Source organism: Emys orbicularis, chromosome 23 (genome assembly GCF_028017835.1).
Source record: "Emys orbicularis isolate rEmyOrb1 chromosome 23, rEmyOrb1.hap1, whole genome shotgun sequence".
Classification (NCBI taxonomy): Eukaryota; Metazoa; Chordata; order Testudines; family Emydidae; genus Emys; species Emys orbicularis.
In genome coordinates this window covers 2,986,060-3,041,568 of record NC_088705.1, presented here as the reverse complement: position 1 = coordinate 3,041,568, position 55,509 = coordinate 2,986,060, and the positions used below count along the sequence as shown (strand labels likewise).

The 55,509-nt window shown below is 47.4% G+C and overlaps 4 protein-coding genes across 6 annotated transcripts; all 4 read right to left on the bottom strand.

Annotated features, from left to right (window-relative positions):
* Nucleotides 1–13,049: 13,049 nt before the first annotated feature.
* On the bottom strand, nucleotides 13,050–15,438 carry LSM10 (LSM10, U7 small nuclear RNA associated). Of its 2 annotated transcripts, none has more exons than XM_065421750.1 (2): nucleotides 15,383–15,438; nucleotides 13,050–13,878 (listed from the first exon to the last, which is right to left on the bottom strand). In XM_065421750.1, the coding sequence occupies exon 2, from the start codon at nucleotides 13,859–13,861 to the stop codon at nucleotides 13,490–13,492; it is 372 nt and encodes a 123-aa protein (XP_065277822.1). In that variant the 5' UTR covers nucleotides 13,862–13,878; nucleotides 15,383–15,438; the 3' UTR covers nucleotides 13,050–13,489. The 2 variants fall into 2 exon arrangements, with proteins under 2 accessions (XP_065277822.1, XP_065277823.1); XM_065421751.1 differs by lacking the exon at nucleotides 15,383–15,438 and adding an exon at nucleotides 15,197–15,273.
* A 2,410-nt stretch (nucleotides 15,439–17,848) lies between these two features.
* On the bottom strand, nucleotides 17,849–34,880 carry OSCP1 (organic solute carrier partner 1). 2 transcript variants are annotated; one of them, XM_065421800.1, is made up of 11 exons: nucleotides 34,769–34,880; nucleotides 29,913–29,942; nucleotides 24,351–24,505; nucleotides 23,486–23,653; nucleotides 22,748–22,828; nucleotides 21,944–22,047; nucleotides 21,373–21,501; nucleotides 20,621–20,690; nucleotides 19,692–19,831; nucleotides 18,878–18,941; nucleotides 17,849–17,965 (listed from the first exon to the last, which is right to left on the bottom strand). In XM_065421800.1, exons 1-11 carry the CDS (start codon nucleotides 34,878–34,880, stop codon nucleotides 17,849–17,851), a joined length of 1,170 nt encoding a protein of 389 aa, XP_065277872.1. The 2 variants fall into 2 exon arrangements, with proteins under 2 accessions (XP_065277872.1, XP_065277873.1); XM_065421801.1 differs by lacking the exon at nucleotides 29,913–29,942.
* A 226-nt stretch (nucleotides 34,881–35,106) lies between these two features.
* LOC135893896 (cornifelin homolog B-like) lies at nucleotides 35,107–41,114 on the bottom strand. Its single transcript, XM_065421856.1, has 5 exons — nucleotides 41,033–41,114; nucleotides 39,505–39,638; nucleotides 39,036–39,172; nucleotides 36,067–36,164; nucleotides 35,107–35,173 (listed from the first exon to the last, which is right to left on the bottom strand). Exons 2-4 carry the CDS (start codon nucleotides 39,614–39,616, stop codon nucleotides 36,069–36,071), a joined length of 345 nt encoding a protein of 114 aa, XP_065277928.1. The 5' UTR covers nucleotides 39,617–39,638; nucleotides 41,033–41,114; the 3' UTR covers nucleotides 35,107–35,173; nucleotides 36,067–36,068.
* Nucleotides 41,115–42,238: 1,124 nt separating this feature from the next.
* Nucleotides 42,239–52,902, bottom strand: MRPS15 (mitochondrial ribosomal protein S15). The gene is made up of 7 exons (XM_065421857.1): nucleotides 52,853–52,902; nucleotides 52,246–52,321; nucleotides 48,974–49,022; nucleotides 47,412–47,496; nucleotides 45,975–46,033; nucleotides 44,066–44,257; nucleotides 42,239–42,442 (listed from the first exon to the last, which is right to left on the bottom strand). Exons 2-7 carry the CDS (start codon nucleotides 52,284–52,286, stop codon nucleotides 42,323–42,325), a joined length of 546 nt encoding a protein of 181 aa, XP_065277929.1. The 5' UTR covers nucleotides 52,287–52,321; nucleotides 52,853–52,902; the 3' UTR covers nucleotides 42,239–42,322.
* Between the last annotated feature and the right edge of the window lie 2,607 nt (nucleotides 52,903–55,509).

Below are 55,509 nucleotides of genomic sequence, written 5' to 3'. Positions count from 1 at the left end.
GTGTGGCTTCTTCCTAAGCTTGTGTGAAAGCCACAGCGCATCCTAGAAAATATTCAGGCTCTCTCAGCCACCTTAATCAGTTATTGCAGGTTTTAGAGACAACCAGTTATTTACTCAGTTTCTGCAGTTAAAAAAAACAAGATAGTGAGGCAGTTTCCTTGACCCTGCTGTAGAACAATACGGCACTTACAAAGGCTAAACCAGAGACCCAGCCATCATGCTTCTTTTCTTTCAAATCTGAGAATACGAGTCTTCCACCAAGCATTCCAGCTACAGGGCCACCCCCAACGTGTTCGCACTTCTATAGCACCTGTCATCCAGAGCTCAAAGTAGATTGGAAATATTCATTAAGACTTGCACGCCCCCTGCCAGACAGGAAGGCACTATACCCAACATTTACAGATTAAGGTAGAGATGCATGGAAAGGTGATTTTCCTAATGACGCAGTGAGTCAGCAGCAGAACTAAGAACAGAGCCTAGGGCTTATCTACAGGAGGAGAATTAGGACCTATACTTTCCCAGCAGTGCAGTTCCACCAGCTGTAGGAAAGGTATAAGATGTGGTGTAAGTTAAATGAGATGATGGTACAAATATCTGACCCCTGTCTACACTACAGCAGCCAGTGGGGATTATAGGTGCCAATTTTCCTGCAGTAGATGCTGCCAAAAAGTCTCAAGTCCCAGTGACCCGCTGAAACTACTAGATAATACTCTCCCTGGCAATACTGTTTACACTGCATGGTACCCACTCATCCATTCAGATGTAGCCTCTTCCAGGCTAGGACTCCATTCTCAGCATGTTTATCCTCATCATAAAACAGTTTGCACATCTGCAATACTATATGACTAATAACAGGTCTTTGCTGACTCTTGTTTCTGTCATCTATGTAGTTAAAGATTTCAGGACACAGCAAGATAAATAAACCAATGCTGCCAGTCACAGGGCGGGCGCTATCTGAAGTGGGTTATGATGTGGTGAGAACACCCCAAATCATATTACATGTTAAACCTGAAACCAACAGGGCGAATCATCAGACACTGGGAAATGCTGCATTTAGCCCAACAGCCTATAAATAATGATAAACCACCATGCATCAGTCACCTCGGAAACAAAGCAGCCAAGCTGGGGGTGCGGAAGAGGAATGCCTGGATCCCCCTCTGCAAAGTGTCCTGAGAGGCTCCTGGCGAAGGAGCCTGCCTGACAAAGCTATGAAGCGGGGGAGGTCATATATTTTACGGGACCAACTTCAGCGCGTGAAAGAGACACAGAACTCTTTTCAGGTGTAAGTCTAGAAACTTTTCTCTCTCACCAAGAGAAGTTGGTCCAATAAAAGGTACTACCTCCCCCACTTGTCTCTCCAATATCCTGGGACCAAGGCGACTACACCACCACGGCATACAACCCTATACCTAGCCTTTGCCATCACTATCTGTGCTGGACTTCATTACTCAATTTGCTGGGCGGCAAACCCCAGCACTATAGCAGTGGGAGCACTTTGCGGAGACGGTCACCCGTGTTGCTGTGTGTCTCAGCCACAGGCAGCAAACCCCATGCCAAGGACCTTCAGAGAAACTTACAGGGCTCTTGGGAGACAAGCCCATGCACACCCTCCCTCCCCCCCATAATCTGCCCCACAACACAAGCGCAAGCTTTCAAGGGGGGACACTATCTGAACTCCTGGAGAGGGGTTTTAAGCCCCCACCTCTGCTGGACGAAGGCCGTTTCCATGGTTCCTGGTGGAGTAGCCCTGCTCCATTGCTAGGTAACAGGAGAACAGCAGGGGAGGGGAGGGGTTCCAACCAGGGCAACTGTGCCAAGAAAGGGAGCCCCAGTTCAGCAGGCACGCCCCCCAAGGGAGGGGGGCACCTGCCCCGGGAGGGGGGGTTAACCCCCCTCCAGCCCGCCAGGGAGGGGGGCACCTGCCCCGGGAGGGGGGGTTAACCCCCCCCCTCCAGCCCCCAAGGGAGGGGGGCACCTGCCCCGGGAGGAGGGGGGTTAACCCCCCCCTCCAGCCCCCAAGGGAGGGGGGCACCTGCCCCGGGAGGAGGGGGGTTAACCCCCCCCTCCAGCCCCCAAGGGAGGGGGGCACCTGCCCCGGGAGGAGGGGGGTTAACCCCCCCCTCCAGCCCCCAAGGGAGGGGGGCACCTGCCCCGGGAGGGGGGGGTTAACCCCCCCCTCCAGCCCCCAAGGGAGGGGGGCACCTGCCCCGGGAGGGGGGGTTAACCCCCCCTCCAGCCCCCAAGGGAGGGGGGCACCTGCCCCGGGAGGGGGGGGGTTAACCCCCTCCAGTCCCCCAGGGAGGGGGCACCACATCTCCGCCCAGGAGGCAGCTCCCCCGCCGGGTGACCCGCGCCCCCCTCACCGGTCCCGGCGGCCGCTCAGCGCTCCTCACCCATGACCCCCGGGCCCGGCCGGAGGGATCTCCTGCCGCAGCCCAGGCCCGCTTCGGCCGTCCTCCCCGGCTCGCTCCGCTCCCGGCGGCGGCCACCTGACAACGGAAGTGACGCACCCCGCCGAACCCCTCCTCCGCCCGGCTCCGCCCCCATCACTACCCGCCATCTTTTTTCCTGGCGCCTCTGGACAGAGCAAAGATGGCGGCTGCTGCTGCCCGGGAAGTCACTTGATTTTCCCAGAGTCGCTCCTGATTGGAAGGCTGGGCCAGCGCCACCAATGTTGATTGGCTGAAACCTTAGCCGGGCAGGAAGGGGATTGAGGAGTTTGGAGGGTGTTAGTTGCTGATTGGCTGATCGCGGCAGGGGCGGGGTAGGTGACTGGGCAGGGCTGGTCAACTTCACGTGCTGATTGGCTGTGCCCCAGGTGGGCTGGCTTGGGGCATGAGGATTGATGGGTAACTGGGGGATTAAAAAGCGGCTTGGCTGTGATTGGAGGAGAGCTGGGTAGCTACTTGCCAGGTCACCCTTGGGCTCTGTGCAGAGCGGGTGGGGATGGGGCCCCCCCAGCACCTGAGAGGCAAATGCCTGGGGGCCCCCAGAGCTCCCCTCGAATGCCCAGGGTGCTTGCGCAGAGACCAGGGCCCGTCTGCATGGCACATCACAGCAATACCCCCCGCACACCCAGACCTGTCATGGGCCGTGGGGCCCCTCGTGCAGGGCACCGAACGCCCCGACAGCAGCTCGGTGGGCGAAAGCAGCCAAGCGAATGAACTCGCACAGGAAGACGAAATGCCCCATTGCCTGTGGGTTAGGGTGACCAGACAGCAAGCGTGAAAAATCAGGACAGGGGTGGGGGGTAATAGGAGCCTATATAAAAAAAGACACCAAAACCGAGACTGTCCCTATAAAATCGGGACATCTAGTTCCCCTACTGTGGATGGACGTGTCTCACACAGAGACCGTTCTGTAGCTGACCCCTCAGACCTCATCCTCAAAGGAAACCTGTACAACACTTGCCAAAGACGCGCCTGGGAGCTTAAATGCATAACTTTGCTAAGAATCATGGACTGAACAGAGACACTGGATTTGTGGCTTATTACAACAATCTGTAACCCACTAACTGCCCTTTTTGTCCTATGGCTACAGGGATATTAATGGGCCACTTCACCTTAAACGGTCCCTTAAAATATGTGCTAACTATTTATGCTAAACTATCTTATATTTAGCTGTGATACTCACAGTCCCTTTCCCAGAGCTGCGTAGCTGAAAAGTGTGTCTCTCTCACCGACAGAAGTTGGTCCAATAAAAGATATTACCTCACCCATCTTGTCTCTCTAATAGCCTGAGACCGATGTGGCTACAACAACACCGTATACACAAACAACACATGATTAACCTGGGGAACTCCCTGCACAGGATCCCAGAGAGGCCAAGAGCACAGCAGGGGTCAAAAGGATGGGATGTTTCTATGGATACAGAGAGCCTCCACAGCCCAAAAGCCAGGATTACACACAACCCCCTTCTAGCAGCCTTGGAAGAATCTAGATACTCCTGCTTCAGTGCCTAGGCCAACCTTTCCCTGGCAGGGTTAACTCTCCTTGGGGGCAGGTCCCCTGCAGGGCTCCTTCCTGTGAACCACCTGCTCCTGGCTGCTGTCACAGATGGGATTCTGGGCTAGTGATCTGATCCAGTCTGACAGTCCCTATGTTCCTGAGCTGCTCTCCCAGATCCTTGGGCTAGGGCCATGGCCAGCGATTTCAGGAAAGCAAGTGCAAGAGGGGCACATGCATGAACCCGCCCCGGGGGTTTCTGAGTCCCCACCCCCAGAGTGGGATGTGATGGGGACACCTCAGAGATGACAGGCAGCCCTTTGTGATCTCATCAGACCCCCAGATGTTTGGCGGCGGGTGATTCATGTCAGGTGTGGTGCTGGAGCAGCCTTTCCTGTGAAGCAGCCCAATAAGCAGCCCCGTTCAGTTTGTGCAATCTCTTCCCAGCCTTCGCTCCCTGCCACTCCTCTGGTGAATCAGCTGCACGCAGAGGGCAGCAGCACATGGGTACTCTAAAGCAATTGCATCACGCAGGGTGAATCATGCAACAGGCAGGACACCCTCCTCCCTCTCTGGATTCTCTCTGCCTCTCAGCAACCGAAGGTGCCTGAGAGGCAACCTCAAAACTCCCAGGAGCATCAGTCAATTACTCCCCTCGTCCTGATTGCACCATCCAGCCACAGGAGAGCTGTGGGTGGAACAGAATGGGGAGGGAGGCAGGGAAGACTCTACTGTATCTGCATTATGCTGGGATATTCCAATGCCCAGTTACTCCACAGCATCATGCCTGCAGGGGAGCAGAGTGAACCAACAGCCCACATGGTCCTTCCTAGACTGTGCCACGTGAGATGCCAGCGCTCGCATTAATGAGCACCAGGAGAAGGTGGCAGGGGACGGGGAGGGAAGCTCCTATCTGTGGCCCAACATGTCAAGTTCTGCTGCAGTCCAGACCCAGCATGGCTAAGGAGACCAGCAGCTCCCTCCCCGTACACTCCCTGGAGCTCTGCAAATTGCCACCTGGGCTGGCCCCAGGGCTCCTGACATGGAGATGCAGCTGAGGATCTCACAGCACTGTACAAATGCTGAGTAGTAAAGGCCCCTGGGCTGCCTGTCTCCCTACTGTGAAGGCTTGGAAACTCCCCAAGGCCTAGTTCCTATACACTCCCACTCCTGAGCGGGAAGCAGGTGGGACTGGGATTGTTCGAAGGTCCCCCCACCCACGTGCAGCTGTCTCTCCGGCTGCTCCAGCCTGGCCCAGAGTCTGCACAAACAGCACTTCCTGTCACTTCCCTGGCTTGAACGGTACCTAGCCAGCCAATGCTGCTGAGAGAAGGTGCTGTTGTTTGTCCTGAGGTCTGTGGGTCCATCCCTCTTCCTGGGAGCTACCTGGACACACCGCAAACTGCCCGTGTGTGTGCAGGGTCGCTTTGTCTTTATGAGTAAGGGGTAAATGTGACACACCCTCTGCTGCCCCCATCCTCCAAGGGGACTTGAGAGGTGCATGCAGGTAGGCTGCAGCATCCCTGGCCTTCACTGACACCCCACACTGCAGCCTGAGGTTTCCCATGCTTCTTTGGGCAGCCCTGACCCCAGGAAGGGCAGAGTATTCTGCTCATGGGAAGGGCTAGCTGGTTTCTCACGGGCTCTGTCTCGGCTGAGGCTGACGCACAGAGCGGGGTTTAATGCCCAACTGATCTTGCTCATGTTATTCACTGCTGAGAGCTGTTTCCAGACACCGCTGGCCCCAGAGCGAGAAGGGACAGTGTCACTACCAGAGCCTCTCCTTATCCATTCAACAGCCCCATTGCATGAACGGGAGACGGTGCTGAGGGACCAAATACATCACAGGGAGGGAGCACAGAATCCAGCAGCAGGGGACGCTGGCTCATCAGGGGACAGATACAAAGCTGCAACCTGTCCCCAAAATCAATCTACACCCATATGCCCCCCCCATCCAGCCAGCCCCAGCTAGCCCCCGTCTATCACAGCTCGGGCTGTAGTTAGGATACAGGGAAATTTGTTTTCTTCCCATGCTGTCCAAAGCCGCTGGGATGTTACATCCCTGATGTCATGGAGCCAGGTTGCCTTGGTGATTGGATGACGCACACTGATGGACGTGCGGGGGGGGGGGGGGGGAGAGGGGAGGTAGGTAGGTAGGTCTGCAGGGCCAGGGAGCTGGCACCTTCCCCAGGCCCGGGTGCAATGCCCCACCCCCACACATTCACTCACTCACAGGCGTTCTGAGAGACACACACTCGTTCTCCTGTTCACACCCTGCTCACTCTCTCAGACACACACACACCTGCAGTCTCTCACCACACACCATCTCTTGCAAGTCTCACACACTCACACCTCCCAGCTCCCCAAATTGGCACGATTGGCAGGCTCTGGTCAGGAGACCACCAGAACTGGAATAGCAGGGGGGCTGCGGGTTGGGATCGAGGGGCATCTGCAGAGCTGGAGTGGGAGAATTTGCCCAGCTCCTGCCAGCACAGCACTGAACACCAGACACACCAGCTTGTTGCTTCACAAGCACCAGATTCATGTCCAAATGCTTTATAAAGTGCATGGAAAAGGGAGGCTCTTGGCTGGGCCCTGGTGGGACAAGTGAGTGAATCAGGGGCCGATTAACATGGAGCTAATTCTGTTGCACAGTCACATCATTATAAATCAATGCCCAAAGTCTGGCTCATCCCTGCTCTGTCTGGATGCCAGCTGGTCCCCTCTTCCCACTGCACACAAGGCTGCTCAGCATCTTCCACAGACACAGTTTGCTAAATAGACCCCTGCCTCCCCGAGCTGCACTGCACAGACAGAGCACGTGTGCCAAGAAAGAGAAACCTAGATACCGGAGGAGGATGGCACAAACCTCTTCCCCCCACCCCAGCTCCCAGGGGCCCTTGAACTCTGGCAGCACCAGCCAGCTTGTGAAATCGGGTGTCTCAGTTTTCCAAAAGGTCTGTGATTCTTGCTGAGTCAGGGCATTTTCCAATTAACTCTCACTAGCTGGAGAAAAACGGAACAGGGGGCAGAATGCATGTGTGAGTGGAGGTCGGGGGGGTCCAGATCTGGGAGGGGTGCAACTGGATGTGGTAGATGTGTGTGTCTGTGGCGCGGCTTTGCCCCCTGCTGGACGAGTTAGGTGAGCCTTGGCTAGGTATGTCATAGCCTAGTCTGGGAACTGCCTTGTAGGAGCCAAGTACTCTGCTGACCAGCACTGGGGGGGGGGGGGGGGGGGGGCTATTCACCCCTGGGCCAAGCGGGTGCAAACACTTCCATGGTGACCGGGCAACGCCTCACCTTCTGCACCTCCGAACATGGCTGCAGGCGGTGCAGGGTGATGGGGAATTCAGCTCTGAACATATTCCAGGAGATGGAATGTAGCCCCCCCTGAAGGTCCAGGGAAAAGCCTCCTGCTGCCCAAGCGCTGGCTCCCTGCTCCGTGCTGTCATGAGGCTGCCGAGCAGCAGTGTGGACATGGCAGTGTCAAGCCCAGCCCCCCCTAGCATTGGGAGCAGGCTGCTTTGTGCCATCATGCGGCACCCACCAGCAGGGCCTGAACGGCAGCCCAGCATCACGTCCCAAACATACCCCATGTGGCCACACAAGGAGCCTAAGGGCAGGGGATGCAGCAGAGGCTAGGGCGTCACAGGCACAGGGAACTGCTGCGCTAACTGGGCTGTCACACCCCCCCCCCCGCTCTCTGTTAGTACAGGGTGCCTGCTCTGCCCCAGACTGCCAGCCCCCCAGGAGAAACAACTCCCCCCAGCCCCAAAGCCAGTGTCTGTTAATGTCCTGCAGACCCTCAAGCCACCCAGGGTGGGGGAAATGGGCTGGTGTCCAGGCTGTCACTTTCATTGCTTGTGCCTGGGGCTGGCCCTGAACCATTCAGGCTGCACCTGACCCTGCAGCAGCTGCTGCCCGAGAGATCCTGGAAAGAGTAAGTAAATCAGCCTACTTCCTTGCTAGTGCCTCGCCTCAGGGCTTCCCAGTTCCACCCCCTCCACAATACAGGGATTCAGCCTCACCCGACCCAGGCCACTGATGAGGAAATCAAGCCACAGGGCATCACTGGCAAAGCCAGGACTAGAACTCAGAAGTTCGGACTCCCACTCCCCTGCTCTAACCATTACAGCCCAATCCCCTCCCCGAGCTAGGGACAGAACCCAGGAGTTCTGACTCCCAGTCCTGCGGCTCCGATCCCCAGACCACAACCCCCTCTCAGAGCTGGGAACGGCAGCTGGAAGTCAAGTCTCTGCTCCCCAGTCCGCTCTCCCCCCACACCCGCACACCATTCCAGCTCCCACACTGCACCTGCCAGCTCCCAGTCCAGCTCTGACTGTCCCCATGTGTTAGTTACCAGCTGAATTGCTGCAGGTGACTCAGCCAACCCCACACCTGCCCGCTCGGATGATAAACAGGAGACAAGGGGTGCGCAGTCATCCTGTGATACAGGCCAGGACTGGGCTGGGAGTGAGAGAAGGGAAGAGACCAGAGCTCCATCTCAGAGGAGCCAGATAGTGTTGATTGGCAAAAAGAGCCCTGTCAAACTAGGATGAAATCATCTATTGCCCTTGGCTGTGACCCAGGCTAACTCCTCCCTGGCTCGAGGGAGCAGCAGAGAGCTGAAGCGCTGGCAGGGACATCTTTTGCTGCGTCCAGAGGGACATTTAGACCGGTGAATCATCAAACAGCAATTCCAGTCCAATTACTTTCCCTGGTGAAAATCACCCCTCTACTTAAATTAGCTAAACCCTCCCTGCCCCTGATGGCTGGGATCCGCGGCTGGCGTGGCTTTGTTGGGTTAGACGGCCTGTCTCTCGTGGAACCAAACGTCAGCACCACGTAGCACTGATCACTCGCTGTGCTCCGCAGAGGAAGGCTAGGCCGGGACAGTGACTTCTGTGATAACACCATGCAGCGCTGGTAGACTGTGCCAGGATGAAGGCAGTAGGAGTTGAAGTCCTCTCCCACAGCAGGTGCAAGGCTGGCAAAAGCGACAGACCATGTGCACAGAAGGATCCTTCTATTATTTCTCCCATTAAGATCCAGCTTCATAGCGTCCCACCCACCTGCTATCAGGAAATGGACAAGCTCAGCTAGACACTATTGACACTAGAGACCCAAACCAGGCACAGGGGGTCCCAGCCCGACTGGCCAAGGGGTCACTATCAATCTCACCTGCCTAGAGATCAGTGACAGGCTAGGAGAGCGTCGGGGCTGTCAGCTGTTAAACAGGGCATAACTATTTCAGGAGCGACTCCTGTTTGTGCATCAGAGAAGGGGATTCATGCCGTTGAGCTATCAGCAGTCTGTGTGCTTTCCTGCCTATGGCACAGCCTGTGCTGCCCACGCTCACAGGGAGTTCCCAGGGCACCGCAGGGGGAAATCTGAGATGAGTGAGTTTCCAGCTGCCTAGGATGAAAGTGTGAGCTGGGAAAGGGCTGTCCAGAAATCCAGGGTGGATTCAGGCAGAGGCTGGACAGGTGGTTGCCTGGGTCACCACATTCCAGGAAGGAATTCCAGCAGAAGCAGCATGCCGTCCAGCTGCCAGCCTCCAAGAACTCAGCCCTAGGAGCAGCCTGGGAAAGGCTGAAGCCCAGAAGAGAAGTTCCCCTCTCCATGAGGCAGGGAAGATTAATAAGAATTAAAGGAGGGTGGTGATATCAAATGAAATGGATTAAAAACTGGCTGCTAAGTCTCAAAGCGTAACGGTAAACATGGAATCATCTAGCAGGTGTGTTTCCAGTGGGGTCCCAGAGGTATCGGTTCTTGGCTCTATGCTATTTAATATTTTTATCATTCATCTAGAAGAAAACATAAAATGATCACTGATAAAGTTTACAGGTGACAAAAAATGGGACAGTGATAACAGAGGACAAGGTCATTGATTCAGACCGATCTGGATCACTTCATAAACTGCAGGATGGGGGACTTTGTCCTGGGAAGCAGCAAGTCTAAAAAAATAAAATAAAACGTGAGAGTCTCGGTGGGTAATCAGCTGAATGTGAACTTCCCATGTCATGCTGCGGCCAAAAGAATGAATGCAATCCAGGGATGCATAAACAGGGGAATCTTGAGCAGGAGTAGAGAGGTTATTTTACCTCTGTATTTGGCACTAGTACAACCACTGCTGGAATGGCACATCCAGTTCTGGTTCCCACAATTCTAGAAAGAAGTTGATAAACTGGAGAGGCTTTTCCCTGAACTCATGAGAACGATTAAAGGATTAGCAAACATGCCTTATAGTGATAGACTCAAGTAGCTCAATATATTAACAAGAAAAGATTAAGGTAAGTCTGTAAGTATCTGATGGACTGCAGAAGAGAGATCACTGGGAATTTTAAATCAAGATTGGATGTTCTTCTAGAATTATTCTAGGAATTATTTTGGAGACGTTCTGTGGCCCATGTAGTATAGGAGATCAGACTAGATGATCACAATGGCCTTCAAATCTATCAATCTGTGAAAGAGAAAGGAGACTAGGGAGAGGAAGAGAAGGGAAGGTGGGGATTTCCAGAGAAGCTTAAAGGCTTGTCTACACTTCAAATTTAAATTCACACCCTACCTTAATCCAAAGTGCAATAGCTGTTCTTGACTCTGTGTGGAGTCTCTTATTCTAGAATGAGCATATCTTCTTCCAGTTTAACTTAATCTACTTTCGAAGTAGGTTAGGCTAAACTGGAACAAGGCACTAAGGCTACGTCTTCACTACAGGGGGGGGGGGGGTCGATTTAAGATACGCAAATTCAGCTACGCGAATAGCGTAGCTGAATTCGACGTATCGCAGCCGACTTACCCCGCTGTAAGGACGGTGGCAAAATCGACCTCCGCGGCTTCCTGTCGACGGCGCTTACTCCCACTTCCGCTGGTGGAGTAAGAGCGTCGATTCGGGGATCGATTGTCGCGTCCCAACGAGACGCGATAATTCGATCCCTGAGAGGTCGATTTCTACCCGCCGATTCAGGCGGGTAGTGTAGACCTAGCCTAAGAGTGTCTGCACCAGGACTTGTCAGGAATAGGAGTTATTCCAGAATAACTCCAAGTGTAGACAAGCTCTTACGCTGGTAAATTGCAGGCTGGATGCACACACCTTGTGCTGATTGCCACGGACAGAGGTTTTCCTGGTTAACTCCTTTCTCGGATTCATGCTACGGCTGCTGTCAGTTACGTTTCTGTTTGTACCTTCCTCCCTTGGGTATGAAATTGTGATGTGCCAGGCCTCTGTCAAAGGGACTGTGTGTCCAGTCCTGTTCAACATCCCAACTTCCCCTCTCCTGGCACCAATTCCCCTCCCCCCACACCTCCCAGGATAAGCCATGCAGAGATATGTCACCAGATGACCCAAAAATAGCGGGCTCCAGAAACCATGGCTGCTTGGTGCTTTCATTTAACCAAGAAACAAGTCACTTCTGACAGCCTATTCCTTCCTCCTGCCCTTTGGTCACAACACAGTTATCCCCCGAGGGCTCACCCACTGCATGCTCTGAACAGTAAAACAGCAACACAATACAGAAAGGTTCTGAGCTCATCTGCTTGCTCAGCCGTGCTCCCAAGGGTGCAGGCAGTGGCAGGCTCCACACAAAAGCGGCCCTCCACGTGCATCATGTCAGGCTTTACTTCTTCCCAGGGCCTTGTAGCTGATCACCAGCTTGCAGTTGGCAAACTGTAGGCAACCCGATGCTCTACCAATAAGAAATACACTTCCCATTCGCACAGCTCCATACACAGCCTCCCCCCCCCCCAGTCTCCCACTGATTTTAGCCCTGTCACTATAGACTGACTTTTGTCTCAAGCTGTTTCTATTATGGATGTTTTTAAAATTACAGCTGCACTGGCAGGAGTCAGAATGAACAAACTATGAAGTCCCACAAGAGCTAAGGCCTTCAAATAATTGAGAAAATTAACAGATAGGGTTTTGTAGATGGAACACTCCTTCTTAAAGATCTCAGTTAAAAAAGGCCAGCTGTTCTTGAGCAGGTTCACACACAGAGTGATGGAAACAAGCACAGGATCAGCCCTGGGTCCAGAATCTAACTAAATACTGAAGGGTTGGAGCAGAGTCAATGAGACAACGCCTTGCCATTATTCTCTCAACTAGAATAGCACCTAAAGGGCCTGAGCAGATGCCACTAACATCCTGTGCAGCATAGAAGGGCGAGAAATGGGGTGACTTAGACTAACCTGCAGCTGGGATGTGAACTCCCAACAGGGCCCTTGGAACACTCACGGAGGGCCAAGCAGTGCTGCCGAAGCAGCCGCTCTCGGAGATTTGGCAGCTGTTGGGAATACAGTTAAGCAAGGGGTTCACGTCAGCGTTTTCCTAACTCCAGTTGATCCCCATGTGCCGCAGCAGCACACAACCAGTGGTAGCTGTGGATACGCTGAGCTGTTGTTGAAGTAAGGCTATCCAGTGGCTCATAGGTCCAGCACACATGGCTGGGGGTGGATTTCAAGGAGGGGGTGGAGAGAGAGAGAGAGAGAGAGAGACCTAGCAACAAGTCAGGAGAAAAAAGGGCTCCTTGTGTGGCAAGACTCCTAGACCAAATGGGCACTACTCCGAGAGGGGCTGTAACTGACCGAAATGGAGCTCGCATTGCTTCCCAGAACCATAGTCACCCCCATGCTGTGAGGCACAGCCAGCATAGCTCATCCTTTGAGGGACTCTGTAGCCACCACTGTCACTCCATGCCTCCGCTGCTGTCAGGAGCTGCTGCCACCTGCCCCCAGACACAGGATTGAATACACACAGCGGAGCAAGGATGCATTCAATGCGCAGATTGTCCCTGTGACTTTCATTTTAAATCAGGACACCAGAGATTAGAGGGTTTAATCAGCCAGGGAAAGATGGCAAGGCTACATTTTTTCTCAACCATGACCTAGGCCTTTCTGATCTCTTTTCCTGCAAAGGCAAAACCACTTCTAGCATTTGGAATAACACAAGGTGAGCAATCAGTGGTCAATTTATAATCCAATTGTCCCTGAGATAAGAGAAATAATCCATCAGCCATTGATCAAAGAATAAAAATACAGTGATGGCCCAAGCTAGCAGGTCAATGGAGTTTGCAAAAGGCACTGGAAAGACCTAATGATAACAGAAGCAGCTTGTTGGTTTCTGGAAACAGGTTTTATTTGAAAAAAGTTTATTGAACAACCTAAGAATGAGATGGAGTCTAAAACCTGCCAGACCAGCAAGAAACACACCAGACAGTCTCACAGAGGCCTTAAAAAAATTAAAAATAAACCCCTATGGATGATCCCTTGTCTGCATTCCGCCCCCGCCCCTCCAAAACACCAATGTCAGGAAGCTGCCCAAAGAAACCAAAACCAAATCCCCGTAACAAACAAACAGAGGAGGGATTTGAAAGAGAAGCCCAGGGGATCTTTCAGGATGAGACATGTTTGTTCTCGTCTCTAAAATGGTAACAACTGAGACAGGAAGATTTCCAGTACAGAAGTTGGGGGGGGGCGGTGTTATAAGGGAGCTGAGAGCTATCGTTTCACGTTAGAGCCCCCTGGGGATTCTGGGCAATGCCCAGGAGAGTTTATTTGTGTCTCGCTGTAGGGAATTCCTTTCTCCCTTTGTCTCGGCCTCCAAAGTAGCGCACCTTGTGGATCAGCTGCAGCTGCTTCTCCACTGTGGCCTTGATATCCACTTCGTCAGGGATATGGACATAGCGGACATTCCTGCCCGTCACAAACAGGTCATCCAGCTGGGAGACTCTGCCCTGTCTGTCTGTGAAGGTCACCTCGGCCAGGCGAATGTTCATGAAGGCATCCACATTGGTGATGCGGCCCAGCGCTGTGCTCTCGTCGCGGAGATCGACTGTGGTGACATAGCCGTGGATACCTTGGAGTAGGATGACCAGGCTGTTCTCAGCAATGGTGCGCTCTTTGACAGAGTGGCTGATTTCCATTGTACAGCGCTACCCAACTACAAGGAAAAAAGCAAGAGAAGCCTGTGTAACACTTGTGAATTCACCCCATGTTAACGCTCTCTAACAGGTCCTGCTGCTACCTCCGACTGCCCTCTGCCTCCGCTAGGACTGAGTTCTGCAAAGTTTGGGACAGTTTATAGGGAACACATTATATAACAAATATTTACATTGCTAAAGCTTTCAAGATGAACTTAGCACTGGTATATGGGGCTGGCCAAGCAACAAGAATCAGTCTCCAAAGTTCTCTCTGTAACAGGCACATCATGGACATTAGCAGACGCTTCAGACATACACCACCCTCTGTTAACGTGCCTTACTTCTGCCCTCTAAAGGACAAAGGGGATTGTCTCTGTCCCATTCACTCCTTAGCCACTCTGCTGAGACAAGTCAATAATGGGGAATTCAGTGCCTATTGTGGGGGGATCTGTACACTTCAGAAGGCAGCAAGGTCTAGAAGGCTGAGCAGGGGCCCAGGAGTTGCAGAGTCATAGATTCCAAAGCCAAAATGCATCCGAAGAAGTGAGGTTTTTACCCACGAAAGCTTATGCCCAAATAAATCTGCTGGTCTTTAAGGTGCCACCAGACTCCTTGTTGTTTTTGTAGATACAGACTAACATGGCTACCCCCTGATACTTAAAGCCAAAATGGATTATTATGGTCATCTACTCTGAGGTCCTGTATAGCACAAGCCATAGAGCCTCTCCAAAATAACTCCTAGAGCAGATCTTCTAAATCTTGATTTAAAATTTGTCATTGATGGAGATTCCACCACAAACCTTGGTAAATTGTTACAATGGTTAAAAACATAAGCCTTATTTCCAGCCGGAGTCTGTCTAGCTTCAGCTTCCAGCCACTGGATCATGTTGGACCTGTCTCACTCTTGAGCAGTAATCCCAGACCTGACACCTCACTCTGCAAACAGCTAAATCACTAAACCGGCCCGCGTCCATTTCTCCCCCTGCAAAAGGCAGATAGCAGCACCACTCCCATCACAAGGGGGTTGCAAGGATTAACTTTTGCACAGTGTCTGCTAGGTATTGGCTTGAGCAGCCCAGCTGTCCTCAGGCCATCGGCGGGCAGGGCCAGCCAGTCGATCAGAAACAGACTGGCTAGTCCTGGGGAAGGGAAGAGCCCAGTCCCTCACCATGGAGCCTGACCGCCCCAGTCCCAAGGGTGCTGCGCTAACCCGCGAGCCCGGCACACAAGGCTCCGGAACAGCAGTTTATAGGGACAGGCCCGATTTTGGGGGCTTTTTCTTATATAGGCTCCTATTACCCCCCCTGATTTTTCACACTTGCCGTCAGGTCACCCTACCCTCAGGTGCCGGCCTAACCCCGCCTGCACCAGCCGCTTCCACACCGGCGAGCGCCCTGCGCGTGCCAGCGGGGAGCGGGCGCGGACCCACGCGCGCGAGAAGGCGCAGACGGGCCCACGCGCGGGCGCGCACACGCAGGCTGGCGGGGGCGCGCCGGAGCTGCCCTCGGGCCTGGCTTCGCTCACCGGGCTGCAGCTCCTGGAAGCGGGGAGGGGAAGCGCCCCGGGCTGGCCCCGCCCCCGGGCCCCGCGCGCTCCGGGGGCAACTCGGCCTCTTCCTGACTCGCCCCCGAAACGACCGCGCGCCCAGCGGCGCCTGCGCAGTGAGCAACCGGCGCGGCCCGCCCCTTTTCAACGCGTGTGGGGGCAGGGGGCGGGGCGGCCGCTGCCCATTGGCTAATGTTCGGGGCGGGGAGATACTACATCGGAGCGCGAGACGGTGAGCCCCGCCCCCCGTAGGCCGCAAATCCGTCCGTCATCTCTGTGGCTGCCCGGCCCCACGGCGCTGTCCCCGTCCTGAACACTACATCCGCCCCCCCCCCGCCATAGACCCCCCCCATCTCCCCCTCCCTGGGCCATGGAACCCCCCCATCTCCCCTCCCCCATCGCCCCCTTCCAGGCCATGGATCCACCCCCCCCCATCTCCCCTACCCCGGGCCATGGAACCTCCCCCCCATCTCTCTTACCCCCCCCACCCAGGCCATGGACCCCCCCCATCTCCTCTAGCCCCACCCCCCCGGCCATGGAACCTCCCCCTCATCTCCCCTATCCCCACATCCTCCCTCCCCCCCCCCCCCCCCCCGCACAGGCCATGGTAGCCCCTGCCATCCCTTCCTGCTGCTCGAGACCTGGACTGGTCCAGCACCAGCCATGGAGACCTCGCCAGCCTCCCGGCCGGGTACCTGAACTCCCTCTTTCACTCATCCACATATTAGGCTTGTTTTACTTTAATGATAAAAAGAAAATGCCCCTGCCCTCACTAGCATGTATGATTTTGGATCAGCTCCTGATATATTACCCTAAATCTACTATCAGCATTTTACTGGAACTAAATCCACTTATTCGTATTGGCAAGTTAATTTAGCTGAGAGAAGGTTCCTTATTTCTTGCAAACAACAGACCATAAAAGTAATCCAGCTGAAAGTTACTTTCAAATTGCTACATTTATAAAGAGGAATATCACTAAAGGGAAGTAAGAAAAGTGGTAGATAGCATTTAGGGCCTGAAGTTTACATTGCTCAGGCCAACAGATTTATTCTAAGGCAGAAAAACCTATGCGCTTGGGCAGGGCCGGTGCAAGGAAGTTTCGCGCCCTAGGCGAAACTTGCGCCCCCCACCCCCTCCGCCCTGAGGCTGCCCCCAGCCCTGCGGCAGCTCCCCGCCCCCCCTCCGCCCTGAGGCTGCCCCCAGCCCTGCGGCAGCTCCCCGCCCCCACTCCGCCCTGAGGTGCCCCCCCACGGCAGCTCCCCCCCCTGCCCTGAGGCGCCTGGGAGGCGGGAGAAGTGGAGCAGCGACGGCATGCTCAGGGAGGGGGCGTAGCAGAGGTGAGTTGGGGTGGGGAGCCCTGCAGCAGCTCCCCCTCCCTGCCCTGAGGCACCCCCACGGCAGCTCCCCACCCCCCTGGCCTGGGGAGCCGTGCAGCAGCTCCCCACCCCAGCTCATCTCTGCTCCGCCTCCTCCCTAGCACGCTGCCCCCGCTCTAATTCTCCTCCCCTCCCAGGCTTGCGGCGCCAAACAGCTGATTGGCGCTGCAAGCCTGGGAGGTGGGAGAAGTGGAGCGGTGACCGCGTGCTCGGGGAGGGGGCGTAGGAATGCTGTAAAAACAAATTGGGGGCACCGCTTTTTGGCGCCCCCAAATCTTGGCGCCCTAGGCAACCGCCTAGTTTGCCTTAATGGTAGCATCGGCCCTGTACTTGGGAAAATATTTCTGAAGAACTGGAGTTCCTTGTTTTGTGATGGGGGCAGAAACAAACAGTGAAGTATGGTACTGTACCTTGCTGAAAAGTGAAAAAAATATACATTAAGTATATAGAAACACAAATAAGACACTTTTTTGATAGTAGGTCATTTCTAGACCTCTCATTTTTATGAGTGCAGCAAAAAAGAGGTTGCTACTGTTTAATGGTGGACAGACAGCTAACTACATGAATTGAAGCAAACAAAATCTTCTCTGGCCTCAACTGGCAAAGAGAAGGGACTGTTCCTTCCAGGAGTGCTTAAGAATCACGCACAAGCTAGTATATATTACACCAAGCTTCACATTTCCCTTTATAAATGGTATCTAAAGTATCCAGACTTCCCACAGCAAAGGTTAAGGGCAGAACATGAATGCCCACTTCCCCTTTCCTTTAATTACTCAAGATTCTAAATCTCAGGCCTGGAACAATCTAGAGCTTTCACAGAAAATGAAGAAGGCAAATATTGAAAGGTCACATTTAAAATCAGAGTAGTTTTGGTAGAATGTGTATCAATGCCACCCAGACTGATTCTGGGGTCTGAGGCTGGCCTGTGTAATCAGTCATGACACAAACAGACAGGATTTGTAACAGCTCCATGTGGTAGGAGACTAGCAGCAGGTTTCTGTCTGTGTCAAATTGTAAGTGACTAGATAAACAGCTTCTTGTTCTGCCTGTGCCTCTGGGAAGCAGAGTATCATAATTCATCCATCATAGCCAGTAAATCATCTCCCTTGCTTGTGCTCTGTCTGGGCTGATCTGTCACCTCAAACTCTCCCATGATTCGAGCCAGCTCCTCATTCTGCTGTTGGTCCTGTTGAAAATGAAAACAAAACCCTGACATCTAAATTCTTAATTTCACAATTATTGTCAGTGTAACTCTGTTCAGAGAGTTCATCTCAAGATTTAAGCTGCAAAATTTGACTAAATTTAGAACTGTCATCATAACCTTAGAAAAGCCCTCAGCGTTCTGAATTTTATGTATTTTAACATAACAAGTATGTTTAAGAAAAGATACTTTTCAATTACTGAGAAATTAACTAAACCCCTGATGAACCACCAGTTTTTTAAACACTACAAATAAAAACAAGTGTTAGCTCCCTCCTCCCCCCATTTGTTAATTATAACACTGGCCATTGCTTTTCCCTTAAAATAGCTAATGATGGAGCCTGCCCTTGCAGTTCTACCCTGTGCAGACCACAGGACTGGAATCAGAATACAAAACTCAGGTGACATACTTAAGCATGTGAGGATCTGCAGCTGTAGGGCAATAGGAGCAGGCAAATGGTCCATCGGGTCTGCCTTCTCTAGCCTATATATTTGTAAAACTTTGTGCTTTGGCAGGTGAGTAAAGGAGATACAGTTGCAAATATCTGCTATATTTCTAATTCTATTACTTTGTAATTGCTAAGTCTGCACATAATTTCTATTACTTATTTGTGATCTTAACTGGGTTTTGTCAAAATACATTAATATTTTCAAAATTTATCAAATTCATCTTTAGGGTAAAATTATTTTCTCAGAAACAAAGAGATGATAAAGATCAACGATCTGAAATACACTCTACATACCTGTAAAATGACATGCATCTGACGAAGTGAGTATTCACCCACGAAAGCTTATGCTCCAAAACGTCTGTTAGTCTATAAGGTGCCACAGGACTCTTTGTTGCTTTTTACAGATCCACACTAACATGGCTACCCCTCTGATACTGGACTATACATACCTGGGTTGCTTGTATGTTGATAACTTTGTAAGATAACTCTTCAGGCCTGGTCAATGCTGCATGTCTGATTGAAAGCATAAAAAAAGTTTACTTAATCTCATGTATGATAGATAGGGGAATGAAGGGGAAAACATCTGGTTGGTTATTAATTTACTGAGCATCCTTCTTCATATAGCAACCCCTGCACATCCATGAGATGCTAGTATTTCTCATTACAAAACACATCCAGCTAGCTTTAACTTTAACTAATCAGACAATGGAATGGCAGCCTTCCCCTGCTCCCCACAGCCAGAAAATAAATCCTTTATCAAAGAGACTAGGATGATTAGAGCTGAGAGACCAGATTACCTGAATTGTCATTAAGGCTATAATAAAGCACTTATCTTGTGAAATGTTTATTTGCTTAAAAGGAGCTGGAGGGAGATTGGTAATGGGAGAGTATTTCGCTTTACGCATAGGTTCAAATCTATCAGGTCACTAGTGACCAAAAGTCATTACCATCCAATGGGGAATTAAGAAGCCTCACTCACTTTATAGTGGAGAAGACTCCACGTTACAAACCCCCCCCACCTGTGCTAACTGGATTTCTGGTTGGTAATTTCAGAGACCAAGGTGTGAACACACCAGAGAGACTGAGCTCCTCTCTTGTCCCTGGAGAGGATCCATCCAGGTCAGGACTGAGCCATAATAGAACGCTTGCCCTGTGCTGTACCTTCGCTTTAGAGAAAGGGCTTCAGTCTCCAGGACTGTCAATGTTGTGCCTCTCCCCAGTCCCAAAACCACACACACAAAATTGCACTGGAATTAAGCATACTCTTCTTCCTCATCTGTTGTGAATAGGTTTAATCGGAATCCCGGCTCACTGCCATTGGGTTTCTTGATCTCCAGGCCTCCCATTAGTCTAGCCAAAAAGTTCAGTTCTTCTTTAGCAAGAGGGTTAGGGGCTGCATTCTCCTGCAGAAAACAATAATGGATTCGTTGGATGGACAAACAGAAAAAGAAGGACTATACTCGTTTTGCTGGTTCCTGGTATTGTAAAGGACAACATTTTTCAGTGTGATATTATTATTATTTAATATTTTATATTATAGAAGCAATATGGTGGCTGACTGATGTTTAGCGCATATGGACTCAAACTGAGGTTACACATACAGGACAAAATAATTTCCTGGCTAAATCGAACAGCTGAAAAATCTGTAAAATGAACTTCCAATTGTTTCAGTAGGTCAAACAACTGATTAGGGAAAACAACAACAAGGATTTTAGCATGCATAAAGATCAGGACAGAGAACAATACAGAAACAATTATATAACCATGATATAAACCACTGGTAGCCTCCTCTAATATGCTCTGGTCACCCCATGGCAACAAGGACGGTAAAAAATTGGAGGGGGTTCAGAGAAGGCTAACAATGCAGAGGCCTGGAAAAACTATCCTATACACAGAGCCTGAAGAGACTGGGATTGTTTACCTGAGAAAGGAAGATGAATAGGAGGGGTCGTGATAAAAGTATATAAAATAATGAATGGTCTAGAAAAGGAAGGTTGGGAGCTTCTGTTCTTCATGTCTCAAAAAAGAACCAGGGGAGATGGAATGAAACTAAAAGAGGTGGCATATCCAAAACTGATAAAAGGACATACTTCTTCACATAATGCGTATTTACACCAAAATACTTTTTGCCACAGAATGTCACTGACATTAATAACTTAGTAAAGCATGAAGGGGATAGAAGGACATCCGACCTTTGTGTGGGATGCCAAACTCTTGGATGCTCCTGACATATGCGTCTCTACTGGCCGACTAACACTGTACCTAGAGGGAAAAATAAAAGAGTTACTGCATGCAGGGAAAAAACAGTCAATTCCTGTGCACAGGGGAGGAGCCAGAGAGACATCTCTGTCTGCATAGGATCAAAATATGTTTTCTGAATGATAAAGTTATATCCATACATTCTTTTCCGGAGACAGTGAATAATTGGAATGAGCAGTTCTAATTCAGTTTTCTAACATACTGACTGTGTTAAAGTGCTTGAGTGAAGAAAAGTACAAATGGGCAAAGAGTACTCCTAACTCTTCTTTCCTGAATGGCAAAATTACTCAGAAGAAATCTATTTCATCAAAAGTATTCCCTGAATGCAAACTAAGTGATAATTACATGCAGCTCACAGAACGTGAAGTACTAAACCAGATCCAGTCATTCCTCAACTCTGCTGTGGACAGGAGTTGAGATTTTGCTGTTTCTTTTCGGGGCTATTTATATATATCCATACATAGCTACTGCTAGTTGTGTTGTTCTCCTCCCAAGACGACATCACTAAACTAAAGGTGTCAAGTTGATAAAGAGCTGCAGACGTGGCATAAACAAGCCAATGAGATACAAAGACTGAAGACATATTTTCCTCAACAAAACAAGAGCCATTTATCTTCAAGGCTGACCTTCAGCAGGTTTTATTAAGAATTTTATATGTAGTTTCTATGTAGGACAGTTTACTTACATGTTTGTCCCCAGTTTAAGCACTCTGTCTCCATAAAGATCAAATGAACCTTCCCTTTGTGGACTGATATAATTTCCACCATTGGTGAATTCAACCCTTTTAACTTCATCTCCATTGCAATTAAACATCCTTAAAGGAATAAAAATAAATCATTGTTATCTTAAGATATTTAGTGATGCTCTTTAGTGCTGACTTGCTTTGCTCTTCATACTGGAGGAGGGGGAATCAAGCTCTCTTTTGTCAAATGTTTGATACTACTATAAAAACGACTAAATTGATAAAGGGCAGCGGTGTAATTTTAAAAGAATAAATAAGGGGCACTTTGCTGGAACAGGAGATTACAGAGGGAATATTCAGCCTTTCATTGTCAGATCACTTGTTCCAAATCCTGAGCTATATAAGTAATTAATATCCAACAGCTATTCAGTGATCTATGCAAAATGAATGATAGTTTTGGTGCACTTCCCGCTGGACAAGTATTCTCATTACAGCAGGTACCAACTGCTCCTTTGTGGGCAGCCGTGCACACTGGGGGAGCTGCATACATAATAAATAATGGTCTAGAAATCACCTGATGAGTCCTGGAACTTCTGTTCCCCATGGAACAGGACCTGATATAGGCAGCACAAAACGACCATTCGAGTTTTGTACTTTATCCTTTAGAAAGATGGAGACCTGCAAAGAAACACCCCACCCACAAAAATACCAGTCAAACGACTCCGAATGTAAATCACTTGGAGCCTGATCCTGCAGACTTCCTGCACGGTAATTCCTGCCAAAATCAAAGGAAGGCTGATATTTGAAAGGACTGTGGGATTGGGCCCACAGCAGTCATATTCTAGTCATCGCCCACAGACTGGAACTATTAATCTAACTTTAACTGATCATACTCAAATGAATAAAACTGAACCCTTTATTTTATTTAGGAATGTCAAATCCTTCTGTCAATCCCTAGTTTTTCATGGTTTCTTAGTCAAGCCTTCAATTAAAAAGAAAAATGTTTGTCAGTTGAGTTTGTACATAAACAGGTATCTTTGGGTTTGTGAAATCTCCCAGTAATGAAAAACCCAAGTCCAGAAAACAGTCTGTATATTAGTATTTAAAGAACTGCAGCTGAGTATGGGCAGTTGCTTTTCATACCGTTCTAGTGAATGGGATGTTCAGTTAGTAAAAACTATTGGGCACACTTGTTATTTATATTGTGCTCAGTTTTTAGAGTTACGGAGAGATCAAGCACATCGATGTAAGTTACAAGCCCAAGCAGCAAAAACACACCTGTTTCAAACTAATGTAATTATAACAAAATACCTACATTTTATTGCCACAAAATCAAACTCACTGTTTTTCTTATGCGCTAATGAAATGGGACACTTACCCTGATGTGCATGTCCTGAAAGAAAATGAGGAGTGTTTGCCTGATCAGCTGAAATTCACCAGCAGAGAGACAACTGTACATCTAGAGAACAGAAAAGAAATTATAACTGTAATGTTTCTAAGCTGTTCTGTGAATGACCTGTCCCATCTAGTCAAATGTGGCCACAAAAATGTCAAAACTGTGTTGCAAATAAAAATCAATAAAGGGCAGTGTGGTAAGCAGTCATTGTTAACAAACCAATTCCAAATTCATTTCCTACTGAAGTCAATGGAAAGACTTACACTTTAATGGGAACTGGACTGGACCCTAAATAAATAAATAGCTTAAAGTGAGCAATATAAAAACAACACTGGAATTCTAAACTGCTCAGTCTCAAGAAGTGTTTTTAAAACACTTCAGAGCCTTCCTTCACCATTATTTATTGTTAGAATATATCAGTCACTAAATTCCCTTCCAAAGAAATACAATTTAGAGTTAAAAAAAGTCTTTCACTGGGATAGTTATATTTGTGGTTCCAAAAAGATTAGGAAAAGTTAGTAACTGAAAACCAAATCTATTTCCCTCAGGTTCAAGAGGGGAGCAGAATGATTTGAGTTGTTCCCTAAGGGTGAAAGAAAAGTTCCACACTCAATGAGCCACTTATTAACGTGGTATTTAGCATCTTTAAAATTATCTGAAAAAAAGTGAAAAAACAAACAGCTGTGAGGTCCATGGTTCATCCAATAATTGGGCTCTTACATCGATTAGCTGCCGAAATGTTTCGTCCACTTGGTTAAGAATATTAGGGGAGTCTCGTATAAAATCCTTGATAGCATCCAGATGATTGAAAGTGACTAGCAGTATGTCTTTGGGTCGAGGACAGAGCAGAACTTGGTATTTGAAAGCCATAGTCATAAGATCATAGAGCTGTAAAATAATGCAGGGAAATCTAGTTAGATCAAAAAACCTAAGTCAGTCATCATCTGGTGCAAATCCCACTGTCAAGTCAAGTTTAATCTGGAAAGTGATTTTGAAAACTCATCCCAATACCTGTATGGTAAGAGCTCTGATCTTTTATTCCTTTGGTAGATTTTATACATACCTGTTACATGCAGAATTTAATTTTTAGTATCTAAACCCATAGGGTAAAGTGTTCACAGGGGCTTCCCTCAACCTCCTTAGTTATAGCCACAGTTATTTGCATGTAGAAATACTCTTTACAAGCACACATTCAGGTATTTGCACATACAAAATTGAGGGTATGAATCTGGAGATGCCCAAATAGTAATAAGCATATACACAGTTATAATTAAGACACACCTAATGAATACCCCAAATCAAACACTTTCACATTATCAAAGCAGAAACATAGAGTTTGGAATTTGTTGTTGTTTTGAGTTACCTTAATGTGTCTGATACTAAGGTATATTTTCTAACACCTTTCCTGGGAGGAAACTAGGAGGAACTTTTGCAAGGAGGATTTCTGTCACAAAATGCTTGATCAATTAGAATGATATAAAAAAATTCTACTGCAATCAACACCCAGTGAGAAGCAGCATCAAAGAAAGCAACAAATGGCTTCTAATATCTAGAATAATTTATGAGGGGAAGACATTCTTTTTACCTTATCCATGCTCGCCTGGTTCAGCCTCATGATTGAAGCATGAGCCAGCCGGTCATACACTGTTCTCAGGGCCTTCTTGGAATAGAGTTCCTGTGGTTTAAACAGCTCTTCCATAAACTTTTTATTGAACATGGTTGTGATGATATCATTCATAACTGTAAAGACAAAAGAACCCATTCTGTTGATTTTCTATACTGACAGACTTCAGAAATAGCTAATGCTCTATCTTGTTCCACATGGAGGACACAGACAGTCGGGTGTGCGAGGATTCATATGAATTGTTACCTATGCAAACCACATACAGAGCCACAAGAGAAAAAAATACTGGTATACTATACCAGCAAAGCACTTCTAGTGTGGACGCAGCTAAACCAGCCAAGCTGTCCTTTGCTATAGTATAGTAAAATCATCTCCCACGAGAGAAACAAACTATACTGGTAAAAGTGAAGTTCTGCCAGTATAAATGCATCTACACTAGGAGCTTTTGTTGGCACAGCTCTGTGGGTCAGGGATCACACCTCTTCACCCCTGCGAATGACAGAGCTGGGCTGGCAGAAGTCTGCAGTGTAGACCTAGCCATAGGCAACAAACACTTTTTTTCTGATGGGAATAAGACTCTTTTTGGTGCATTGTTTTTTAAGTCATGTCTATCACTTTTATTATTTTTTTATTTAAATTAGAAATGTCCGGTTCTGTGAACAGGCTGATACTGCATCTAATGCCTATTTAGCTGTTATTCTGCTCCACAGGGAAAGCTTTGTGGTTCTAAATTATATTAGACTTTCACATTACCATCTTAAAATAAATTATAGTCAACTGAATCTTTTTCTCCCTTTAGAAATGTAAGAAATCAATTTCTTTCCCTCTTTTTAACAGAAGTCTATCAAACGATTCAAGGTTCATTGTCTGAAGTTTTTGTGTTGCACAGATTTGGATTTTTGGTGGTAAGGAAAGCATTTCAAACACTGGCACCACTGGAAGATAATACTGAGCTCTTCCACTGTGATTTTCATATGAGAATCTCAAAGCACTTCAAAACATTTATTAAGCTTCACAACAACCTTATGAATAGTACCTTTTTATATATGTATATTGAGGCACAGAGCTGTTAAGTGACTTACTCAAGAGATGCAGTGACAGAGCAAAGAACAGAACCATGGAGTGCTGCCTTGCAGTGCTCTGCTCTAATCACCAGAGTACACTGCTTTTCTGAAAAGGTAGACACTAGGGACAAATTTAGCAGTGATATAAGGAGGTGCAACTCCACTGTCTTCAGTACTGAATTTGGCCCTAAACTTTGTATCACAAACACTCACTTCCCACTATGGAAATGCTGAATGAAAGCTAATATTGTAGTCCATACCAAGACTACAGAGCAAGGATTAAGCCTCTTCTAAGCAGATGACCACTACCAAAGATAGTGATGCTAGCAAATTCAAACAGGATTACAGAAACCTCCGGGCAGAAGTCAGAGAACAAAGAGATACTTGGTGGTAGTGATTAGTTATATAAATACTGACACTAGTTCTTATTGGTAGAGTTAGACATGCACGCTCACTATTGGGGGGGCAGGGGGTGGTGAGTGGGTTTACTGCACTTCAGCAGAAGCTATGTAGCAGCTATTTTCACCTTCGCTGGTGCTAAATAATACTGGAAACTTAGTTAGATATCCAGGGCAGTTGCTAGGTACCATTCAGGTGCCGAGAAGCTGGAAACAGATCATTCAGGGTGCTGGAGCGCAAGTCATTACTGATGCAATTCCCTCTATGCTTGCTTGGAGGTAATATTTACAAAGATGCAAAACAGTATTTCCCCTTGTGGGCATCTTAAGACATTTCACGGGATCCCAATCTATTCTCAGCTTCTAAGAAGCAGTGACCCAAATAAAAGTAACTATGATTAAAAGATTTTTCTTCCCCCCACTGCCTACCTTTGGAATGTACTGTCCATAAAACATTTTATTTGTCAATCCTAGCCAGAATCTTAATCCAACATCCCTTTAGGAATGAAGAAAATCCAATCCAATGTCAATAAGTATCAGTCATTACATATTTTATTTTGCAGCTGGTCAGACATGAAAAAAATCAGACCTTCGGCCCCATGGCAACACTAACATGAATATTTTATAGCTGTTTGCACACATTGCACATTTTTTGTGCCCATCAAGATCCATTAAGGTTACCAAGGCCATCCAAACAGGTAGCAGAACAATCCTATTTAGAGTTGCAACAATACTCAAAGTCTCTCTATAAGTGTTTTACAATGGAATGCAATGGAATGAAATGGGATGACTTGTATTAACCACACATCAATCCTTACATAAATTAATTCCTGCAATTAAAACCATTCACATTTCTTAAAATAGAGCTGTGAAAGAAACAAATATTCAATGTAAAAAGGGCACAGCCAACCCCAGTATCATTCAAAAACCAAACACACTTCTGATAGTGAAATGTGGTATTAATTTCTTTATAGGAACTAAAGACAATAGCCTTGGATCAAGCAAAGGGATCCCAGAGTGTAGGTTCTCCCAAGGAGAACATGTTAGCCATTCGAGTTAGGGAAAAAACAAAACAAAACAGAGGTGTGTCAGCACAGGGATAAGGACACTCTAAGCAGTGCAGCACAAAGGCAACTAGGCACAGAGGGAGCTCAGCAAGCAGGACCAGGAAAGGGATCCAAGTGCAGACAGGAGACATTCCCACAAAGAGAGAATGCAATGGACGAGAGAGAAGAGGGAGGATTCACAGAGGTTTTTCCATAATCATGTCACATTATTTGTGACCCATACATCTCAGTTTCTAATGCAGTTTAACGAGAGATGGCTCACATGCATGACAGGAAGCAGATAACTTTCTGTCTTGATAAAGCTCATGCTTCCTAGATTACATTCAAGTCAGCCAAAGGAATAATCCAAGACCAAAACACTTACACATTTTTACCTGCAACAAGTTTCCATTTAAAACAAAATCCAGGTACACAACTGCTGACAACCAAGGTTATAACTGACTCCAGCTGTGAACAACAGACACATACACGTTCACATTACAGTCTGCCAACTACTAATTACTGCTTCAGACACCAGTCACTGGTTATATTTTACACAATTGCAGCAGCTCCTTTAGCTACTCATTGTGTAAACATGAACAATTGTATATTAATGATAAATAACTGAAGTCAATGAAATAGATGAGGATGGGTGAATCCTGAATCATCATATCATCAACCTTGTGATTTTGGACTGTTGACTGCTCGGGGATCATTCCTTTTAATAGTAGCATCCAGCAATGGATACAGTATGTTTTTACTGTATAATCCTTGCACAATGAAAGTATTAAAGCTTTACTGATTGATCTATGTGGAATCCACATTTGTGCCTTGACCATATAACTATGAAAAGCAGGTGCTTTTATCCTCCGCATCCCACTTTTGAATGTGTTACAATAGAGCCCTACAGAGCCTTTTGATATGTTAGTACATTTTAAATGCTGCAAGAACATGTAACTGCACAAAACACATTGTGGAGCCACAGAAAAAAACGGAAGCAAACTCCAGCATATTCACATATCAATATCACTTGAACACTTAGGTATAGGGCTGTCAATTAATCGCAGTTAACTCACGCGATTAACTAAAAATAAAATAAAATTGTGATTGAAAAAATTAATCGCAATTAATCGCACCTATAACATGAAATTTATTAAATATTTTCAATACTGATTTCAATTACAACACAGAATACAAAGTGCACAGTGCTCACTTTATATTATTATTTTTGATTACAAATATATGCACTGTAAAAATGATAAACAAAATAAATAGTATTTTTCAATTCACCTCATACAAGTACTGAAGTGCAATCTCTTTATTATGAAAGTGTAACTTACAAATGCAGATTTTTTTTTTGGTTACATAACTGCACTCAAAAACAAAACAGTGTAAAACTTTAGAGCCTACAAGTCCACTCAGTCCTACTTCTTATTCTGCCAATCGCTAAGACAAACAAGTTTGTTTACATTGACGAGAGATACTGCTGCCTGCTTCTTATTTACGTCACCTGAAAGTGAGAACAGGCGTTTGCATGGCACTTTTGCAGCTGGCGTCAGGAGCGCCACCGGCTTTTCTGCCACCCCAAAATGCCGCCCCCCACAGAGGCGGCGGAAGGTCCCGCTGCCGAAATACCGCCACAGTCGCTGCCCCCCAAATTGTAGTGCCCTAGGTGACCGCCTAGGTCGCCTAATGGGTTGCGCCGGCCCTGGCTGGCGTTGCAACGTATTTACATGCCAGATATGCTAAACATTTGAATGCCCCTTCATGCTTCGGCCACCATTCCAGAGGACATGCTTCCATGCTGATGATGGGTTCTGCTTGATAACGATCCAAAGCAGTGCAGATTGACGCATGTTCATTTTCATCATCTGAGTCAGATGCCACCAGCAGAAGGTTGATTTTTCTTTTTGGTGGTTTGGGTTCTGTAGTTTTGTAAACAAGTAAAGAAGCAGGCAGCAGCATCTCCTGCAAATTGTAACCAATCTTGTTTGTCTGAGTGATTGACTGACCAAGAAGTAGGACTGAGTGGACTTGTAGGCTCTAAAGTTTTACATTGTTTTATTTTTGAATGCAGGTTTTTTTTTACATAATTCTACATTTGTAAGTTCAACTATTGTAATAAAGAGATTGCACTACTGTACTTGTATGAGGTGAATTGAAAAAGAATGTTTTTTTGTTTTTTACAGTGCAAATACTTGTAATCAAAAATAAATATAAAATGAGCGTTGTACACTTTGTGTTCTGTGTTGTAATTGAAATTAATATATTTGAAAATGTAGTAAACATCCAAAAATATTTAAAATAAATGGTATTCTATTGTTAACAGCATGATTAATTGCGATTTTTAAAATCACGTGATTAATCACGATTAATTTTTTTAATCGCTTGACAGCCCTACATAGTGAAGCACCTTAGCTAAATGTACAGAGAAAGCTGAAGGCTTTATTCTGAAAACTGTGAATCATAACTATTAAAAGGAAGCTGCTTAAAAAGGTGTTGGGCCCTGGAAACTAGAGACTAATTAAGATCAGGAAAGGTAGGGGATTAGGGAATTGGGAATATCCTTACAGAAATACAGCTATGCAGTATACATGATTACTGCCTGCATTTTACACATGAACAATGCTCACAGAACTCATGCAGTCATATGCTTGTATTTCTGTAAGGTTAATCAACAAAGACATTCAGATTTGGCTAGAAAGTTCTCTGGTGAAGATACCATCTATTGATATGCACTGCCCTGATTATAATTAATTTTCAGAGGGCTGCATGATTATACGATATTTATTGTTAAAGGGTCTTTGATTTATTTGTGTTTAGAGCTAAAATTATTAATGTATTTTTTAAATAGAAAGTCTTGGTTGAAGAATCACCTGTTTGTGTTCTTGACAATTGCTATAACTAAAACACTGCAGCAACAGGGTTTGGAGTGTATATGTGCATATGGGTTTAGAGTGCGTATGTGCATATGGTTGTGTTGATCTACTGCATGCAGCTAAAAGGTTACTGTACCTCGTTTCCTGTCCACATCTGTCCATTCATCTACACGAAGCATACAAAACAAAAACATTGGTTCAAGTAGTAAGAACAATACTTGCAAGGAGATTAAAAGAAAGAAATTGGAAAAATCTAGCTAATGGACTTTATTTTCATGTCAGCATTCAATGCTTAACAAGAAAAGGCTGCCTGCCATTTTTACCTTTCATTCACATTAAAAACCAAACACCAATGGTGAAATCCTGGCCCTTTTGAGGTCATTGGCAAAAATCCCACTGACTTCACTGAGGCCAGAATTTTATCCCAAGCAAATGCTCAGCACTTTTGACACCAAGCTGGGAAAGGGAAGAGCTAATGTGACTGGTTGTTTTCAGTACAACTATATTTATTACTCACAAGTGAACAATATAGAGTCAACAGTTCTAACCAATGATACCACAACATAGCTGTAACCACATCTCAACCAAAATAAAGCCTGACTCTTCTGGAGTGCAGAATGCCGCTACAGTAGTGCAGGTCCTACGTTCTCATCGAGATGTGTCGGAACTTGTTTTTTTGGGTCACTGATTCACACCTCATGTGTCATTATGTTTACCGGCTTGTTTACACTTACAGTGCTGCAGCTGCACGGGTGGAGCTGCGCTGCTGTAGCTCTAGTGAAAACGCTACTTACGCCAAGAGGAGAGCTTCTCCCGATAGCACAGGTACTCCACCTCCCTGAGAATGTCAATGGGAAAAGCCCCCCTGTCGACGTACTGCTGTCTACACCGGGGGTTAGCTTAGTATAACGACGACTCTCAAAGGTGTGGAAAATCCACACCCCTCAGTCACGTAGTTATACTGACATAAGTTGGTAGTGTAGGCCAAGCCTAAGTTTTGTACCTCCAGCCACCTGAACAGTACATAGCGATGGTGCAATAAGATAGCCCTATCATTACTTTAGCCATTATAATATGAATTGTTAAAAATAGCTTCCCGTAATATATCCTCTGCTACTGTTAAGCAGTTTTTTCAGATTGGGAGGACAGATGGAAAAGCACAATGAACCTTTTCCCTGATTTCTTATTGTTATGAAATTTTAAAGTTCCTGGGATCGCCTTCCCTGCTCCTGCTCCATATACTTTCATGGTTTGGAGAAGAACCTTTTTTTAACCATAATTTGTTTAATTCTGAAAATGTTACAATGAGAGCTGCATAATGCCACTGATTTAAGGTTGGAGCTTTTGTGTAGTAAGTACGGAATCAAAGGGGGAGGTACATTTAATAATGACTTTACAACTTTATAAATACAGGGTCCAAAGACATGTTACTAGGGTGGGCACAAAGTCCAGTAGTCATATATTTATGTTTCTCTTATTTTTAAAATTGTGTGTGTTTGTTTCTCAGGGACTTTTTAAATGCTTCAGGAAGCCATCTCTGGGTCCAAAAATAACACCTCATCTGCTGTTATTGTGATATTTCAGAACCAGGATGATGAAAATATTGTTGAGAAGACCAAATCTTGAGTTATTTTGGTTCCATAAATGGATCCCTGAGGCATTAAGCTCCGAAATACAAATACAGAGATATTCAAGTTTATTTGGGTTTCCATGGTAACCAAATGCACAATCTTAGTTTTTACTTTCTTCTATTGTAGGCCTCCACCCATACCAGCTCTTTACTGTAATAAGTGTAGCAATCTCTAGTATGTAAAGAAGTGATGATTTTTCTGGAGATGTTGATAAGTATGATGACTAAGGTTACGATTTAGTCACGAGTATTTTTAGTAAAAGATTCATGGCCCATGACCTGTCCATAACTTATATTATACATACCCCTGACTAAATCTTGGGGGGCAGGGAGGTGCTGCTGAGAGGGAGCTGGGGCTGCTGCTCGGGGAGGTGTCTGGGGGTCCCACTGCTGGGGAGGGGGAGAGGGGGCACGACCAGCACCACCAGCTGCCAGGGGAACTGCTGCTCAGGCGGTGCCCAGGGCAGCCGCACTGACCCCAGGGCAGCCGCACTGACCCCACTGCTCGGGCGGTCGCCGGGTCCAGCCGCACTAGCTGCTGCTCGGGTGGTCCCTGGGGCCAGCTGTCTGGGGCTGCCTGAGCAGCTTCCAGTGCCGTTGGCCCCGGGGCCACTCCAGCAGCAGCTGGTGCAGCTGGTTACAGTGCTGCCCGAGCGGGGGCTGCGGAGCCGCTTCAGCAGCGGCAAGCAGCCCTGGAGCCAGCTGCTTGGGCAGTTCTGCCGCAGAAGTCACGGAGCTCATGGAAAGTCACAGAATCCATGACCTCCGTGCCAAACACAGAGCACTAATGATAACAGCTTCATGCAGTCATTACCAGAGAGATACCTAGTGTAAGATAGCACAAATTTATAATGGTGAGAGTAATTAACAATTGGAACAATTTACCAAGTGTCATGGTAGATTTTCCATCACTGACAATTTTTAAATCAAGATTGGATGCTTTTCTAAAAGATCTGCTCTAGGGATTATTCTCAGGAAGTTCTATGGCCTGTGTTATACAGTCAAACTAGATGATCACAATGGTCCCTTCCGGCCTTGGAATCTATTAATCTATGACCATAATGCCCTGATTAGGAAATGGTTGTTCTGACTATGTTGCCTTTGCAGTATCCTTCTGATACCATAGTAAGTATATTAATAACTCTCCTATATAAATGTAATACAGGGAAATATCACCCAATAAAAATGACTGCATGAGACTAGCTTACTAGTAAACGGTAGATCACTTTGGAGCAGGAGCGTGACTGATCATATGTCAGAGTGAAATTGCTAAAAACAGAGGACACTGCCATGAATGAGCATCTTTGAGTCCATTTTTGTGCTGCAGCAAAGTCGCTTCTTGGTTGATAGAATCAGTAGGAGAAGGATAATATTTCACCTTATTTTGTACATCCATGACTGGAGTTTTCTCTATTTGCTTCTTAGTCTTCTGGGATTTCCTCAGTTTTCTTTTTTAATTCCCACCCTCCTCTCCTCTACTTTACAGAGACCAAGGGCAGAGATGTAGATGGTGCCCTCCACAGCCTGTTTGGGATGTCCCTGGATCAGTGGGAAGGAGTCATTCCCTTCCCCAAAGCAGCAAAGAATGTGTCCTCTGCACACCCCGTAAAGTCTTCCACCTGGGCCCATTTTCTCCTCCCCCCGATGTTATATCATTTTACTTTATAATATTCTAGTGGAACTCCTATTCTATTGGAACATACATTTCCAATACACAGGCTTCCACCCAGGCAGCTACAATGAGGTGTTCACATCTGCCCCTCAATTAAGGGGATCTAGTCAGAACCCTGGTTTCAAACTGGAACCGTTGATTTCAAGGTTTCCATAAAAGATGTAACAGTTGAAAGAAACCTATACTGTATATTGGGTAGGGGGACAGAGCATGACTGTGCCGTACAGTATGGAAACCGAGTATAGAGAGCTGGAGCTTTGATCCACATTCAACAATACCCCCCATTCCCCCCACACACTTACATTAGCCAGAATTTTTCTGTTCAAAATGTAACATCACCATTTACATCTATGAGCATAAGTATCCAACAGTGCTGTGTCCAAAACAGCTTGGCTCAGTATGTACTTACAACAAGCCATTTTAAAATCAGTTTAGCACAAAATTTGCTCATGGAGCCTCAGCTGTTTAGAGGGCAGTGTACAAAGCCTCTTGAACAGAAAGCCAAAGATACAGGATCCAAAAGAGTGTGTGAATTATTTGTTGACTCTCTCTAGGGATGAAGCTAAATTGTGTAGCTGTTTAAATATGAACATAACTCTAGAAATGTCAGACATGTAAAGGAAACTGAGTCTTTAGCCAGATATCCACCACCTGCATCTTGAGATGTGATGCCTCCCCATTACGGCTCTGGAACATAGCCCTAGCATATGACCTACTAGCCAGATGCCAACAAAAAGGCAAGGAGCGGGAGAGCTAGTCACCCAGCAAGAGGAGGGATAATACAGGTAAAAAAGGCACTCCCCTATTCCCCTTATCAACATCTGCGCACCCGGGTGCTGTCTTCAAACTCTGTTCTATTTTTCTATTCTGTGGATAGTAGATATTTGATACATTTGAAGCCCCAGCCCTCCTGGCTTCTGGAAGGGAAAGTATCGTTTCACTGCCCTGCAGGGGCACTTGATTTGTGGGCTTGCTGCTCCGCCTTTCCCACAGCCTCTGGTGTTCATATCCCCTTCATTGGTGAACAGTGCCAGCCCTGCCTCTGGGGCTCAAAGATTCCTAAGCAGTAGTGTGAAATTGACATAACTGTTTGCTGTCTACAGGACTTTAAACAGCAGCTGTAAATTTGAGTCACAGGCAGAAGACTCCCCTGTCAAACCATAGGGGCAAGAAGTGGGGCTTTAAAAAAAACCCAATATGTCTCTAATTTCTGCATAGTGGTCTCAGCTGCTCCAGGGAAAGCTTTACACTGGCTCCATGGAGAGAGTATGTTGAAGCCTGCCATAGGGATGGAACTCAAGTCGATCCATTTCAGAGACATGGGGAAAAGGGGATGCTCTGGGAAGGGGCGGGGGGCGGCCCCCCGGGGATGCTGGGGTGGGGGCGGCCCCCGGGGATGCTCTGGGAAGGGGCGGGGGGCGGCCTCCGGGGCTGCTGGGGTGGGGGCGGCCCCCCGGGGATGCTGTGGAAAGGGGCAGGGGAGGCGGCCCCCAGGGATGCTCTGGGAAGGGGCGGGGGGGGGGCGGCCCCCAGGGATGCTGTAGCGGGGGGCGGGGGGCAGCCCCCAGGGGATGCTCTGGAAAGGGGCGGGGGGGGGGCGGCCCCCCGGGGATGCTCTGGAAAGGGGCGGGGGGGGCCCGGGGGATGCTGTGGCGATAGGTGGGGGCGGCCCCCGGGCCCGGGCTCTCACCTTTGCGGGCCTTCTCCCCGGGGATGCTCTGGGCCCGCAGCCGCTGGTCCAGGATGTAGAGCATCTCCCCGCCCAGGTTGAGGAAGAGCAGCGGCAGCGTGCGGGCCGACATGGCCCGTGTCCGGCCGGGGCCGCGGGGCCCGTCCCTCGCAGCCGCCGGCTCCAGGCTCACGGAAAGGGGGACGCGGTTGCCCGGGCACCGAGGACGGGGCACGAACCAATCAGGGGGGCGGTTTATTGACAGCGTCGGGCTCTTAAAGGGGAAGGGGTGATTTGGCCGACAGGAATCCCCGCGTGCCCCCCCCCCCCCCCAAGACACACGGCGCAAGACACGGCTCGGTCGGTAACAGCTTTATTGGGCACCAGCCCCCCCGCCCCCGCCGGGGTGCGCCGCTCGGGCCGGGCCTGCAACGAAAACAAAGCCCCGAGTTAGAGCGGGGGGGGGGGGGGCAGCGCCTCTGCTCCCCTCCCCAACCCCCCTATCCCACCCCCATCCCCTCCCCACCCCCTAACCCCCCCTTACCCTTTTCTGCCCCTCCCCCCATTCTCCTCTGCCCCCTCCCCACTCCATAACCCCCCTTTCCCTTCTCCGCCCCTCCCCCATTCCCCTCCCCACCCCATAACCCCCCTTTCCCTTCTCCGCCCCTCCCCCATTCCCCTCTGCCCCTCCCCACCCCGTAACCCCCCTTACCCTTCTCTACCCCCTCACCCCATTCCCCTCTACCCCCTCCCCATCCCATAACCCCCCTTATTCTTCTTCCCCCCACCCCATTCCCCTCATGTACTCTCCCCCCTCCGACCCCGACCCCAACCCCCATCACACCCCCTTCTGTCCCACGCATCCCAGTCCCCCACCCCTATACCATCAAATACTGCCCACTCCTCGTGTCCCCCTCCTGACCCCCCACAAAATCCATCTCAGCTACTGCATATCCTCCTACAGACCCCACCCACCCCTGCACTTCACAGCCCCAGCCAGCCCCTCCACCACTCAACGTTTATCAGCCATCAACAAACACGTGCTGGTTTTATCCTCTCACCCTGCAGCCACATCCTCTAATGGAAATACTGCATCCCCACCACCGGAACTGCACCGAGGGGTCTGGGCCTTAGCCCTTGGCGTGAGATCTTTTGGGCAGTCATGCAAAAGTTGGGGACTGGTCCTGCTTTGAGCAGGGGGTTGGACTAGATGACCTCCTGAGGTCCCTTCCAACCCTGATATTCTGTGAAAAGTTGCTGCCTCTTCCCTAGTGAAGAAGGTCAATGGCGTGTCTGGGATTTCACCCAGTGCTCTTTACCTTTAGTGTGGAGAGCGGATGTTCATTTCGCGAGCCATTCTGCATACCTCACAAGGGCCACAAAAGCACATTGCCAGTACATCCCTGCAGATGGTTCCCTGCATACATCAGATAAAATGGGAGGGCTATTATCAACCATATCCTAAATCCAATATTCTGTGCTGTTGATTTGAAATGGTCACAGATTTGAGCTTTTATATGGCTTGGAGACACCTGTTGTGTGCTGCAGGTAGGAATTTTGTTTTAATATAAGCAGCTATTTCCCCTTGGCAACGCCTTGTCTGAATAATACATCTCCAATCCTCAAAATACTAGGTTTGCTTCAGATTTAAAAAAAAAATACCCACCGACATAACCTAATTATTGTACCAGGTGTAGACGTGCACCAACTGGACTGGACACACTTTTCCCAGCTACGAGCCACTTGAGCAGTTTGTCAGAAGGCTGATGGCCAATAGGAACTGGATTGAGACCCTAAAACTCACTTCACATCTAGGGCAAAGCGCTGTCAGACATTAATGACTTTTGATCATTAACAACCTTGACAATTTTCATCCAGTGATTTAGAGGTGAGAGGCCCCACGGGCCAGTTCTCACCCAGTTCCTTAACAGACTTATTTAAATTTGTTTAAAGATAGCACCAACCCTCCCTCCTCATCCGTGGCTTCTACAGAGATGGATTCTAGGTACTATTATTTTAAGGGCATGGATGATAGCGTATTATTTTCTGAGGTGCCCCATGTGTAGTTGTTAGGGCTGTCAATTAATTGCAGTTAACTCACGCGATTAACTCAAAAAATTAGTTGCAATTAATCGCACTGTTAAACAATAGAATACCAACTGAAATTTATTAAATATTTTGGATGTTTTTCTACATTTTCAAATATATCTATTTCAATTACAATACAGAATACAAAATGTGCAGTGCTCACTTATTATTTTTGATTACAAATATTTGCACTGGAAAAAAAAAAAGTATTTTTCAATTCACCTCATACAAGTACTGTAGTGCAATCTTTTTATCATGAAAGTGCAACTTACAAATGTAGGTTTTTTTGTTACATAACTGCACTCAAAAACAAAAACAATGTAAAACTTTAGAGCCTACAAGTCCACTCAGTCCTACTTCTTGTTCAGCAAATCGCTAAGAGAAATAAGTTTGTTTACATTTACAGGAGATAATGCTGCCCACTTCTTAATTACAATGTCACCTGAAAGTGAGAACAGGCATTCACATGGCACTGTTGTAACTGGCGTCGCAAGATATTTATGTGCCAGATGCACTAAAGATTCATATGTCCCTTCATGCTTCAACCACCATTGTAGGCTCTAAAGTTTTACATTGTTTTATTTTTGAATGAAGGTTTTTTTTGTACATAATTCTACATTTGTAAGTTTTACTTTCATGATAAAGAGATTGCACTACAGTACTTAGTATTTTTCAATTCACCTAATACATTTCTTTTGTTTTTTACAGTGCAAATATTTGTAATCAAAAATAAAGTGGGCACTGTACACTTTGTATTCTGTGTTGTAATTGAAATCAATATATTGATCTTCTATTGCGTCTGACAAAGTGGGTATTCACTCACGAAAGCTGATGCTCCAATATATCTGTTAGTCTATAAGGTGCCACAGGACTCTCTGTTGCTTATTGTTAACAGCGCAATTAATTTTGTTAATCGCTTGACAGCCCTAGTATTTGTTGTCTGACACAAAGCAAAGGGGAAGCAGTTTGCGTGGGCTGAATACCAGAGCTGAGGCCCAACAGTTCTAACTGCAGCCTCCAATTCAGGGAGAGGCTATGCTACTGTTTTCAGCCACAGGACATCTCCCCACTTCCTCAGCAAGGTAACAGTGTTTTGTAATGTAACGATTTGCTGAAGAAAAAGAGAAACTGTAGTGTTGAAAAAAAAGAGACCTGCATATCCTTCTCCACAGGGGATCAGTTATTTGTGCTGTTGCATAACAGAACAAACTCATTTGTGTAGGTTTTGCAAGTGTGGTAGGTAAGGAATTAAACAGAAGATATTCAAAAGTCAGGGATTTTAACATCACTCTCTATCAAAAGTTCCTAGCAAAGGAGTTAAAATGATTAAGCTGCTGGTCCAAAGCTGGATGAAGTGTGTTGTTTCATAATCAATTCTGTTCTACAAACTGAACCCTTAATCTCCACCAAGCAGATGGACTAACAGGATTTATCCATGTCTAAACACTTCTGATTCTCATATCTGGTTGAACCATTAGACACAAAGGAGTTTCCGGTGAGGGTTGAGTCAGCCAGTGTGATCAGATAGGTCCTTAACATAGGAAGCATTTCCGTACTATGGGTTTAGAATTTGGCTATTTATCTTGGAAAACAAGCTAAGGGGTGGGGAGTCAATTAATCAAGTGGTAGATAATTTTAGAACAAATGAAAGGAATTATATATCACAAAGTATGTGGTGGGCCATGGAAATTACTGCCCACAGGAAGGCAGAGTCAAATACCATAGCTGGATTATGTTGCAAGCAATAACATTTGAAAGTTATCCATGGTGAGAAAAGGGTAATAAAAATCTCAAAAATCAGGGTGCAAGGTAATCATCAAAGGGATCAGGAGGGAATCTCTCCTTCCCATGTACCGCACTGTACAGTTGTTGAACTGTGTAACGGGGTGGGGTTAGTGGTGTTGGCCTCCTCTGAAACATCAGGCGTTGCCTGCCAGCAGACTAGTGCAGAACTTTATGGACTTAAACTTTCACCCAATAAAGCAGATATGTTCTTAGTCTCAGACAATGTTAGACATCTCCACAGCAAAGATTACCCTCCGTCAGTTCACATTCAGTGCTGTTGGTGCTTCCTTGATCCAGTTAGGTCCATTTCACAATCTAAATAGAGTCCTGCTGCTCTGATAGCCTGACCTAATTTAAACATTGCTCACAAGACAGAAAATGCCAAGAAGTGAAACTTTCCAAAAAGCAATGTTACCTGGATGCCATAAGAGAGGCGCATGTGAGTTCGCAGCGCCGTCATGCCTCCAAAAGTGATGCCAAGGCAGCAGTTCTCTCCATACTTGTTTGCCACATAACATGACAAAAGTATTGGGCAGAAAGTCCCCAAACAGCCTTCAAAACAAGAGTATACACAAACAGCGTACAGGACATCAGTCATTCGTCATTCAGTTTTGCCAACGGGGTAGTGAACCATTAGGAAAGGAACTATATTCCTCCTCCCTCCCTGCACATCTACCCCTTCCCCTGTTGTTCAACTTCCTTAACACGTAGTCAGGTCTCAGCCCTCTCCAGTTTCCTATGTTTAATATCTTCCCAGAAATGCTCTCCCAGTGCTTGATGCACTTCAAAGAGTCTCAGCAGTCGGCAGACCTGTTCCCTGATGCTGAGAGATCATCTGGCTTGCCTCAAAAATGCATCACAACTGCAGCAAGTACTGTACTTACATGTGGCACAGTCTGCACAACATTCGTATCTCCCGGTGCTCCAGTCACCCGTTGGGGACATGACGGCAGACCCCACGGAGCCAGGTTGCTGGATGATCACTGTCTGGGACATGGTCTAGTGCTCAATGCACCCTCTGCAAACAAAGCCCAAAGTGCAGCTACAGGTCATATTTGCTCCTTAAAGAACCAGTAAGCCTAAACACTTATAGAAGAGCAATATTAGCCCTCTGCTTCTCATGTGAAGTAAGTCAGTGTAATCTCCATTTTACAAATGGGGAAATGGAGACAAAGGGTGTGTGACCTTATCCAATCTGTATTGTCTGAAGTCAGCACACAAGATTCATCACAAGTAGAGTTAAGATAGTGTCATAGTTATTTTTAGTAAAAGTCACAGGCAGGTCGCAGGCACTAAACAAAAGTTCACGGAAGCCCGCAACCTGTCTGACTTTTACTAAAAAGAATGGAGAGGGTTTGACTGGGGGTGGAGGGTGGAGAGATGACTGAAGTCCCGGGTGGGGGTGGGGGTGGGGGTGGGGGGAGTGGTGAAGGGGGAGATGAGAGGCCAAGCCCTGCTGTGCAGTGAGGGGAAGCCAGGACCCACTGCTGCTGTGGTGGTTCAGTGCTTCGGGGCGCCCCCACGGTGGATCAGGGCTCTGGGGCTGGTGTCTGGGCACCTCCCCCCCCCCACCAGCTGCAGCCCCTAAACCTCAGGGCTGAAGTGGACAATGTCATGGAAGACTCAGAAAGTCACGGAATCCATGACTTCTGTGACATAATCTTATCCTTAATCGTGAGTTCACAGCTGCAGTCAGTTATCTACAGGTGCTAATTTACTACACATCAGTTACGACACAGAATTGTGTGTTAGAAATGCAATTGAGTATTTGAAAATACAGAAAAGTCCAAGTCTCTGTGTGTGTGTGTGTGTATATATATATAATAAAAAGAGAGAGAGAGAGAGAGAGAGAGACTGTTTCCCCAATTACTAAAAAAAATCCCTCTATATTAAAATATAGAACAGAGGTTCTCAAACTGGGGGTCGGGACCCCTCAGGGGGTCATGAGGTTATTACATGGAGGGGTGACAAGCTGTCAGCCTGAACCCCAAACCCCATTTTGCCTCCAGTATTTAATGGTGTTAAATATATTAAAAAGTGTTTTTAATTTATAAGGGGGAGGGGGGGTCGTACTCAGAGGCTTGCTGTGTGAAAGGAGTCACCAATACAAAAGTTTGAGAACCACGGATATCAGAGTATGAAAAATTTTCAACTAGCTCTCTGGCATATCAATCAGAACACTTTTCAATCAGACTGCTGACAGGGAAAATAGATATATTCACAATAAGTAAACACAGCATTCCCTCTGAAGGTCTAGAATGCTTCTCAAAGAGGAGCTTTAAAAATTCTGGATGTATGACAAATTAATATGCACACATTGTACTTGGCTAATATGCACTAGAAATGGTTTCATAACTAAGTAATTTAACATGCAATTTATGTACATTTTGAAATGAAAAAAGATCTACTTACCTCAAAGCTTTGTCTTCCCACTTTCAAGAGAAGCGAAAGGGTAACTGTATTTAAAGTGTAACTTACAGGGGCTTGGTGTTAAATCACGAGTTGGCTAACTTCCTGAAGCTGCCCCTCCTCTCCTTTATGTGACATTTCTATGGATAATCATTGGTTGAATTCTGCTAAATTCTTGACATCAGCAATATTAGGTAGTGAGTTCTCCAGGTTAACTCTGCATTGTGTGATAAGAGGAACTAGACTAGGGTGGGCAAACATTTTGGCCCGAGGACCACATCTGGGTGGGGAAATTGTATGCAGGGCCATGAATGTAGGGCTGGAGCAGCGGGTTCGGGTGCAGGAGGGGGTGTGGTGTGCAAGAAGGGGCTCAGGGCAGGGGGTTGCAGTGCAGGAGGGGTGTGGCAGGGGGTTTAAGGAGCTCAGGGCAGGGGGTTGGGGTGCAGGGTACAGGAGGGGTTTGGGGTGCGGGCTCCGGCCCGGTGCCACTTACCTCGAGCAGCTCCGGGGTGGCAGCGGGGCTACGGCAGGCTCCCTACCTGCCCTGGCCCCGCACCGCTCCCAGAAGTGGCCAGCATGTCTGGCAGTGGCTCCTGGGGGTGGGGTGGGTCAGGTGGCTCTGCCATGCGCTGCCCTCGCCTGTGGGTACCACCCCCGAAGCTCCCATTGGCTGCAGTTCCCCGTTCCCGGCCAATGGGAGCTGTGGGGGGCTGGTGCCTGCTGGCAAGGGCAGTGCACGGAGCCTTCTGCCTCCCCCAGGGGCCGCAGGGACATGGTGCCGGCCACTTCCGGGAGCGGCACGGGGCCAGGGCAGGCAGGGAGTCTGTCTTAGCCCAACTGCGCCACGGGGCTGGCAATCCCGCGGGGCTGGACTGAAAGCCCTGAGGGGCCGGATCCGATCCGCGGGCCGTAGTTTGCCCTCTCCTGAGCTAGACACCTGTCTAAAGGGAGGGAGCTTCACATCGAAGACACGATCACTTGCCAACCTACGATGGAGTGGGATCCCTAAAATTAAAGTTTTCTTAGCACAATCAGTGAGGACAAGGCTCAAGAACGCACACTTGACTGTAGCAGCTAAAGTGCCTCAAACTGCTCATTACACCCACTGGGTATTTCTGTTGAACAGTCTGATTTTTTTGATCACTCACACCGGATACAGAGGACACACTACACACACCCTCCTCCCACATCAAGAAATTGGAAATAGTAGCTTTAAAATCATTTATTGTATTTTGGAGGGACAAATTATTTTTCAGATGCAGGCACAGCATGCGAGATCTGCTCAGGGTGCTGCTATACCGGGGTCCCTTCACCTTGCAGCGTCTGCTCCTTTGCGGCCCTTGCTTTTGCTTGCCATTCTCGTCTCTGCTTTAGCTTCTCGGGTGCTTTCAGTTTCTGTACCTCCTTGAAAACCTGCAGTTCGGGGGCAAGGAAAGAAAGAAGACTGTGCACCCCTGTTGAAAACAGTTCTAACATCAGGTCAGGGTCATGCAAGAACTTAGGGAAGATCCGTTAAATCCTAGAGCATCAAGGTTTAGAAGGGACACTACATGTCTCAATAAAAGCAACTGCACCTGACATGCTCGCACCTTCTGGGACTCCAAGTACAAGAATTCCAGTTGATATATTCATTTCCACATAGCTATTCTTTTGCTGGGCCGAAGTACTGTATTCCTTTTCAGGGATTTTTTTATTTTTTTTAAAATACAGTTTTTTACTTCTGTGCTCAGTTACATGAGTGTAGATGACAAGTTAGACTCTGACCCACAGCTGAGGCCCACATCCGTTCCCAGGACCTAACAGAAGTTTGTACTTTCACTTCTACATATTCATTCTCCTAGTGGGACTCTGAAGAAATGGATTTGTCCCAAGTTTGCAACCGAAAGCAGAATCTCTCATTCACAACTCCCACCTGTTCATGCTCTCTGTATGTGTATATCTATCGCCTCAATATTTGTTCCATTCTATGCATCCGAAGAAGTGGGCTGTAGCCCACGAAAGCTTATGCTCAAATAAATGTGTTAGTCTCTAAGGTGCCACAAGTACTCCTGTTCTTTTTGCGGATACAGACTAACACGGCTGCTACTCTGAAACCTGTCATTCACAGCAATTCAGCAACAAACCTTGAAGCTTTCAGATAGTTAAAAAGCAGGCTGCACTTGTAGCTCACTCAGTGACTCCAGCACAGAGGTGGGCAAGCTACGGCCTGTGGGCCACATCCGGCCTGCGGGACCCTCCTGCCCGGCCCCAAGCTTCTGCCCCCCTCCATGCAGCCTTGGCTCACTGCGCCGCTGGCACAATGCTCTGGGCGCCAGGGCTGCAAGCTCCTGGGGCAGCGCAGCTGCAGAGCCCGGCCTGACCCGGTGCTCTGTGCTGCGTGGCTTGGTCCAGCCGGGCAGCGCGGCTGTAGCGCCGCCAGCCACTGGTGCTCCAGGCAGCATGGTAAGGGGGCAGGGTGGATAGAGGGCAGGGGAGTTCGGGGGGAGTGGATAGGGGTTGGGGCGGTCAGAGGGATGGAATGCGGGCAGGGGTTCCAGGGGCAGTCAGGAAAAGGGTGGATAGGGTGGTTGGGGGCAGTCAGGGGACAGGGAACGGGGGGGGGGGGGGGGGGAGGGGAGGTCGGATTGGGGGTGGGGGCTGGGCCACGCCTGGCTGTTTGTGGAGGCACAGCCTCCCCTAACTGGCCCTCCATACAATTTCGGAAACCCAATGCAGCCCTCAGGCCAAAAAGTTTGCCCGTCCCTGCTCCAGCACATCCAGCTCCTAACTCACCTTCTATGGAGCTGTTTGAAAAATGAATGAAAATTAGTGAAAGGTCTGAGCTGTCCAAACTCAAATCATATCCCAGAGTGACCTTCAAACTTCCAACACTAAACCCAGGAGAGAGCCACAACCTCCCCTCCTCCCACACCTCAGCACAGCGATCCAAACCACTGTGCCCCTTAGCAGGAAAATCTGCTCTAGCTGTGCAAACAAGTCCCCAGCCTGCTCCCCTGGACACTATGTGGAGCTGTGCTTGCTAGTTCCACTTCATACCTTGAGGCAGAAAGCCTTCTTAGCGACCCATCGCCGGGTCATTCTCCTGCAATAGGGTGGCGGTAACGTGTACTGGATGCCCAGCTGCTTGCACGTCTGCTCAAAAGTCTCATAGCGGGTGCGACGCAGGTACTTGAGCAGTTTCTTCCGGTGATCTATGGCCATCAGCATGCGACGCCGGTTACTTTTGTCCTGTAGAGGATTTAATATTCAGGAGTTGCAGTCAGACTGCAATTCCTTGCCGATAAGCAGTTCTCAGCAGCCCGGGTTATTGCGGATGGGGACCCAGTCAGGTTAAGAGTAATATTTTAAGAACCGTTTTCTTTAAATGATATAACCGGCACCTCAGATTTTTATATGAAAATTTGAAAAGTCAAATGGCATTTTGCATTCGATTTACAATTTTTCTGCTAGAAGGTTAGTTTCAATGTGTGTATTCCCTTTTACTGCTCAATTACACCTTCCTCAGCACTAGCATAAACTGCAATGGCCAGGCGCCAAAGACTGCAGGGGAAGTCTCGCTGGCTAAAACCTCTGCTTCCATTTACATGGATTGTTCCACAAATCCTACAGAAGCATTTGGGACCAGTTTGACCCGGCAGGGTCCATTGCTTCGTCCTTTGCAAAGGAGGTTGGATAATTCAACCATGTTATTAGGGGGAATCTCTGGCTTCAGGACAGAAGAACTTCCTGCAGGGGTCAGAAGCAATCCCCTCCCCACACTATATGCACAACTCTTGCACACTCTCAGCCAAGGACATATCAAGTGTTTCTGTTTTCCGCTGAAACATAAGGTACAACTGCTGCTACAGGCTGGATATTGGACTAGCTGGACCCCAGTCCAGGATAACAGCCCTTACCTTCTCAGGCCATGTTTACACTACAAAATTAAGTCAACCTAACTTACGCTGGCATACAGCCACTGCAGTAGTTACATCGCTTGTGTGTGTCTACACTTTGCTCCTTGTGTCAGTAGTGCGCGCCCTCACCAGGAGTGCTTGTATTGATTGTACTGTCAGTGTGGGGCATTGTGGGATGGCTCCTGAAAGCCTTTAACAGTTGAAATAAGCAATGCAGTGTCTACACTGACACCGCATTGACCCAACTGCGTCGACCTTGACTCTACAACACTCATCGAGATGAAGTCAGTGTATGGAGCAGTTATGTTGGTGGGAGCAAATTAAAGTGTAGACACTTCTATGGTTAGGTCGATGTAAGCTGCCTTGCATCAACCTAACTCTGTAGTGCAGACCAGACCTTAAAGACTTTCATTCCATAAACTTAAAGATAAACGGGGAACAATTTTAATGTGAGAAATTGAAGCACATTTTGGGGGATGTTTGTTGATACATTTCCAAGCTGGTACAATTTCAGCAAGAACCTAAGGGTGTTTTGTCCACAAACTCATTTTTGCTGATGATCCAAGTTTGGACTTTTTAAGCCACTGTGGCATTGAGATAAATCCCATCTGGGAAAAATGTTTTATAGCCAGAAGGAAATGGGTTTCTAGTTGACATACATAAATATAAAATGTTAAATAACAAACACAGGAAAAGCCTATCTGCACTAGCAGCATGATTTAGTTTAGCTGTTGATTCAAATGCATCTAGTCAGTGGCTTCCTGCTCCAGGAACATATTTGGACAAATTTCAATCTTTGAAAATGTAACTGTGATCCATAGATTCTCCAGTCAGGTGCACCAAAACTCAAAGCAATGAACTATTGCCTACAGTATCCTCCAGCTTCAAACGCTACCAGTGACCTCACTGCTTTAGAAGGGAGGAGATACAGACATTTTAAAAACTGAATTAGGATCTTCCTCACAATTCAAATCCTCTAAGTCTGAACCAAAGTACAAGACCCTCTGGCTGGTCTCAAATTTGTAGATTACATATATAATGAGAATTACCTTGGGGTGCATCTGCAGGTGCTCCTGGTGAGTTTGAATCTTGGCAGTTAAAATAGCAGCTATAAAAGAAACAAGAGATTGCATAAAAGCAGCAATGCGTTCTCGGACACTGATGTTTTCTCAGGCTTCTGACACACTACAGTGGATACATTTTGGGTATCAGATTTGCAAAGAACGTTGGGCATTTGTACAGAATTTCTAAAAAAAAAAAAAAAATGCAAAACAAACCTTCCAAATTAAACACCCAAAACCTAAACATGAGTTTAAAATTATTTTGAAATTGTGTATTATGTGTTAAGATTATTTTAACAACAATTGAGAGCCTGCCTTTACAGCTGAAATGTCTGCTGCCCTGCTTAACTGCTGACGGCTTTATATTCACTCCACTCGGTGTCAATCTCAGAGGATAGGAAGAAGCCCAGTCTGTTTAACAACACATGGCTATATTTAAATCGGTCACGTACCCACTGCCCCCTACCAATATACATCAGACTTGGCCTGTAGGGATTGCCTCTAGAGGTGAGAAGTTCAGTTTCCTTTGCCAATTCAGCCTTTGTGCTGAAACTGCCGGCTGCAGTGGTTTGTGTGACGTGGATGCTTGGAATTGGTTAACCCACACATTGCCTTTGGGGTGTGCGGCACTTCCGCATTGTAACTGGAAAGGCTCCTAGCAGACATTTGTAATGGAAAGCATTGGAAGGAAGGAGAAGGATACTGTGAACTTTCTAGCACTTTGACTAAGCTTGGCGAGGCAAATCTCTTTTTTCCAGATGGGGAAAGGGGGGACAATGGGTGCCAGATTCAGTGTGGAGCTTTAACACAGGGTCGCGTGTTTGGAGGGATTCAGGTTACACCCTGTCAAATGAATGGTCATGCAGCAGCCTGACCCCTGCCTCTGCACCCATCCTTTGGGGTTTCATTAAACAATTGTTATGTGTACAGAAAGGAGTTTTATTTCTAAACGCAACAGTGACCTTTCAAAAGCCACAATTCCTGTCATGCACGCCCTCCCCAGAGTATTGCTTCATTCTGATGGGCATGGGACATCACAGTTGCAGAAACAGTGGAGGAAAAACCAGAAGAAGCATATGACTGGAAAAGTATTGCAGCAACATCAACAGTTGCAGAGGAATCCTCCATCCCAGGTCTCTGAAGCAGAGAGCTACAAGAATGTCTCTCTATGCAGCAGCCACAGGCACTCATTAGAAAAATTCAAACCGCTCCCTTTGCCAGTGGATAAGCATGTTACATCTGTCACACTCCCAGACCCTGAGGGTCCCCCAGTGCCCTACTGCAGGTGAAACATCTTCCCAGTGTTCCCACAAAGGTAGCTCTTGTAGTTCTCACAGGAGCCTTGGTAAAATGATAGGGGAAACAGCTGGATTAAAGCAAAGAGATGCTCTCCATTGAGGATTTCCCTCTGGCTCTTGGACTTACTTTGTACCTCGAAGGAACCGCTGTCACTGGGAGTCCTCCTGACCTTCTCTATCAACTGCTGCGTCTTTATCTTCACTTTCTCCCTCTGTGGGCAACAGACAGAAACCAAGGCCCTCAGCTTTGTTATTTGGGGATTATTCTAGATGCAAGACACCCCACTGCCTCAAAGCACTGACACCAACCCAACACGCCCAGAGGAAGTGTGGGGAAAAGCCAAGTATTTTATGAATGGCTTTGCTCAATGCATGAGCTTCTTCAGCCAGCAAAGAGAGTGTAGGGAAAGGCAGCCACTGAGTGTCAGAGTACAGCAAAGAAGAACTCAGGAAGTTCTCAGCTGTAAGCACTAGAAAGACTATTTTTAGGCCTGAAGTCAAGGAACCCCCTTTCTTAAGACACACACAGATGTGGAAAGAAAGGTGCCTGCTCATACTCAAACGCCTTTGTGCCCTTTAGCTGACATGCTCAGAGATTCATCCAGCCCTGCTCGAATGCACGTCTCCCCTTCAGAACCTTGGCAGCTTCTCTCGAACTAGCCGAAGAGATTTGCTATTAAGCAACACCAGCCTAGGCTTGAAAGGATTAGATTTTTATTGGTAAAAGTCGGTAAAGATTGGTATCACTGTACCAATATATTTTGCCACCTCACAAGGGTATCACTATACCAATGTATTTTGCCACCTCACAAGGGTAGTAATACTAAACCAGGGGTTCTCAGACTTTTGAACTGGTGACCCCTTTCACATAGCAAGCCTCTGAGTGCGACCCCCCTTATACACTAAAAACACTTTTGTATATATTTAACACCATTATAAATGCTGGAGGCAAAGCGGGGTTTGGGGTGGAGACTGACAGCTCGTGACCCCATGAGGGGTCCCGACCCCCAGTTTGAGAACCCCTGTACTAAACGCTTCCCTGGTATTAATATTTGAGCAGCACTTAGACATTTAACAGTTTGCAGGATTGACCATGAACACACCAAAGTGCTCCCAGCTCCTGCCCGCATGATGAAGGACCAGGAACTGGGCCCCGTCTCTCTCAGTGCAGTTGGAGAACTCCATGTTATCTGCATGTGTCCTATTCTGGTTGTACATTTCTGAACGTAGATACTAAGCAGCTCCATGGGATGAGGGCCTTCTCTTGTCTTTGATGTGTCTACATTTTGAGGCACTTGAAAAATCGTAATGAAACCACGTTTTAAATGAATTTTGACTGTATCATTTTCTAGAATAAGCCGATATCATTTGCTGGCACTCAACAGCCCTATGGTTCTTTCTGTAATTCTTCTAGCATTTTCTCACTTCTTTTAATCTATGTAAAAAATAATAGCACATACATGTATTTTACTAATACAAATGAGAGAATTTTTTGGTGAATTTCAGGTGTGTTTTGAGTTAATTACCAACAGATCAGGGTGAGTTATTAACCACCAGGTTTGAAGTCACTTGGCAAAACTAACAAACCAGAATAAGTAAATTATGAAATAATTTTGAGCATATAGACAGATCTTACAGAGACATTGCCACCCAACGTTCCAGCATTTACACAAGCAGAAAGACACTAACCTGGCTGGCCATTTCCAGAGACAATAGCCTTTTCACTACATCATCAACCCTGCAGGGAGACCAGAGATTGATTGATAAAACAAAGCAGAACATGCAATGCATTTATTTTGTTTTTAACTCTGAAGGTTGATTTAGATTTTCAGAACAGATTAGCATTTCTGTAAGTGTTTCAAAGAGCTTTAAAATAGAGTAGGTTAGGCTTTCTACCAATAAAAAGTAATAAGGAAATCAAACCATTTCTTGCATTCATTAAAAGAAATCACTGCTAAGAGTAGAGGTAGTATGTAGCTTTTTGTTTTAATTGGATACTAGGGCTGAAATGTTTCAATTCACTATGAAGTACTGATACTTCCAAAACCTACATGATGTGCAATCTGAATGCTGAAGATTAGCTTTCCGAGACCATTCAAAGACAAAATGATTCCTATTAAGGCCAGGATCCTTCAAACTATATCTGTGCAGCATCCCCCCAGAGTCAGTGTGATTCCATGTGGGCAAGAGAGTCCAGCCACACACATGCAGTTGGGCCCAAATTTCAGAAGTGACCACTAATTTTGAGACACCTCAAGGCCTGATTTCTAGAAATATTAGGAATCCACAGGTTCCTCCTCTGGGTGCCCAGCATTTCTGAAAATCAGACCCCAAGGCATCTCAAGTTGGGCACCCAGAAAGTAAGGTATCCCTAAGGACAGGATGCAGAGAGAAAATTTCTAGACATCAATTATGACTGCTTGGAGCAGCTAGTCCTGGAACCCACAAGGAGAGAGGCAATTCTTGATTGAGTCCTAAGTGCAGCACAGGATCTGGTCCAAGAGGTGAATGTAGCTGAACCAATCAGTAACAGTGACCATAATGTAATTGAATTAACATCCATATAGGGGGGAAAATACCAAAGAAACCCACCACAGTAGCATTTAACTTCAAAAAGGAGAACTACACAAAACGGAGAAGCTAGACAAGTGGAAATTAAAAGGAACTTTTCTTGTGACTACAAGAGTGAAAGGCGTGCAAGCTGCATGGAAACTATTTAAAAACACCATGCTAGAGGATCAAACTAAACGTATACCCCAGATAAAAAATAAACACTAAGACGACCAAAAAAATGCCCTGATAGTTGCACAACAGCGTAAAAGAGACAGTTAGAGACAAAGACATCCTTTAAAAATTGGAAGTCAAATCCTACCGCGGAAAACAGAAAGGAATGAACTCTGGCAAGTCAAGTGTAAAAGTATAATTAGGCAGGCCAAAAAAGAATTTGAAGAGCAACTAGCAAAAGACAAAAATAGCAAAACATTTTTAAGTACACCAGAAGCAGGAAGCCTGCCAAACATCCAGTGGAGCCACCGGACCTTGAGGTGCACTCAAGACAGACAAAGCCAAAGAAGAAGCTAAATAAATTCTTTGTATTGCTCTTCACTGCAGAGGATGTGAGGGAGATTCCCATACCCGAGGCATGCTTTTTAGGTGACAAATCTGAGGAACTGTCCAAGACTGAGGTGTCAATAGAGGAGGTTTTGGAACAAATTGATAAATGAAACAGTAGTAAGTCATCAGGACCAGATGATATTCACCCAAGTGTTCTCACATATGAAATTGCAGAACTACTAACTGTGGTATGTAACCTGTCACTTAAATCAGCCTCTGTACCAGATGACTGGAGGATAGCGAATGTAATGCTAGTAAACCTAACTTCAGTACCAGGCAAACTGGTTGAAACTAGAGTAAAAGACAGAAAGATCAGACATGTAGACTAACACAATATATTGGGGAAGAGTCAACACAGCTTTTGTAAAGGGAAAATGCCTCACCAATCTATAAGAATTCTTTAAGGGTGTCAGTAAACATGTGGACCAGGGGGATACAGTGAATGTCCAGTACTTGGACTTTCAGAAAGTCTCTAATGAGGTCCCTCTCCAAAGGGTCTTAACCAAACTAAGCAGTCATGGGATAAGAGGGAAGATCCTCTCATGGATCAGTAACTGGTTAAAAGACAGGAAACAAAGGGTAGGAATAAATGGTCAGTTTTCAGAATGGAGAGAGGTAAATAGTGGTGTCCCCCAGGGGTCTGTACTACGACCAGTGTTGTTCAACATATTCATATATGATCTGGAAAAAGAGGTAAACAGTGAGGTGGCAAAGTTTGCAGACGATACAAGAATTACAAAGGATCTCACAGAACTCAGTGACTGGGCAACAAAATGACAGATGAAATTAAATGTTGATAACTGCAAAGTAATGCACAGTGGAAAACAATACCAACTATATATACAAAATGATGGGGTCTAAATTAGCTGTTACCACTCAAGAAAGAGATCTTGGAGTCATCCTGGATAGTTCTCTGAAAACATCCACTCAATGTGCAGTTACAGTCAAAAAAGCTAACAGAATGCTAGGAACCATTAGGAAAGAGATAAGACAGAAAATATAATAATGCCACTATCTAAATCCATGGTATACCCACACCTTGAAAACTGTGTACAGTTCTGGTCACCCCATCTCAGAAAAGATATATTAGAAGTGGAAAAAGTGCAGAGAGAGGCAACAAAAAAGATTAGGGGTATGGAACAGCTTCCATATGAGGAACAATTAAAAAGACTGGGACTGTTCAGCTTCGAAAAGAGACAACTAACGGGGGATAAGATACAGATCTGTAAAATCATGACTGGTGTGGAGAAAGTGATTAAGGAAGAGCTATTTACCTCTTCACATAACACAAGAACTAGGGGTCATTCAATGAAATTAGTAGGCAGCAAGTTTAAACAAACACAAGGAAGTACTTTGCACAACACACAGTTAACCTGTGTAACTTGTTGCCATTGGATGTTGTGAAGGCCAAAAGTATAACTGGGTTAAAATAAGAACTAGATAAGTTCATGGAGAAAGGTCTATCAATAGCTATTAGAGTTGTGCCCCTGACCATCTTGGCTGTGCTCTGGGTATCCCTAAACATCTGACTGCCAGAAGCTGGGACTGGACGACAGGGGATGGACCACCCTGTTCTGTTCATTCCCTCTGGACTGGCCACAGTCCCTCTGATCTAGTATAGCTATTCTTAAGTTCCTATGTTCTTATAATCAGTGGTCACTTCTGCAAATTTCAGACTCTTGACCCATTATTTCAAAACTTCTGCAGTTCTCTCTAGATAAATGACTGTACATTGTTATGTAAGTGCTAGCAGTATTACAGCTACCGCTTTCTGTGGTTAGATGTCTTTAATAATTAAATCTCTGAAATGATTAAGCGTCCCCCCTTCCCTTGCCTCTGGAACATACTTATCTATTATTGGGACATTGGCATAATCTTTCTTCAGCATGGTAGGAGGAAGGTCATCCAGATGGCTGGGGAGCACTACAAAGAAAAGATCAACATGTGGGGAACAGCATATCAAATCAGGGCTGTCTCACAACCTAGAGAATTTGGAGGGGGAATGGATCAGAGGGAGATAATTCAAGAGAAAAGAGGGGATGGATCTTTCAATTGTGAAGGGCAAACCAAGAAAGCAGTTTTGAATTGAACTTGAGGGTGGATACGACAGGTGATGGGAGTTGATATGATCCCACTTCCTGGCTTCAGTATTCTGGATTTAGGTTCTGATCCAAACCCACTGAGATCAATGCAAATGCTCCTGTTGACTTCAGTGAGCATTCCCTGTGTATTCGAGAAATGACAGTCCAATTAAGGTTTCTGACCAACCCAGCATGCTTGCTGTCTGAAAATTGTTTTTAGGATTTCTGGAGCATGATTTAAATGATCAACACCCCCCCCCCCATTCAAGCGTCTAATAACACTTTTAGGGTGCAATCCCCCCCGCAAATTGGTGATAATGTTATTAAGAATAAAACATTGTGAAATGTGCTCAAAATCCAGTCTCTACCATACCTTGCTTCCTCTTTTTGACAGGCCTGGCATAACCTCTGGCTGTCTGAACAAGCGGGCTATAAACTTCATGGAAGAAAGCAAAGATTTACTAGACACATAAATATATTTTCTCTATATGCTTGAGAGATTTGGTAAGAATATACTCAATAGAACGTAAATAAGTTTGTATTGGGAGATTGCCTTTAGAGCACCCTCTGCCTGGGCTTCTGTGTGAGCTCTCTAGGTCTGTGTCAGAGGCACTAGAGAAAATATTTCAAGCGGATGTTCGATTGCACCATAATCCAAGGATGCTGCATGTCCAGAGAAGCAGGGAGTCTGAAGGAGAGCACTCTCAATAGCAGGCTCCTGCTGACGTTGTCCATTACTGAGCATTACAGGACCTGCAATTCACCATCTACTCATTACATCTCAGTGCAGCAGCTCCCCAGGCTGTTAAAGCAATTGTCCCAGATGATCACAGTAACACTCTGGCTGTACTAACCAGCACCTGTCACTTCCTAGTCACGTGTGTCACCAACACCCCGTAAAATGTAGTCTGTATGAGGTCTGGAGCAGCTCAAGCTCCATGGCGGGACAGAGAGGGGGCAAATAGGAGACCGGCAGCAATGGTCTATCGGCACAGAAGCTTATCTCGGAGGTTGAGGCAGGAATCGGCTAAAGTAGCTGGTAACCAAGCCTGTGGCACCAATACTGGTGCTTGTGCGCGTGCTTGGACGCATGCACCACCACAGTGCCCGGGCATCAAGTATCCCTGGCAGCCAACTAAGAAGCCATTGACCCAGCATTTCCCCCCTGCACAGAAGGCTCCTGGCTTTACAGGTCCTCACCTATCCCAACCTGTTAACACTCTAGTATCCTCTGCACCTTGGGATCCGGCATTCACGCAGCCCTGGGGCCTCAAGTACCCCTGACTCCCCCCGGGGACCAGCACCCACCCTTGGGCCCAATCTCCCAGCTGCAGGACTCTGCGCTTCCCCCATCACCTTAGTCCCGGCAGGGAGCCCACACAGCATCCCCCCCGCAAACCACCTCACATCCCAAAACTCCACCAGCACCTCCCACCCCGCACAGTCCTCAGCCAACTGCTGCCAAACCTCCCCTTACTGCCATGGCCTTTAACTCCCGCAGCTCCCCCCTCCAGCTTGGAGCTCCCCACCCCTCCTCTTCCTTCCCCCCAGCTACCCCCTCTTCCCCCATCCACCTTCTTCTTCCTCCCCATCCCCTTCCCCCCAGCTCCCTGCTCCTCCTCCCGACCCCTCTTCCTTCCCCCCAGCTCCCCCTCCTTCCCCGCCCCTCCTCCTGACCCCCCACTTCTTCCCCCCCAGCTCCCGCCTCCTTTCCTCAGTTACCCACCCCTCCTCTTCCTCCTCCTTCCCCACCCCTCTTCCTTCCCCCCAGCTCCCTGACCCCCAGCTGCCCACCCCTCCTTCCCCACCCCTCCTCCTGACCCCCCCCTCTTCCTTCCCCCCAGCTCCCCACAACCTCCAGCCCCCTCCTCCCGTTGCTCCCCGGTCTCCCCCCGACCCTCCAGCCCACGTGCGGGCCTCTCTCTCCCGAACCCCGCAGGCCGCCTCACCCGAGCGCCCGTCTCCCGCCTCCTGCAGGCGGAGGGCTCCGCTGAACCCCCTGCTCCAGCCGGGGCCTGGCAGGCGGCAGCTCCGGGCCCAGCCCAGCGCCCCACGGAACCCCAGCAGCAGCAACATCTCCTCTGCCCTACCGGCCAGCTGGCATGGGCGCCGCCATTTTGGGACAGACCCGGCCAATCGATCGCCGAGCTAATCGATCGAAGGCTGGGCTGGCTTTAGGCTGGCTGGGCTGGGCTCAGGGTGGGGCAGCTTTGCCCAGGTTAGGAGGGTCAGGCCTGGCCCAGTTCCTCTCGTGGCTCCAAGCCCTGCTGGGGTGTGTCGGGGGAGCAGGGCCTGCCAGCCCCTCTCGAGTGCACCCCGCAGGGATGGGCCTGGCTTCCTGCCCCTTTCTCGCAGGGTGGGTCCCTGGAGCCAGTGTCTGCGGGAGGCAGGCCGGGTGTCCTGGTTTTGAGTGGTTTGCCCCTCTCTGGTACTGATATAACCCGGACGTGGTGTTGTCTGCTGTCACACGCTGCTCCACTCCCATCAGCGTGGTGTAGGCGAGGTCATGCCCGCGGGCGCTTGGCAGAATGGTGTTCTGTGTGCGGTGTGACCTCACACACAGTGTGCGTGCCAGTTCACTCTGGTAGGGACAGGGACAACCGAAGGGATGTGCTGTGACCTGGGGATGTGGCAGTGGCCATTCTGCCCCCGGCTCTCTGGGTGTGTCCATTTCCCAATAGTGCTAGCACAAGCAGCCCAGCGGGGTTTGGCACCTGTAAGCCCTTTACCTCTGGGGAGCTGTGCCCAGAGAGTTGATTAAAGTGACCCAAAACCAGCTTCTTCAAAACCAAGCAGTATTTATTCACCCAAAGGTACAAAGCACCTAGAGTAAAAGATAAAAACCATAAAGGTCTATGCACGTATTTTCCCTTCTCTACACATTTATCTTTCCTTGCAAGCTTGGGTAGGTTCCATTCAGCCCACTTACCTCTGGCTCTGGGCTGGGAGAAGCAGACTCCTAGCATCCCCGTCAGCACTCCCTGACACCTTCTGGGCAGCCCCTGACAACCCCCCTTCTTTCCTTGGCCC

Excerpts from the sequence above, each read along its gene's own strand:
- LOC135893896 (XM_065421856.1), bottom strand. The coding sequence starts at position 39,616 with ATGTCCCAGACAGTGATCATCCAGCAACCTGGCTCCGTGGGGTCTGCC. Across the intron at positions 39,173-39,504 it reads TTGTGCAGACTGTGCCACAT|GCTGTTTGGGGACTTTCTGC; the intron begins GTAAGTACAGTA and ends CTTGTTTTGAAG. Across the intron at positions 36,165-39,035 it reads GCCTCTCTTATGGCATCCAG|GGAACCATCTGCAGGGATGT; the intron begins GTAACATTGCTT and ends TGATGTATGCAG.
- LSM10 (XM_065421750.1), bottom strand. The coding sequence starts at position 13,861 with ATGGAAATCAGCCACTCTGTCAAAGAGCGCACCATTGCTGAGAACAGC.
- MRPS15 (XM_065421857.1), bottom strand. The coding sequence starts at position 52,286 with ATGCTGAAGAAAGATTATGCCAATGTCCCAATAATAGATAA. Across the intron at positions 49,023-52,245 it reads AATGTCCCAATAATAGATAA|GGTTGATGATGTAGTGAAAA; the intron begins GTATGTTCCAGA and ends GTCTCCCTGCAG. Across the intron at positions 46,034-47,411 it reads CGGTTCCTTCGAGGTACAAA|CTGCTATTTTAACTGCCAAG; the intron begins GTAAGTCCAAGA and ends TTTCTTTTATAG.
- OSCP1 (XM_065421800.1), bottom strand. The coding sequence starts at position 34,880 with ATGTCGGCCCGCACGCTGCCGCTGCTCTTCCTCAACCTGGGCGGGGAG. Across the intron at positions 24,506-29,912 it reads AGATGTGGACAGGAAACGAG|TTATGAATGATATCATCACA; the intron begins GTACAGTAACCT and ends TTGTCTTTACAG. Across the intron at positions 19,832-20,620 it reads GTTTGGCATCCCACACAAAG|GAGAATGCAGCCCCTAACCC; the intron begins GTCGGATGTCCT and ends TGTTTTCTGCAG.